This window comes from Clinocottus analis, unplaced genomic scaffold (genome assembly GCF_023055335.1).
Source record: "Clinocottus analis isolate CAN_PGR_092001 unplaced genomic scaffold, fCliAna1.0.p SCAF_3, whole genome shotgun sequence".
Lineage (NCBI taxonomy): Eukaryota > Metazoa > Chordata > Actinopteri > Perciformes > Cottidae > Clinocottus > Clinocottus analis.
The window spans coordinates 11,498,077-11,568,528 of record NW_027176042.1 but is presented as its reverse complement, the minus strand read 5'-3'; the positions used below and the strand labels follow the sequence as shown (position 1 = coordinate 11,568,528).

The 70,452-nt window shown below is 39.3% G+C and overlaps 6 protein-coding genes across 27 annotated transcripts in view; 2 read left to right on the top strand and 4 right to left on the bottom strand.

Moving 5' to 3' along the window:
* The window catches only part of rargb (retinoic acid receptor, gamma b), a 52,923-nt gene extending 51,076 nt beyond the window's left edge, over positions 1–1,847 (top strand). For all 3 annotated transcript variants that reach the window (XM_068595081.1, XM_068595079.1, XM_068595080.1), the window contains one exon: positions 1–1,847. This exon is cut by the window's left edge and continues 1,211 nt beyond it. The gene's annotated coding sequence lies outside the window, so the exon portion shown is untranslated.
* On the bottom strand, positions 1,693–9,039 carry calcoco1b (calcium binding and coiled-coil domain 1b). 2 transcript variants are annotated; one of them, XM_068595083.1, is made up of 13 exons: positions 8,084–9,039; positions 7,844–7,946; positions 7,235–7,437; positions 6,854–7,066; positions 6,589–6,737; positions 6,424–6,493; positions 5,987–6,241; positions 5,786–5,911; positions 5,379–5,474; positions 4,757–4,838; positions 4,498–4,667; positions 3,065–3,144; positions 1,693–2,711 (listed from the first exon to the last, which is right to left on the bottom strand). In XM_068595083.1, exons 1-13 carry the CDS (start codon positions 8,213–8,215, stop codon positions 2,684–2,686), a joined length of 1,707 nt encoding a protein of 568 aa, XP_068451184.1. In that variant the 5' UTR covers positions 8,216–9,039; the 3' UTR covers positions 1,693–2,683. The 2 variants fall into 2 exon arrangements, with proteins under 2 accessions (XP_068451184.1, XP_068451186.1); XM_068595085.1 differs by lacking the exon at positions 3,065–3,144 and having other exon boundaries at positions 2,632–2,711.
* Positions 9,040–9,581: 542 nt separating this feature from the next.
* Positions 9,582–12,996, bottom strand: smug1 (single-strand-selective monofunctional uracil-DNA glycosylase 1). The gene is made up of 2 exons (XM_068595086.1): positions 12,559–12,996; positions 9,582–11,583 (listed from the first exon to the last, which is right to left on the bottom strand). The coding sequence occupies exons 1-2, from the start codon at positions 12,895–12,897 to the stop codon at positions 11,053–11,055; spliced, it is 870 nt and encodes a 289-aa protein (XP_068451187.1). The 5' UTR covers positions 12,898–12,996; the 3' UTR covers positions 9,582–11,052.
* Positions 12,997–15,300: 2,304 nt separating this feature from the next.
* On the bottom strand, positions 15,301–37,080 carry znf740a (zinc finger protein 740a). Of its 18 annotated transcripts, none has more exons than XM_068595033.1 (21): positions 36,753–37,080; positions 34,096–34,258; positions 33,696–33,899; positions 33,095–33,241; positions 32,273–32,393; positions 31,935–32,018; positions 29,847–29,960; positions 27,639–27,722; positions 27,091–27,174; positions 26,535–26,618; positions 26,102–26,185; positions 25,319–25,402; positions 23,670–23,753; positions 23,210–23,293; positions 22,773–22,856; positions 22,273–22,356; positions 21,514–21,597; positions 20,981–21,064; positions 19,523–19,606; positions 18,983–19,101; positions 15,301–18,744 (listed from the first exon to the last, which is right to left on the bottom strand). In XM_068595033.1, exons 2-21 carry the CDS (start codon positions 34,138–34,140, stop codon positions 18,571–18,573), a joined length of 2,016 nt encoding a protein of 671 aa, XP_068451134.1. In that variant the 5' UTR covers positions 34,141–34,258; positions 36,753–37,080; the 3' UTR covers positions 15,301–18,570. The 18 variants fall into 18 exon arrangements, with proteins under 18 accessions (XP_068451134.1, XP_068451137.1, XP_068451139.1 ...); XM_068595036.1 differs by having other exon boundaries at positions 29,877–29,960; XM_068595038.1 differs by having other exon boundaries at positions 33,125–33,241.
* Positions 37,081–39,765: 2,685 nt separating this feature from the next.
* Positions 39,766–51,561, top strand: LOC137796494 (LIM domain and actin-binding protein 1-like). Of its 2 annotated transcripts, XM_068594449.1 has the most exons (10): positions 39,766–39,801; positions 42,716–42,854; positions 43,302–43,347; positions 46,261–46,692; positions 47,890–47,944; positions 48,157–48,254; positions 48,889–48,967; positions 49,186–49,217; positions 49,316–49,449; positions 49,593–51,561. In XM_068594449.1, exons 2-10 carry the CDS (start codon positions 42,736–42,738, stop codon positions 50,668–50,670), a joined length of 2,073 nt encoding a protein of 690 aa, XP_068450550.1. In that variant the 5' UTR covers positions 39,766–39,801; positions 42,716–42,735; the 3' UTR covers positions 50,671–51,561. The 2 variants fall into 2 exon arrangements, with proteins under 2 accessions (XP_068450550.1, XP_068450552.1); XM_068594451.1 differs by lacking the exons at positions 39,766–39,801; positions 42,716–42,854; positions 43,302–43,347 and adding an exon at positions 45,236–45,334.
* A 1,519-nt stretch (positions 51,562–53,080) lies between these two features.
* LOC137795854 (SPRY domain-containing protein 3-like) lies at positions 53,081–69,151 on the bottom strand. The gene is made up of 11 exons (XM_068593375.1): positions 69,055–69,151; positions 67,563–67,709; positions 67,315–67,390; positions 62,940–63,064; positions 62,171–62,303; positions 61,889–62,077; positions 58,838–58,987; positions 56,582–56,639; positions 55,826–55,945; positions 55,609–55,730; positions 53,081–55,511 (listed from the first exon to the last, which is right to left on the bottom strand). Exons 2-11 carry the CDS (start codon positions 67,688–67,690, stop codon positions 55,377–55,379), a joined length of 1,236 nt encoding a protein of 411 aa, XP_068449476.1. The 5' UTR covers positions 67,691–67,709; positions 69,055–69,151; the 3' UTR covers positions 53,081–55,376.
* Positions 69,152–70,452: the final 1,301 nt, after the last annotated feature.

The following is a 70,452-nucleotide window of genomic DNA, read 5'->3' as shown; positions in this document are numbered from 1 at the left end:
GGGTAGATTAAATGTCATCACACAATCTCAGGTTGATTCCATCAGGGCCACATCTCATCTGACGACAGTATTTTTTCAGAAATGCTCTGACGTAGCGCCAACATCTTCAACCAGAAGTAGGATTAATAAATATGAAGTTGTTGGCCTTGATGTACATGAACATGTGCATCCCCTTTGTGAAGCCATTATATTTTCATTTTTTTTAAAGTGAGCTATGAATCATCTAAATTTACTTCACAGAAAACCTCAGGTGTGTGTGCGTGTGTGTGTGAGTGCGTAACTGAGAGCATTTATCAATACGCAGAGTGATGTAGAGAGATCCATTATTATTGCCATAATCCGCAGTGAGCATTTATGCACAAGTCCAATATTTAGTACCCTAAAAATGTACATACAATAGGTTTTACAGCTAAAAACCTTTCAAAGTTCACTCTCCCAAAGGTGTCTGTTGAACAGTAGGATATTGATGCAAATGCAAGCGAACACGATCAATTAAATGAGATCGCAACCGTCGAAAATACCAACAAAACAAGCTTTACATTGGGTGACCTGTCTGCAGAAGCACAGCGCCACAATTCAAAATGTGTGTTCATGTGTGCTGCATCGAAAGAGTGATGCAATCCACGGATTTTGTAAAATAAATACTCATGATTTGTTTTTTATTGAGACTATACTGTTTGTTTATGAAAGATGTATGAAACTTACCTTATCTATGTAATGAAAGACAATGTGAGTCTTGTTGAACTCCGTGACAGTTGTAAAGGAAAGATTCTCCATCAGCACGTTGTCCTTGGCGGCGTTGCAGTTCAGCTGCAGCGTGCTTTTGATGCAGTTTGTTGATATTAGGGTTACAGAAAAATAGGACTGCATGTTTCTGATAATCACATACAGAGACGTTTACTCCCGAAATGAAGCAGAGAAAAAGAAGATGTAGAGAAAGTAAGCAGAAAACAGATCCTCCAAACCAGCAGCTCTGAAGCAGTGACCACGTATACAAGTCAGACAGGTCTTTAGATGTAAAGCCAGCAAGTACCCAGAAGATGATGGAAAGTATTATTAATCCACCGTGATCATGTTTTTAGACCGTTAAATTGTCATTTGTGATATTGCAGGTTGAAAAAAATCACAGTCAAATGACTGAGGTAAAAAATATACAAGTTATCTCGAGTGTGTCACACACACATATAGAGACACACAATCAATATTTTGCACATCGTCAGCCAATCCTACATACTTTGTTGAGTATTTAAATGTCACATAACGACGACATTTCGTATTATAATGTTTTCCTGTTTATCTTCTTTTTCTATTTGTTAAACTTGTTTCTTGAATTTGAGCTGGTGCAATAGATGAGCATAGATGAGACGTACAGCGCTACGGTCTCGAGGCCCTCAGCTCTGTATGTCAGCGTGTGAGTAAGAGAAATAAGAAAGACCAAAGATTTTACATTGCATTTGGATGAAAACAAATAAACATTACTTAATACAATATTAAAGTAATTGATGTGAAATGTATTTACTTTGTATTGTGTGATGGATGAAATGCCATGATCTCAAATGACTTTTGAAGCTGGAACCATCTTATCTCTGTTACATTTTGATGTTGAGTGTTTTTTAACTGATGTCTTTTTATATAAACAATCTTTACATTGTGCAAATAACTGATGTTCAGGGATTCAGACACCTTGTGATTTTTATTTCAATTAGACTTGCACCAAAATAGCTCTGACACATTACATTTCATTTCGCTGACGCTTTTATCCAAAGCGACTTACAATAAGTGCATTCAACAACAAGAATCAAGAGGGTACAATTTCACTCACACACACACACACACACACACACACACACAGACACACACACACACACACAAAGAAAAACAAATACTGGGCTGATCTGTTTGTGTTTTTCATTTTCAAATGTTGCTTATTTGTTGCTTGTTGTTTGCTTATTTGTTATTTGTTATTGTATATCTTGCATTTTGATAAAGGCGCTTTTTGTTCTCAGATCTTGGATCCAGTATACATCTTCTTTGCTTTCACTTCACACCTTTACAAGGATAGTCTTTAGATGGTAATGTACAAAATACAGCCAACATGTGTTTATCGTCATATTGAATTAAAGAGCCCAGTGTTTCCAACAGAAGACCAGATCAATACATAAAATACATGAACAGACATGCTCAACAAGCTGCAGCAGTACATTTCACACTCGTCTGTAAAATAGCCACACTTGACACGGGTTCAGGATTCACTCTCATATTCGGAGGTTATGGGCTGGTGCACCAAAACAAGATGGAGGCTGTTGAATCCAAACTTTCCTCAAAACAACATCAACATATCCACATTTTAATCAGCTAAAAATATGTATTATTATTAAAAAATAGTCGAAAATAAACTGGTACAATTGGTATCTGCCTATGAAGATCAGATTATTAAGCATTAGCTATACTAATAAACACAATTCAGAGACACTTAAGACTTACATTTGTATCTGACACACAAATTGTGTCTTTGAAAACATTCACAAGTAAAAAGCTCTGCACTATAAATGTGACCTTTGTGAAGGCAATTACCTTCATGATCATCCACGAAACAACAAGAGAATAACCCGAAAGGTTTCCTTATGAATGACTTGCATCGCAGCGGTAAACAAACAACTTGACGTCCATCTTTCTTTCTTTGTTACCACATGGGGGTGTCGGCCAGCTCACTGCAGAGAGAAAGAGGATTGAAAGTTTTACAGACGCTGATGAGCATAAAACAAATTAAAAAAAGACACCACACTCCTGATGATCTACTGCTTGAGTAACACGAACATTGCTGCTATTTTTACTCTTATTATGTTGTTGTTGTCAAATTATTTACACATTTATTTTTACTCTGCTCCCCATGACGCTACACACGAGAACAGAAAGTGCTCAGTAAGTGGAACGGTAGCTTTTCTAAAAAGGGAGGAGACTGTGAATGAAGTCATCCCATAATATTTTAGGAGCGGTGATTCCTGTCGTGGAGGATGGAAACAGGGTGTGTACTGTGTGGCTGGTAGAAAGCCAGAAGTGTCACCTCAGGACGAGGTCGACGGGTTGAGGAAGCGTCAGCAGCTTCCCTTCACCTGCTGGCTCACAGCGCTGACTCGTCACATCCTGAGTGACGACAAGCAGATGTGGTGTGAATTTGAGATTTATCTCTTGCTGAATAGTAAACATACCCAAAATAAAGGGGATTACTTTTTGTATTTTTTTTAAGGTAATGTTTAAGTAATTACATTAGCATCTAAATATCTTAATACACAGTATTTCTTAGATTTTTATTTTCAAATATAATGTCTATCACATTTCACAATAAAATGTTGTAATTTAATGCATTGAAAACATTTACATTTAACTGTTTTCATCTTGTAACAAGAGGGTTGGTTACAAGGGAGCCACATTGGCTAGTTAGTCTGTAACCCTGATCTATAGTTGGTAAAAAAAAAAAAAATCTCTTGTGAGAACTGAGACGGTGGGGAGCAGCTTAGGAGGCGGTTATAAAAAGGCCGGGTGTGTTCTGGTTTAATCCTTTATCTCAGACCATGACGGCACAGCAATGAGTTTATTTGAAATGACATATTGTTTACATCCTTTCAGTTATGTTTACATGATATGCATCCTACTCTAATGTGCATCTGACTTCCTAATAGATCATGTGTATTGTTAGTCAGCTGTGTGAGATGCTTACTAGTGAGATAGATAGTTTAAATGTAGGTTAGGTGGTTGTATATTTTCTTATCCAGTATTTACTGATGTTTGCTACAACGAGGATCCTGAAGTGGATGCAAACGCAGAAAGGAGCATTTTTGTACTTCTGGTTCCCTCGTCTCAAAGTCAATGTTGTTTTTTTTAAGGCATCTTTGGTTTGATGCCTGAAATAAGGTCGGTGATTAACACAAGCTTAAAATATTTTAATGTTTACTAGACTAGAAGATGTAAAATACCTCAGTAAATAGCCCACTTAGGAATTTTGAAGCTTTTACGTGTCTTAAAAAAGGCAGTTGTTAACAAATGGTTTAATGATACTAAATTAGTTTTGTATTGTACTCTCTTGATTCTTGATATTGCAAAACAAACTATGGTCAAAGTAATTATGTCACTAAAAGATTACGTGAGAGAGATAAGAAAATGAAAATGTTGTATCCACAGATGTTAAAAACAAGTGATTGTCATAACATATCCAGCTAAGATGCTACCGCTATGCTGAACATTGAGGAAGGATTGAGTTTGACCACCTTCTGAAAAGTCTGTGGTTTTCTGTGAATTTATTTCTGTGGTTTTTCAATTTAAGAATGGTTGTAACGTGTTTTCTCTTTCCACCAGATTTAAACATCAGTGTCTAACAATGGAACTGGAGCCAAAACCTGCAGGTCGACAGGAAACTAGTCAAATATTTGCCCACTCCAGTCTGTTAGCTCCGACGCAGGTGCTGAACTGTTTGGTTTGTGTGTGAAAAGGATGGCACACCTGTGTGTCAGAGGCTGGAGTGTCTTCTTTGCTTTGGATGGGAGTCTCCGCAGCACGGAGCTCAGCTCTGTTGAGTCTATCCAGAGTGGACGGGACACGAGGAGAACCGATTGATCTGGGGGAGGTTGAGGAAGCATTCTCGTCTTCGTCCTCAGAGGAAGAGTCAGGAGCTGTTTGAAATGAGTATAGATTATCTGCTTTGGTACTCATGACAGTGCAGTGAAATGGCAGTGCTGCATACAAAGGCTTCATTACTCACATGTGGGAATTTCCCCATTGGATTTCGTTTCCGGCACAATCCCCAACCTCCGCTCTAACTGACGGATGTCGTTCATCAGGTCCTGTGGGTGTCCGATTTCAGACCCACAGATTTGAGGAAGATTTGAAGACAAAAAACACGATGAAGCAAGTTTGAGTGGTTTTGAATGTAAAAAGGTGTAATGGTATTGTCATACTGTATCTTCTGTTGAATTTATGGAATTGTTTTTGTGATTAAAGATATTATCACCACTATTGTTTTACGCTATTTTTTTTCAGTGAACAGTGGACATGTTCAGATCTTTTATTGAGGTAAAATAGTGACCCCACAATGTAGGAATACTTTTCAGTATGAAGCATGAGCATTAAAATATAATTGAAGTAGCAAATTACAGAATGGCCCATTTCAAAATGCACATAACAATAATTCACACACTGTATGTTATTTATTGTAGTAGGTACACCTTTGGTTCCAAACTGCATGAGGTATTTGAAAAAAAAAACCTGATATTTGTAAAAGTATATTTTTTTAAAGAGGTGGAAGACTCTTGACTGAAAGTCTTATTAGGTTGTATCTTACAAAGCAGTATAAGTTGGATATGTAGTTTGGTGTGGACCCTTGCCTGTTTGTCCGCCTGCAGCTCCTCTCTCTCTTTCTGGACGGTCCTCACGCCGGCCTTCAGCTCCTGGAGCTCCTGCTTAGCGTTACTCAGCAGCACCTACAGGGGCAGCCGCATTACACCCAGACCATCTGAACACGCTCACACATCTGACCTGGCTTGTCCTCTTTCCTGCTGTTGTTGATCGTATGACAGTGTGGAGAAATGTTTACTCGCTCTTCATGGAAGCTTTTCTATTTGTGCCTGCGTGCGAGTAATACAAGAACTGTGCGGAACTTTGGCATCGTTCTCCAGTTTCCCGAACGTAATCTGATCAACTGAAGATGCAGATCTGCAGCACATGAGCATTTATATTTAGAGCGGAATGTGTTTGTGTGTTGAATAATAAGAATCTACTTTGATTTGCTTACTCGATTGCAATCTCTCTCTTGCCCAATCTTCACTTCTAGTTTCTCCCTCTCCATCCTCTCCTCATGGAGCCACTCTTCCTTCCTCTGCACCTCACAGCTCAGTTCTTCCAATTTCTTTGTCTCCGTCTGCATTTAAAAAAGCAAGTTTAATAAAAACATCGGTTCACGTATAGGCGTATGTGTACTTTAATGTATCCTCACTTCTGCTGCATGTTTGTGAGCCTCCCTCTCTAGAGCCCAGTTGGCCCGCTCCTCCCTGAGGACCAGGTTCTCCTCAGACAGCAGCAGGGTCAGCTGGGCCACTTGCAGCCGGGCTTGATGCAACTCAGTGTGGGTGTGGCCGTGGCGGGTGCCCAGCTCTCTCAGCTCCCTACGCAGGCCTTCAGCTGCATGCTCACTCGCATCAAGACGCTCCTGCAACCCTCGTACCTCCACCAGGGCTGCCTGGTTCTCCACCTGCACAGAGACGAGGGAACAAGAAAGTGAAAATGTCTCAAGTTCTACCTGTGAGTTAATGGACCTGAGGTGATCTTGCTCCCACTGCTGCAAAACACCAAACCATTTAAATCTGACTTGGTCCCAATACATAGTCTTGTGGTTCAGCTGTGTTTTAGAAGAAGCACCACCAACCAATTTACCTGCAGACACTTTCTTTTTTCCTCATCGTGTTTCATTTGACTGGACATTTTCTTCACTCTCTCCTTCAGCCTGTGGGACAAAAAGTTAGTTTTAGGCCCAAGGAAATAAATATACCAATGAACAATGTTCGTTCTCGCATAGATAGATAGATCTCAATCGCTTGCCTCTCCAGCTCGCCGTTTTCCTCTTTCTTCCCTTCCTTCAGGATCTGGATGTCCTCCTCCAGGTCTTTGATTAGCTGCTGGCTCTCAGCTTTTTCAGCCATGAGAATACTCAGTTCATATGTCAAATGTTCCTGACTATATTCCACATTCTTTCAATGTTGTGGAGAGAAGAAATAAAGTAATTATTTTTGTGTTCCGTTTGTGTAATTTTAACTAATTATCAATGAAATTCAGAACTTTTTGGAGGTAAATGACATGCATGCACCTTGTGTTTTCCCTCCATCTTCTTCAACGTCTCACAGTTGAGTCTCAAGTTGTCTCGAAGCTCCAAGAGCTCCTCCTTCATTGCTTCTCCTTCACGCGCCCATTCCTTCCTTGCTTTATAGCTGTTCCTTTTCTCGTTATCTGCCTCCTCTTTGGCCTCATCCAGAGCTTTCTGTATATTGGCTTGTTTTTTAAAACACTCCTCCAGCTGACTCTGTTCACAGATGGGGAAAGAGGATCAGGTTATTCAAACATGTTAAGTGCCCAATGGATTAACAGTACATAGTAGTTACACTTAAGAGCCTTTTTGTATTACTGTGAAGGGAAGAGTAGCTTATCGGAATGACTGAATGAAATATTGAGTGAAGTTTTTTATTTCCACCTGCAACAGCTGAGCCCTGGGGATGACTATGAGCAGCTCCTCCTCTCCATCCTCCTCCTCTTGCTCCTCTTTCAGAGTCTCCAGCTCCTCCAGTGGCTTGGGAGCTCGGAAAGTAAAGGAGCGACTCCGGGCACACACCTCTCCCATCGAATCCACATATATAAACTGATACTCCACAGCACTGGGGCAGGGCAGGTAGGATGCTGTAGCAAATATACAGATGTAATATGCAGTGTTAGGTGTATGTTATGATTATTATATAATAAGACCTATTGTATATTAGTTCATTAGAAAAGGTAAATAAATACAACTTTTTGATTGACCAGGTTTTACCGAATTCAAACGTGTGAATTGTGGAGAACAACACGCTCTTAATTATCCCTTAATGACCCACAAAAATGAGCTTGACTTTGACCACAATGGTCACACTAAGTTAAAGTCAGCATTGACTGTGGTGCTTTTTTATGTTTTAAACAACGTTTGTTCCAAGAACTTAAAGAAATACGTTATTTTTGACTTCTGACGTGTCAGACGGGTCCCTGGTGGTTGGGTGCGGCCTATTAAATTATCACCTGTGTCGTGTTTTTATATATTTGGATGGATTCTTACACTGGAAAAGGACACAGGAGTTGATACTGGTACCCTCTGTGTAGCCTTCGGGAACAACAGCCCATGTATATGTGTAGTACTGTTTCACTGAGGAACAGCCCATCTGTGACACAGTAACAGACACGTTTTAGAGTACATCAAAAATATACATGTGCATCCCCATCCTGACGCAATAACACTTTTTTTTACTAAAATATTTTCTGTTTCAGTGAGGACTGGTGCTGAAGTGGGTGGATCTACCTCAAAAATCCCGATCCAGTCCCCGCTGCGCCACCGGTGGTCAGAGGTGAGACTGTAGTGGCACTCCACTCTGCTTTGGGGAAAGTACAGCAGGCCCACATTTCGAAACACCACCGTGGACTGTTTGTCCATGGTAATAGATAGCTGTGCTGTTTAGGAAGAAAACATAGGTGGATCGGATGAAATGTGTTCCAGTTTGAGTATGCTGGTGAGCAGCTGATGAAAGGTGATATCAGAGTCAGATCAGGAATGCAGCATGCTCATAACACCAGCCGCCTATGGCCGCACAAAATGTTAATAACAAACCCATAGACCCACTAGTCACCGAGATTATACCATGTAATCTGCACAAATTAGAACAGTGTTGCATTGTATACCTGTGTGAAGAGGATGAATATATCAAATATAATACATTATATAAATGATTGAAACTGTTTTATAAATTAGTTATTGAAACATCAGGCTGCCCAATTAATAGCTGCACTACATTCCAATACTGAAACAATGAGTGTTTTCCATGTTTTATATTTCATTCCTAAAACCCAGCAACCATGGCCAAATTTCCAAATAAGTAATCAAGTAGTCAATCAAGTAATATATGCCCCTATATGTGCTGTGAATTAAAAAGTATAATAACAAAAACCAAGTCCATCCTTCCTTGTTCTTCAGATTCACAAATATCAGATCAATCTTGCCTTTTGTTATTGGTCTCATGCAGTTCTGATCGCTCAAAGTATTTATGCCTTTTTAATTACATTTGATAGTAATTGGATTTAGTAATTATGAATCAATTTTTTGGTGTTAATGTTTTCTTACCTTATTCTGCTGAGAAATGAATGTGATGTCTTTTCTGCTGCCTCATGCAGGATAGAGATGTGGATGAATCTGAGGATGGTGATGAGCACTCCTGTCTGGTGCAAGAGTTTCCCAACATCTCTTAAACCATGTGGGCCCCCAAGTAAAATTAGTGACGCTAGGAGATTTATGGGAGATGCAGTTCATGAGGACACAGCTCACCACAAGGCAAAGCAGTGCTGTGGACTTCAACTCCCACTCCAGGATCAGGTTTTGGGGTCATATGGTTATAGGATACAGGATCTGTGATTGCTCATTGCCATTCTCAGTAGTGGCAGTGGAGGGAGTGAGGAAAGGGGGGCACTAGGCAAAAGGATAAACATTTCTCTCCATAACAACTTTTGTGAGCCCACTGTCCTGGAACAGTGAAAGAGTAAACAGATAGTATAACAGACATCCATAATATGATACAGATTATTGAATGTGTGATTAAATTGCAATATGACACTGTCCTGCTTTTTCCTGTTCTGAAAATACTGAAGCAGCAATAAGCTTTATGGGTATTCAACAGTGTTTTGTGTGAAACTATTTAACCATTTACATATTTCAGCAAATTGGATTCAGAACACACCTATAATAATCTGTAGCTGGGACTTCTATTCTTAAACTGTCTGTGATTGCTTAAAAATCTTGGGCTCCCATTTGTGAACACTTGATGGCGGTGTAGTTTTAGTACAAAGCCACATTAAACTAGTGAGCTGTGGTGTTGGTGCTTTTGTAGGGATCGCATGGTCAAAAGTAAATAAACAGAACCTTAAAGGCCCTGGCTTTGAAATAAAGCATTTACATTAGTGAAATAAAACTAAAATAGATGAACATAGCTTTTCGTCTGTTGGGTGCTGAACACCGATCGGTTGCTTTGATGCCAAGCGGTGGACGCGATATCCCTGTTGAGACAGATCCAGCTCATAGTATATATTGTTATGACTGGCAGTGTAAGTTATACTGGAAGTTTTTAAATGTTAATATTTTAGGAAAAAAATCACTTACTCTCACATCCTCTATCATACTAACTTCACTGCCAGGGAAAACCCTGCTCCACGTGACATTGGTGGAAAATGTGATTCAAGTTCTTGCTTTAAGTTGCAGGCAGACAATAACTGAGTGAAGCAAATTTCAAAAGTTACCCAATCATTTTGTCTTAGCCTTTTTCACAGCAAAGTCCAAAAGAAAAAAATTAAATAATGAATCAGTCTTAGCTGTTAATAAGCCTTCTTCTTTGAAAATATATTTATGATTGTTTATTTGAACTGCAAGAGTTCTGATCCCAGAAATAGACTGAATTGGTCAAAAGTAAACCATAAAAGACATTATCAAAATAAATGACAGTTAAAATACAAAAGAATAGTCTTGTACAAAGGTCCAGCATAAACAATAGATTACAGTATCTGTAATGCCACTAATCAATAGCTCATAATGCATGAAGAAAGGCTATGACAAGTGTTTAGTTTGGTATCTGGGTTTTACCCAAACTATAGTCTTAATAAGTTTAATGAATCCAATTATTCAATTCAGTTAATTTTGTATAGCCCAAAATCACAAATTTGCCTCAGAGGGCTTTACAATCTGTACACATACGACATCCATGTCCCGAACCCTCACATCGGAACAGGAAAAACGCCCCCTAAAAACAGAAAAAAATAAACTTTCGCAGGGAAAAAAGGGAAGAAACCTTCAGGAGAGCAACAGACAGGGATCCCTCTCCATTAACCTGCAGGAGCTCACACACACACTTTGACTATAAACCTGATAAAATACTCAGAGCACATGATACTAACATTTATTTTTAGGCAGCCTGGTGCCGTACTCAACATGCACTAGCGCATAAAGAAAAGCCATCTCAAAAGGAACGAACAGATCTTTAAAGAGGAAGAACATGCAGCTAAACACATGTGTTTACAGCTGTAGTCATGGCAGACGTGGAATCCTTCGTGTATTTGCTCTTCTTGGAGCAGCTCAGACGCAGACTGAGCTGAGAGGAGAAATGCAAGTCTGTACTTGTTTAGCAGTAAATATGTGATTTCACCAACGGGTCAATGTACTGAGTATTTTACTCAAACTCCTCATATCAGGATCCGTTGTCAGAGGTAACGTCTCTCTCTTGATGATGCAGCTCACAGGCCGCTCAGCAACGACAAGACGCCAAGTTCTGTCAACTTGGCTTTGGCAACCGCATCCCAGCCCTTATTGGCCAGTGGGTTTCTGGGTGACGGATGCATGATGCCCTCGACCTTCACGTTGACGCCTGCGGCTGAAAGAGCTCGCCGCGCCCGCTGCTCTGCCACCCTTCCAACCCCGATCACCATGGAGACGCCCAGTGCCTCCACTGCCTGGCACAGCGCAATGTCACACAGGGCCAGCAGGGCCTCCCGTTCAGCTGCAGGCAGCTCAGGGGGGGTTAAGTTCTTCCCACTGGCACCGATGAAAATGAGCGGGCAGAGATTGTGCACAAAGCAGTGCTTGAAGAACAGTTCTGGTTCACCGCACAACTTCCTGAAGAAGCCCCAGAAACGCGCTCCACTCACTTCCTTCTGAGTGCAGTCAAGTCCTGTGATCCGCCGCTTTGGGTGCTCGTCCAGAGGACGACCTACCTGCCCTGTGATCTTCAGCCAATCGACAACTGACCTTACTTCACCGAAGGGGATCTGTGCCAAGAAACGTAAATCATTTCAGATGTTTTTTCAACAAATCAGACACATTTGTCGCAGTAAATTACATCGGTGTGTGTGAAACTTTTGCCAGGAGTACGCAGCCATATACAGCTCCAACTGGTTATGTAAGTAATATTGTATGCAAAGACGTGAAGGAACATAACACATTAATTAACACAGGATGATTATTGAAAACAATAATATTTAGGTTACAGGTTATTATGCAGCATCCACTTGCCTTAATTAAGGGCCTTACTGCAGTTGATTGTTGATTTTTACGGAAATTATACTGGTGTTTGTAAAGAATTGAATTAGACTCTATAAGAAACAATATCCTTTTTTGTACAATCTTTGCTCGTATTTTTGAAAAACAAAGCAATATAGATATGGGTCTTTAGTTGTTGAAACAACATGGGTTTTCTGCTTTGAACGAATAACTTTCGCAATTTTTAAATCTTCTGGCACAAAACCTGTTTACAAAGACAAGGTGAAGATGTGAACAAGTGGCTGCAGTAATGACTGTTTCACCTGTTTGACAAGAAATGAGAAATGTTCTCATGGCCAGCCAAAGAGGTTTTGAGATCATCAATTATATCACTTTATTTCTTGAATATCCAATGAAGGACATGTTTTTATTACAGATCAAATGTTATAATTTCGTAATATTATAATTTTCGAACCCTTTTTCAATAAAAAAAACAACAAAAAACAGTACAGTCGTGTAACTTCAGATGTTACTATAATTGCATATCATATGTCCAAAAATAATGTTGTTTTTGACTTGTTATATCAAATTGGACAAATTATTGCGTAATTGAATATTGGTACATCTTTTTTTTAGCTTTTTGGCTATCCAAGCCCCCGTACTGTAAAACCACGACAAGAGGAGCATTGCGTTGCAAGCGGCGGCTCACTTGACTGCAGTCCATTGTGTCCAGACATGAAAAGAGACATGAATGCTGCGCTCACCCCGGTCTGTGCCATGCCGAAAGGTCCCGGGTTCATCCCCAGGAACAGGATCGTTTGTCCGGCCTGGCAGTACCTCTCCACGTAGCAGCGGTGGGTGTCCCACGCGTACTCCAGCGGGTTGTAAATGTACCGGACAGGCTCGCTGAAGGAGAGCCGGCGGAGGTGCGCGTTCAGCTCCAGTTCAGCCTGCAGAAACCTGGAGGAGGGAGTTGTGTTGCCCTCCGGTATCGGTACAGGTTCAAGCCCCTGCTTCTTTGAGTCACACAAAGGCCGTTCAAGCTCTCCATCTGCGCATGCGCGCTCAACCGTGTCAATTGCAGAAGTATTGTCATCTAACATTTTGAAACGTACGCGTAATAAGAAATACCCCAGTTATTGTTTATTTATTCTTCTTCTCGGTGTTGTTATTCTTCTTCTCCTTCTTCTTCTCCTCCTCCCTCGTCTTCTTCTTCTGTCGGATTAATGGCGGATTGCTAAAACTGTAGTTGCATACTGCCACCTACGGTATCGGAGATTGTGGAATTATAACATTACTTTAACTGATAAATAAGAAAGAAAGAAAGTGTCCTCATCCACGCCTGTAACGGTGTATACCTACAGAAATTCAGGAAAGGTTGCCCTTCAATTTGGAAGAGAAGAAGGTATTCTGAATTTATTGTAAAGAAAATACAAGAAGCTATTTATTAATTAAGCTAAATGTTTTTGCTCAATGTAGTGGGCTCCTTAGAGATGGGTTTTTGAACGCAGCCTTCGGGCTGGCTCCTCCCCTAATCAGTGACAATATAAAATGCACTTGTTTGCATGGCTTTATTGCCTTCCGGTCCGGTGGAGGCTCGCAATGAGGTTTTATATACCTATTTATTGTAAGTATGTTGCATCATGGTGTTTCCCTTTTTAATCTTCTCTACTTCCGGGGTTTAATGTTCTTACTCCGCCCTCCTGATCAACTAACAAAAAGTAGTCCCTCCTTAAAACAACCAGTGATCTACCAGTGATGTTCATCTTTTTTTATACTATGTACGACGAAGACGTTCAAAAACAACAGAACTTATGTTCACGTTTATGTTTCTGGCAGACAATATTCCCAACTAGCTGCATTCAGGGTCCAGCTGAGCTCGGCTTGCATAGTCTTGTTCTAATCTACATTGAAGTTCCCTGTTGCAAAAGAAAACGTAGGCACATTTTTCTTTCAAAATTCCAAAGGAAACTTTCTGTAAATTTACCAAAAAATCAATTCACTTTGGCACAACTCAAGAATATACTGATGAAGGAGATATTGTTCATGACACAGTTAAATATTTTTCTGTAATTATTTCAACTGCCTCCATTCTAAAGAAATGTATGACATGAGAAATAAATGCCTTGTTTCAGCCACCACTGCCCACCCTGGCTCTAAATCCCAAATTAAATTGCACCCTGTGCCTGCACAGCGGCTCATGAGCAGAGACGGACAGTATTTCTGTTACTTGTATTTGAAATACGTATTTCAGTTACTTTTAGTATTTTGTTATTTGTATTTGATAGGGCCGATAAAAAAACAAATGTAATTTGTAACAAAATACTTTAGAGTGCAGTAATTTTGTATTTAAAATACTCAAAATACTTTCTCCACGACTAATAATATAATAATAATTAAAAAAAAACGAATTGTCTGTCAAGGTAAATATTATATCTGAGTGTGACAGATGTCAACTGGCTTGGGGTTAAGGTCTGAACTCCATGTATGAAAATGATGCCCCCCCCCCCCTTTCCTGAACCACTCTTTCCCAATTTGAGCCCAATGAATCCTAACATTGTCATCTTAAAATATGACCGTGCCATCAGGGAAGAAACAAATCCATTGATGGAACAACCTGGTCGTTCCTGAACCTGGTCGTTGCTGAACCTAGACCTGAGCAACTGCAGCAACCCCAGATCATAGCACTGCCCCCACAGGCTTGTTTATGTTTACATATATGTGTGTATACATATATAATAAAAAAAATGGGCACTACGCTAGCTGTAGAGTTTACCAGCTGATGAAGGATTTTTTTTAAATGGTTCCCAATGGCGAGAAAGAAGCGGCTGCATGGCACGAAGTTTAGGTTGAAAATCTCTGAACTTTTCAGGTGACGTCAGTGAAGTTAATGAAGGAGAACGTTGTTTTGTCCTTGTCCGTCTATTGTGAGTTCTTTATTGTAGACGCCATCATGACAAAGACTTGATTGTAGAAATGAGCTCGTCACCGCTCCACCTCTTAGTATGACGCAAACATCCTTGGTGCTCATGGAAAAAAGATTAAACAACCCTTATTCGTGGAACTCATTAACAAACACACCACATAGTAGATTCCTTCACATCACTCAAAAAGATCCTAAAACGAACCTCTTGGCTAACGCCATGTCTTACCATCATCAGGTCAACACATGGGGATCCGAACCACAGACCCTCTTGCTGTGGGGCGTCAGTGCTATCCACTGCATGGTGGTGTAGTGGATAGCACTGACACCCCACAGCAAGAGGGTCTGTGGTTCGGATCCCGGTCTGGGCAGGGCTCTTATACTGGTCTAGCAGGTCCTTGGGTGGGTTCTCCGGCTTCCTCCCGCAGTCCAAAGACATGCTGCATAGGTTAATTGGACTCTAAATTGGGAACGTGAGTAGTTGTCTGCCCCTTGACAGCTGGGATTGGCCCCAGCGCCCCACGCTGAGGATAAGAGGTTCAGATAATGGATGGATAGGTCAACACAGTCAGCATACAAAAAGTCCTTTACAAATTCTTTTATTTCAGCATAATAGTAAGAAGCCTCTCCTCAGATTTTCATATAGTTGAAACTAATTGGATCACAAGGGTACATATTAGTTAGCCCATTTTACAATAATCATTGTGATATTTTTTAAGGAAGTTATTCTTATGCACTCATTTTCCTACACAAAATAATCAATATCAAGATCCTATCTTAACTGAGGACCATAACTCTGCATGCAAGACTAATAAAAGAAAACAACTAATCTGTGATAGCTACTGTTATGCTGTTGTTCATCTAATACCATTATCAATATAATTTACTACAAATACCAGGGACTTCGTATAAGAAAGAAAACATTTTCTTGAGGTACTACCATCTCTAATGTCAAAATTACCAAACATACTGGGCTCTCAACTGTACTGATCCAAATTGTTCTGTCCACCTTCTGTGTCAAGTTGAGGAGAAATAGGCTTTGTCTAAAACCTAAAATCTAGTACAGTCTGAAGGAAAATAATATTTTTTTTTTGTCTTTTTTCCCCCCCGTCACTCCAGTGTTTACAAGTTCATCAGAATAAAAAAGGTCCTTGAAACAATCATCAAAATGTGATGAGAAATTCTCAGACAAAGAAATCCTTGGATCCGTCTGAAATTAAACCTCAATCTTATAAACAAACAATCTGAGACTGAAGGATTCTATTGCATTTTAACAATGATATTGATAATACTAAAACAATAAGTCAAAAAGGTATTAACAAGTGATGTCGACTATATACTGTATTGCCCTCCAGTGAGTACGTGCTCGCGCCAGCAGTATCCCTTCCACACTTTTGGAATAGTGTTTGCAGAGCAGATTCATGTATTTCTCAAACTTGGCTCCTTTGCTGCCACTGGGTTTAACTTGATAAGAAAAAAAAAATTAATTAAAAAAATTAAAACTGAATCCTGTTTTTTTACACACTTAAACAACTTTGCCTTGATATCAACTGACCATTTGAAAAAGGAAAAATCCTCCCAATAATACTTTTGGTAAAATATTACATGACTCCGTACTGCTCCTTGTTTGTATCAAACACAAATATCTGTTCATCTTAGAAATCAGAGACCAGATAATGCACTCTGAGATTCCATCGGCATTCACTGAATATTATCTGGAACTTTAAACTTAAAAAAAAAAAATCCTCTTGACCCCTGAAATCAACCGTGATGGTTCCTGTTACTTCCTCAGCCATCAAACAGTTGTGATGTCTTAATATGTACATGTTTGTTCAGATTAGCAGGCTACTCTCCACCACCATCACGCGCTGACATTTCTGCCTCAACAGACCAGTCACAGAAAGGATCAAGTTTGAGAAACCGTTCCGACAGCAGAGATCACCTGGCTCTCTGCTGTCGGACCGTCGAAGACGTCACACATTACGATCAAAGTTCATCATCGGAAAAAGAAACCGTTCGTTACAATATCATTTAGTACTACAATGATTATTTGTGTATCTGCAGTTGCTTAAGGCAAAACCCAATGACATGTCAGACATCCATTATTACACACCAACCACATAATATTTGGATAAAAAAAGGCAATCGTTAGTGTGTAGTAGAGTCAAAGCAAGTGTTGATTCTACGATGGTGTGCGACCAGCCAAAGCACTGCAGTGGGACACAACTTAGCACTACTGACTTCTCACAAGGACTGACACACTCACAGGGGGCTCCTTAAGGATTACATACTGTGTTACACTGAAATCAGTAACAATGACCCAAAATATTCATCATCATCAACAAAAGACAACCTCTCTTGACTGGAGACACATTAGTCTGTTTTCGCGCCACTGAAGCCGTCAACATTCTGTAACCATGACAGCTGGAGGATGAAAAAAAAAAACATTAAAAAAAAAACATACTATGATGATGATGAAAGGCTTCGTCGTCTTAGTCCATACATCTGATCCACAATAATAAACGGTTGAGAAAAAAGGCAAATAAAAAAAAAACAGAAAAAAAAAACACTAAGGCCACAAGATTTGTTTACCCCCCACTAATCTCACAATGAGAGTAACTGTACAAACAACATGATGGGACTTCAAGAGGCCGACTTGTGCTATTTTAGACCAGAATCTATGGACAGAGGAAGTTCGAGATGCTTTTCTGTTACGTACTGGAGACCTCTGCATATATATATACACTGTGTATACATACAGCTGAACTTAATGGCAAGACTCTCGGTAAGTGTGGGAGGATGACTTGCTGTGGCTGCCATCCCGTGCCACTGTGCCGACGCACAACAGAACAAGAGACCCAACCCGTCATGTCTGACACGGGGCCAGTCAACTGCGGGCTCACTCTCCTCATCCACTGCCTGGAAGTCCAGGGTTACAGGTATGAAGCAATGTTTGATGGTAGGTTTTTTTTCGTCCTTTTTTTTAAAAAATAAACACTAAAAGTTTCTCAGGTTTCCTTAGGATTTCCCTGAAACAGTGGGAATAGACCGCATTTGAAACTATTTCTATTGATCAGTTGGTTTTTGGCCCATTTTGTGAACAAAAGAAATTTAACACTTATATCCCCATAGTGAAATAATAAGCATTTTCAATTATTTACACAAAGTAATCTTTAAAACTGTACCTTCTTTGTTGATAAATTCAGGGAAATACTATTATTCAAATCAAATTTAGACCAGATACTGCTTTTGGTGAAATGTCTTAATGCTTAGCACTATCTTAGCGACACTGGCAAGCAGGATCTGGTCCACATGAGATGTCAACAGAACCGTTTCCTGGCTTTACCCAGAAGGAAGGTGCAGTTTGATGGATTCTGACCTTATTGACAAACTTGTTTTAAGTCAAAATGAGCCACATGAAAAAAATAGAAAGAAGCTCAAATACTTTTCCCCACCACTTCATCCCATTTCGTTGCAAACACGTCAGAATAAACAATACCCACAGCCCTTCCCGAGTACCACCGAATGCAGATATATTTGAACAACCATAAAAACCTTTTTTTTTTGTTGCAAAAATCAAATAGAATAAGTACAAAACAGGACAACTGTTCATCACAGAAAAGTCTTGTCTTTAAAAAAAATGGGGGTGGGAAGGAGAGAGAAAAGTAAACACAATAAAAAGTCAACTAAACAAAAACACAAAAGTCACTCTGTCATTAGTAATCCCAAGACTGGAGCTGCAATATCAGTCTGTGCAGAGTGTGGCGTCACGCCGCACAGAGCTGAGAAGAAGAAGAAACCCTGTGGCTTGTCCCGTCTCTGGCGGTATTGTGGGTGGAGGGAAGGTGGAATGTCAGACCGCCAGTCGGCCTGGAGGAGGGTGCAGGGGACTCCAGGTTGGGGGTGCGGGCGGGGCTTCCTGGGGGTATGGGCGGGGGTCGCAGCACGGCTGGTTCTCTACTTTGGCGACGCCACGACCCTGGCACAATCGCCGATGTCGCAACAGCCGGTCTGTCCGCGAAAAGTTCTTCAAAAACACACAAATTGGGCTTTAGTTATCATTTATTCTGGTTATAATAATTTACGGAAAACATTTTGGGTAATTCTGGTTCATTAGTTTTAAAAGACCAAGGGAAAAAAAGTAGTTTCAAATGTCACAAAATAAATCTTCATATTGTTCATTTCAACACATCCAATGCAACACGGTGAATTCATTTAACAATGCTTGAGTAGCAGAGGTTTAACATTTGGGTCACTGTGCATACCTGCTGGCACCGCTCACACTGGTAAGGCTTCTCCCCACTGTGGACACGCTTGTGTCTCTCAAGGTGGTAGCGCTGGATAAACCTCATATCACACATGTCACAAGCAAATGGCTTCTCTCCTGAAAGAGCACACAAATACACAGTCAATGAATCAATTTTAGCGTCTCGTACCAACAAACTGTGTGCAATTTTCACTCGCTAATCTCTATCTACAAACTAGATTTCCAACACTGACAAACAGTTGGGGAAAAATTGCCCTATCAGTAAATTTTAACATTGCAGTTTCAGCATCTGAAAATATATATTCTTAAAAAGGCCTCGTCATCAACTCATTATGTGTAGATCAGAGTGGAATTTTGTGTTTTCATGGCCCAGATCTACGCAACATAGTAGCCCCAAAAACTGGGGCAAGTATTTTGAGGCTGGTTCAACATCCCATCAAATGACTTGACAATCCAAACTCGAGTTTGTTGTAACTCCCTTCTGTTGGAAGCACCAGAGCCTTCCTCAGTAACAAGGGTACGGTAAAGGAACGCATACCCGTATGAGTGAGGCTGTGTCTCTCCAGGTGGTTACGCTGAATAAACCTCATGTCACACATGGAACAAGCATACGGCTTCACCCCTACACACACAGAGCAATATATTAGCCCTATCACCACAAGTGCAAGAAATACAACTTTCAAGCTAGCACTAGGACTGAAATACTAACAGATAACAGCTCATCATTTCGTTGTATGTAATGCAATGTGAATTTTCTTTTCATGGAAATATGTTGAAATGTTCAGACATGCAACTGAGACCATAAGTTTAACTGTGAGTAGAGTTAAGTCAGATTTGAAAATAATGTCTAGTTTCAAAGCAGAAACCTCTAGATCCGTCATAACATTTAAATCACTATGTTTTGTTGGAATAAACATCAGTAACATCCTTTCTTGACACTGCAACAACAACTATTTCAGGATCCTCTCACCTTTCATCTATTATGGCTATTTACACGAAAAAAAGACATAATTAGCAAAACAATTGAACATTTTGGGGTTGAATCTGGACCTGTTATTACATTTCCTAAAGCCATCGTCTACTTGTAAGGTTAAACTAGTTTTTTCTCAAAATGCTGTGAGTTTGGTGTTTTTCAGTTACGCTTGACATGAGAGCACCGTTTGCAGCTATTATACTTTTGTTTGCTTAAGAAATGTTTTAACAAAAGATAATCACTAAATAAGCTGTAATGTCTCAAAGCCTGAAAACATAATATATAAAATAATCAATCATCCATCTAAATGCCACATCTGCTCTAAGGTGATAATACTGTCAACATGTTTTTATTCTTTACTTGATTTCTTGCAAAGAATGATGCCTAGACTTGCAACTATAGGACGAAATAATAATCAGAATTCACAAAGGTAATTTTCTTGATTTGCCCTCCAGTATCGCTGATATACATAGTATAAATTATCTTATATGGCCGTTAAACAAAGAAAACGTCTCGCAAGATTGCTCAACAATCAACTGCATCATTGTTAACAGATTGAGTATAAATAGAAGCCTTAATGACTGCCACGAACACCTTCTGTATCAGGACAAAATGAGAAGTTTAGAAAAAGGGGGGGAGGGGGGGGGCCTGGCTTGCTTCAGCTCGCAGGACATTTCCAAAGTAGGTGACATTTAAACATGCTATGTGGATTATTTGTAAAAATAAAAATTAACCAAGAGAACGAATCCATCTTAAGCAGGAGTGTGTAACACAAGAGATTCACACACACTGCCAACAATACTGGAGGGCAACATTCATTTTTAGTTAACCTAGTTTCAAGTATAGAAAACAAGCGATAAAGAGTGATACTACTAATGTACATGTCTTAACAATAGTTAAACTGAGCACCTACAAGAATAAATTATATTACTACAACCACACAAAACTATCCTTATTATCAGCACTGTTAAGATTAAACGGTGATCTATATAATGTGAGACGGGCAGGTGCACGGACCCATACCCGTATGAGTGAGGCTGTGTCTTGCCAGGTGGTAACGCTGAACAAACCTCATGTCACACATGGTGCAAGCAAAAGGTTTCACACCTAAATGCAGATCATCAATACATTATTTACAGAATTTTTTAACTATGTTTCACAATCCATCAATCAGTACTGTACCGTAAACACCTATTTACAATTGATGGGTTGTTTAACCACTTTTCACTTGCTATGTGAAATTTTGCTAAAAACAATGCATGTTGAGCTTTTTTTTTTGGTCTTTTCTCCAAATCCAATTAGCAATACATCCAACTGTGTCGATCAAATTAAAATCCACAACTTAACACATCACATGAGCTGATGTCACAGTCCTTATTTATTTACATGTGGAGACTTGCGTGAATGTTGCATTTACACACAATGTAGTATAGCCTTGATCAAGAGAAATTTAGAACTAGTTTTACAGAATATGAATAATTGCCCGAAAAGGCTGACCCTTAACATGATGTAACTAGTCTGTCTCGGTGACATGGGTAAGGTGTGCGGACGCATACCCATATGAGTGAGGCTGTGTCTTGTCAGGTGGTAGCGCTGAAAAAACCTCTTGTCACACATGGTGCAAGCATAAGGTTTCACACCTAAATGCAAAGCAGCAATATTATAATACTTTACCTCAATTTATATTATTTACGAGTTAAATACTTAGGCTATTGGTTATTAACCACACATTTGCCAATTCATGCAAAAACCAAGAGATATAACTTATTTGCTCTTATCGTTGCCAACAAAGACAACTATACAACTGACCATTTTAGCTACGATACCAATCGATTTTTATTCTGCCAATTTTATTTTAAAGAATAGCAATTAATGTCTTTACTTGTGTGCCTCATGTTAATAGTCTATTGACTAAAGTGGGTTTCAATCAAGCTGATAATAATTAGCATTTTGCTCTATAAAAAGCACATCTCAGAGTCAAAACATATTATACAGTTAAGCAATTGACATTTCATCTCCAGTGATCAAGCCTATAAAAGAGCTGATCAAGTAACGTCATTTTCTAAAAATGATGTCTAAGAACTGTGGTGACAAAAACAAGGCAGTAGAATTTGAAAAACATAGGTTTGGAAACAAATGTGTTTATATTTTTTTAAACATAATTTTCATTAAAGTTTCAAAGACGAACACTTATTTGGCTACCTCTAAAATAAGACATCTGCGTTGATACTGCTTGCACTGCTGATGTTAGCACAATAAAGACTGTGTAATAATGGCCTACAACCTGTGAGAAGGGCCAGTGCACTGACGCATACCCGTATGAGTGAGGCTGTGTCTTGACAGGTGGTAACGCTGAACAAACCTCATGTCACACATGGTACAAGCAAAAGGTTTCACACCTAAACGCAGAGCATTATGGTATTATTTTCAGACGTATGCGTTTTGTGTTCACAATCCATCAATAAGCAATATACTTAAAATATGTATTCAGAATTGATGGGTTGTTAACCACATTTTTTTCAATCATTTTGAAATAAATTCTTATTTTTCCTCAATTCAATAAAAGATACATCTAAACTGTAAGAACCAATTCTCAAATCCACAACTTAACACATCACACGAGTTGATGATGTTGCAGTCCTTTATATCTTTAAACATTAAGACTTGCTTTAATGTTACATTTACACACATAAAGTAGGGTAGACTTGATTGAGATATGATTTAACTAATAACTAGCTTTTGATAGCTTACTCTGTATCTAACATAATGTGACTAGTCTGTCTCGGTGACATGGGTAAGATGTGTGGACGCATACCCATATGAGTGAGGCTGTGTCTTGCCAGGTGGTAGCGCTGAAAAAACCTCTTGTCACACATGGTGCAAGCATAAGGTTTCACACCTAAATGCAAAGTAGCAATATTTTAATACGTTGCTTCAATTTGCATTTTTTTTATATTCAGGAATTTAAATAAAAATATTGGTTATTAACCACACAATTGCCAATTCATGCAAAAAACATCAATTTTTCAAATATTTTCTTTTCACAATGCTCCATTTTGTCGTGTTGTGGTTACAAACATCAACGATGTTAAATATGTTGAATATATTAACAGACCAGGAAACCTTGTTAAAACGTCATACTGACATTATCCTTGAATGTAACAGGTGTATGTCTTAAGTGAACTAACACAATGAAATGTCCACACTGATTTCTCACAGTAAATGTCATGGGCACGGTGTGCGATCCCATACCCGTATGAGTGAGGCTGTGTCTCGCCAGGTGGTAACGCTGAAAAAACTTCATGTCACACATGTTGCAAGCAAAAGGTTTCACTCCTAAACGCAGAGCATCAAGAGAATTATTTTTGTGTCTCTGCCAGTAAAATAAGTAAATCTGTTACTATTTTATCATTTAAGAGGACTAATCTGGACTAATTTGATATCGGTGGTTAATAACCAATGTCATTCCCTAAAATTACTTACAAAATAAATTTAAAAAGTACAATATATGATTAGATTTTTTGTTTTGAAATTACAAAATTCCCAGAGCGGATCTAAAATCCACCTACACAACACATGAGATGATGATATCATTTATTTGATAGTCTACTTGAATGATGTGCGTATAAATACAGATATGTAAGACTAAATCAAGCATTCAGGTGTTGCAGCATCCTAATCTTGTGACTGGTTAAGATTGGCTGACGCATACCCATATGAGTGAGGCTGTGTCTCGCCAGGTGGTATCGCTGAAAAAACCTCTTGTCACACATGGTGCAAGCGTACGGCTTCACCCCTACACACACAAAGTACCAACTTTAGCATGAAACACTCAACTGCCAAAAATGATCGACAATAAACTTTACTAATTGCTTAGTAAAGTTTGGTTGCACTTATTAGCGATTTTTTTACGCTGGAAATTCCAGCATGCTTCAAAAATCGGTTATTCCAATTGGAAATGTCATTTTCACATCTGATCCAAGTTAAACTTTAACTGCTAAGATCTCAAGCCAAAATTAGAAATTGGGGCAATGGAAATAGTGTAGAAAGCTAAATTTACTTATTTTCAAACCTACAAAAACATAAAATGACCAGATAATTAATTGAGGCGAAACCAAAATCATGAAGACTAACATAACATTTTTACACGAGGCCAATAAGTGCTACATATAATTTCAACATATCACATTTCTAGGATCAATTTGTTAACGGTAGTACTTATAACGCCGATCGCAGAGGTTAGACAATTTTAGGCAGTTGGTAAATAACTATGCACAACACATTAATACTGGACATTTGTTTGCAGAGAAACTGTCGGCTTGAAAAGGTGTTTTATATGAATGGACACCATCGTACAGAAGTTAGCTTGTGATTCAAGTCAAAATAAACTCTGCTTCATCTTCAAATTTAAACTGACAAAATAGAGAATATCCTTACACTAAAAACGATTTATAAATAAGACAATGACACTTAACTATTCACAAGAGAGGGTTCAAGCTTATTTCCTCACCGTTACTTTGAATGTGAAATGACATAATGACGAGGCTGTGCGAGCGGTTGGATATAAATTTGCATGTTAGCTTTTTTTCTTTTTACAGGAATACACACAGGCCACATTACCAACATAAACCATTCCTTAATTAAGAAACTGATGACCATTTCCAAAATGAACAGCACTCCATGATTTTATAATAGCAGCTTCAACCAATCTGGTTCCTGTTTTTTTTGCTGCACAAAAGCACAAATCTAGATTTGATTAGCTGTTGGTTCTCACAGGCCTGCAGCTTTCCTCGACCCAGTTTTACAGGTCTAATTATTATTGTGTATTAGTTTTATTCTAGGTGATAATCTTTTTAGACATGGTTTGACTTTTTCTCAAGCAGCTTTAATGTGTATTAATAATGTGAACATTTTTAAACTGAAAACTTTCTACTTGACTTCAAATTGTAAAAATAGTTCGTTTTAAAAGGATTTTAATGGAATTAAAGTGCCTATGAAAGATTTCCAAATGCTTTTCTTAGCCATTTGCCATTTCATGTATTAATAAGAATTTGGTTGTAAGTAAGTAATAATATTAAGATTCATGTTTGTGCTTCAAAACTCTTCAACTGAAAAATAACTAATTAATACTGTTGGCATTTTTGCTACATGGTCATCATGTCATTTCATATATAAAGTATGAGAAAAGGTTTTGATGTGTATAAAGCTCTGTGTAGATGCATGAAACATTAGCACTTGGCAGTAAAGTGACAAAGCAATACAAACTCGAGTTTGAAGCAGCCATGAAAACATTAATGTGGGGCACATGCATGAGCAAAGTCAGGGAAAGAGAGGGTCAAAGTTCATAAAATGAGGACATACCCGTATGAGTAAGACTGTGTCTCTCCAGTTGGTAACGTTGTATAAACCGCATGTCACACATGGTACACGCATACGGCTTCACTCCTAAACAGAGCACAAGAATGTTAGATGCATTTCAACGCACTGATGGAGTTCATGAACACCAAGGTTTAAAAACACAAATAAATGCTTCATCACATAACATAACATTCTGCCAGAGACATTACACAAAAAAGAGTCTAAAAGCCTGCAGACATCAAGAGTAAAGGTGCATCTTCAATTGGGGAGAAACAGGGCTAATGCGTGGCCCTTTGATTAAAATTCAGTCATCCTGCAAACAAACTGTTGATAATGAAGCTTTTTCAAGTTACCCCCTGTTCAAGATGCACCATTTCACTATTTAGTCAGGTCAATTTTCTTGCATTCACCTGATTAAATCTTGAAAAACAGCCTCTTTTGCTTTTTCAGAACATTGATGCCTGCATTTAATATGCTTTTTAGTGTAATGTGCCTTTCATTGGATTTATATAACATAGTACTCAACAATTCACATGCAATAGTACCATTAGTGTTAAAATCACAAAACAAGGTAACTGACAGAGAGAGTCACTTTTTTGTGGACAGTTTTCCAACAAAGCCTAAAACTACTATTAAACATTTTTTTTTAGAAGGGGGAATTAAATTATCAACAATGGCATAATTATGGTATTGTATATAGTGGGACTTATCAATTAAAAAAAGCATGTGTAGGTTGTTTGTATGAAAGGTTTCATAATGAAAGGGGAACAAATAATTCAAGCATACCAGTATGAGTGAGGCTGTGTCTTGCCAAATGGTAACGCTGGAAGAACCTCATGTCACACATGGAGCAAGCGTACGGCTTCACCCCTAAACGCATACAGTACCAAACTTTAGAACATTGTTCTCATGAACCATGTACACAAAAGTTGTCATCTCACACACACTAGTCATGTGTTATGTCATTATAAAAGGTCTTGTTTAGTTTCTTGGCCAACTAGTCTCTTTACACACAAGACATAAATCATGTCAACCCTAAAAGCAGTTAGAAATGCAATGAAAACATCGACTATAGTGCTTAAACTTTAACCTTTCAAAATCAGAAATACAATTTGTTTTCACGGGTAAGTGAAAGCAAATTGTAATTGTATGCACACAAGAGCGAATATTCTACAAGCCCCTATACTGTCAAGTGAGAGGGATAAATAAAAACTTATACCCGTATGGGTGAGAGTGTGTCTTGCCAGGTGGTATCTCTGGAAAAATCTCATGTCACACATGGAGCAAGCATATGGCTTCACCCCTGCACACACAGAGCAAAAATATTTCATAAAACAACACAATGAACTGAACAGGACACACTCACCAAAATCAGTGGTAGCAGTATAATGCTACGCTAAATGCTTTCGGCTAACATTTTCTAATCTGTCAACATGCGTGAAAGAGGGAGCTTAATGAAGATGTCTCTTTTTGTGCTTAACTCAGTGCAGCTTTTCAATGCAGACATGCATTAAATTATTCAAAAGCGACTGGATACAAGTCCAGTTGTATTTTACAAGCACTGCAACAAAGTACCAATGAACTTAATTTGGGAAATAAGGCCCTATAGTAACACAAAAACTGAAATGACTCGTCCAGCATGCCTCAATAGTTAAAACAGCTTGATGCTTGTGAATATTTTAGGAAACATAAGTCATTCTATAAGCAAAGGACAGATGAACTTTAGTTAACTGGGTATATGGGCTCTAATGTAGCAAAGAAGGGCGAACGCATACCCGTGTGAGTGAGGCTGTGTCTTGCCAAGTGGTAGCGTTGGAAAAATCTCATGTCACACATGGAGCAAGCGTATGGCTTCACCCCTACACACAAAAAGTATATAAATATGAGCTAGAAACAGAAAAAAAGTTTCAACACATAACCATCAACTCTTCCCTTCGAATGACTATTGCTTCTACATATTGTATCATCAGCCGGAGAAATAAATACTTGTTTTGCAGATCACTGTTTTGTGTACTATGATCATGAGTGGGAAATTTAAGTCAAACTAATAATCTTTACAAATTTTGAATAATGAATAAATGATTGTAAAGCATTCAGCAGGGGAAAAGCTGAAGTTGTGTACATTCAGGTGCCCAAATATGTATGCATGTATGTATACCAAAAGCTAAAATTCATATTTTACCATTCTAATACATGTCAGAGTACATCTTCTTGATTGGGAATATTTGAAACTGGTAGTATATTAAGACACCCTAAATCTCTGTTCAGACACTTCTAAAACACCACTAGCTAATGAGCTAGTGGTGAGTAAGCGGACGCATACCAGTATGAGTGAGGCTGTGTCTTGCCAGATGATAACGTTGGAAGAACCTCATGTCACACATGGAGCAAGCGTACGGCTTCACCCCTACATACACAAAGTATCAACATTTTAGCTAAGACGTTCCTTAAGCATCAATGGGAAGCATCATTCACATGCATCAAATCACTGTGGCCTGGCAGACAATACACATTTCAATTAAGCTTCATGCGAAGGTATGATCTGTTTTACTTCTAATCATTACGTGTCTTCTGTTACAGAGAGCATTTTCAAATAAGCTGGAGTACATCCAATAACAAAAGCAGCAACAGGATATAAGCCAAGCACGTTTAAAACAAGACATACAAATCGGCAGCAAGATAGCAAAGACACATCTAAGACTGGGATCCATCTGACCAGCTAAAGCAGAACCGCGACATGTTTTAATGTTGAGGCGAGCATGTTCACTGCAATTTACTGCAAGTTGAATTTGGTTTAGCATTCATATAGCGCACAGGAATTAGATGTCTGGTGCCGTGGAAGTGTGTGTGGCAGGTGTGCTTGTTTTCGAGCACTCCAAAGTGATGATCTGCCTCAACTTTCAAAAAAGCTTCCAATCTGATCTCCTCTACAAACTTACAGCAGATGCCTCTGTATAAGGAACTGTGCAACTATACAATCAAAATGTTTATCCAAAACACAAGCAATTACAGCTAAAATACATGACCTGCACAGCCATAATTTGCATCTAAAATAAGTGGACATCAAAGGACTATTCCCATAATATACCATGGCCTTAGTTAAGCTACTTGAGTATGGCTGGATTAGGCAGGGAGGCATTAGTACAAACTGATACTTTATGATCAAAACATAATTAGCATTGTAGTAAAGCCATTCATAACACAAGTGAGATAGTCTCTTGAAAAACTGTGTGCGTCTGTGAAATGTAATTTTTGTTCTCGGTATACTGTGACCAATCAACCCCATCTCTTACACTGCAGCTATGGCACCAAGTCACTTCCTTAAAATAGCTCAAAAATGCTGGATCCATTAATAATAAAGTATGCACAGGTAGCAGATAATGATTTAGTAGTTAATGTGTGACAGTATACACAAAATGTGGAGAACTAATGTAACCTGGTATGTACACAACGCATGATAGCTAACAGATACTTTTATCTCTTCAGCTCTGCTGGCACAATAAAGCACTGGTAGCAATAGCCTCAAAGAAAAAAAAAACATAAAATATATAACTTTTTGATACATTTTGTTGAGCAGCAATGGTACAAGAGGGATAATACACTTTGAGGGGTCCACATAAGCAATGTACGGTGTTTATTTACTTCCATTTATACATCCATTACAATAAATGGCCATTATTTGTATTGGATAATTAAATCCTGTAGTAATTAAACTGTTCTATTAGCTTGCAAAAAGTTATTTCTATATTTTGTCCACCCAATTTAACAAAAATCTATATCAATATTGGATTGCATTAAATTGTATATGTATTACTATTTATTTGGGATGTCAGTGTTGCGGTTACTATTTTGCATACATTTACACTACCGTTCAAAAGTTTGGGGTCACTTAGAAATGTCATTATTTTTCCAAAAAAAGCACTGATTTTAAATGGATAACATAAAATTAATCAGAAATACACTCTATACAGTGTTAATGTGGTAAATGACTATTCTAGGTGGAAATGTCTGTTTTTTAATGAAATATCTACATAGATGTTTGCTAATCACTGTAGGAGACTAATTGTGCAGAATAAAACCTTGTGCAATTATGTTAGCACAGCTGAAAACAGTTCTGCTGGTGAGAGAAGCCATAAAACAACTAGCTCCTTTGAGCAACTTGAGTATCTGGAGCATCACATTTGTGGGTTTGATAATACTCTCAAAATGGACAGAAAAAGATAACTTTCATGTGAAACTCGCCAGTCTATTCTTGTTCTTAGAAATAAAGACTATTCCATGTGAGAACTTGCGAGGAAACTGAAACTTTGTCTGGATGACCCCAAACTTTTGAACGGTAGTGTATACTACTGATGGTTTTAAGAAGTCAACTACTTTAATATGAGGTAACGCATAATTTTTCATGATACGCAAACTGTAATCCTACATAACTGTTTAAACATTCAGTTGCACTTAATAAAGTCAACAATCAGTTAAGAATATAAAAGTCTTATATGTTGTTGGAATAATTGATCAAATAAAGTTTCTTAACTTGAACTGGGTACGGTAAATGGACGCATACCCGTATGAGTGAGTCTGTGTCTCTCCAGGTGGTAACGCTGGAAAAACCTCATGTCACACATGGAACAAGCGTACGGCTTCACCCCTACACACACAGAGCATACAGTTATCAGCTATTCAGTGTATTGAATAAGTAAAAATGTGGAAAAGAAAATCACAAGATGTATTATGTGGAAAACAGATAACATATGTAGTGCTGCCATGAAGAGCAACTGCTTACTACTAATGGAATACTGAAATAAAACTACTGTATAAAAATGGAAACAAATTATTCCAGCAAAGTTGGGTAATATTAATTTATTATTGGTGCATTACTTTTTGTGAATACTGGGCAGTAGTCACTGACTTGGAAAAACAAGTTGGAAGTTGACTTACCCACAGTGCATACTTCTTAAACAATGAAAAACAAAGAATCTTGAGTGAAACGGTGCAACTCAAATATTGACACTGTGCATAGATATGTTTTTAACTTAGGTCCTCAATTTTCATTTTGTATTTAAAATAGAATAAGAACAGTCCTTTGATGTCCATGCAGTTATTTCACTGACAAAATAATAATTGACTACAAAAATAAACAAATAAATATTGCATGTTTTTTCTAGTTGCCTGTGCTTTGAGGCTTTTACATGGGGTCCAATTTTACATGGGGTTTGAGTCCACTTTTAAGTCCACTATCAAAAAGTCTGTTTTTCTTATAATTTTTGCAATATAGTCAATAGTTTCTCAGTCGCCTTAAAAATACTGTGTTTAATACTCGTACAAATCAATGTTTTTAGGTCCAAGAAACGCACTTAGAAAGTAACTAATATCAGAACATTCAATCAGCAGCACAATTAGTATTACATAGTGAGAATTATTTTGGTGTTTCAACAGGGAATAAGATCGAATTAATATCGTCGCTTATGTGTTGCAGGGGCTATATTGTTAAGTTTTATCTTCAACATGTCTATATTAACACAGTTTAAATGTTGCTTTGAAATCAGTAATGTGGAGCCATGTGGTTTTCTTGAGTAGTAATAAAGTTTCCAGCAACAATTTGCTTCTAAATGGAAAGGAACAAGCTGAGAAAAAAAAAAAATCTTAAATCAAAATCTAGACCAGGAGATGGCAGGCTTTATGAATAAAACGGCCAGTATGTTTCAACAGAAGTGCTTGTCGGATGGTCAAACAGTGTGGGTGGTCAGATGTGTACTGCTTTGTTGTGTACAGGACTCGCTGCGTTCTGGCAATGCCCAACAGTGCATTGTGAAGTGTCGTAGGTGTTGATGGAGCATGCAGCAACTGCTGGATGGCAGAACATGCAGGATTATTAGCCTGTGGGTAGTTACTCTGGCTACCAGTGTATCAAGCTGACATCACTGCAGGACCCAGCAACATCTGCACTAACAAAAATCTAATTCAACCTCCTATTTGACTCGGTAAAACTATTTAACAACAAAACAAGTCAAGGCAAACAAAGTCAAAGTATCACAGTTGAACACAAGAAGATAGTTGTTTTTAAATTGCAAATTTACAGTCCAAATTTGCAATAAGAGATTATGATGGTCACAAGAGAGGCTAATTTCTCTCTCCACAGACACCAGAGCTTAACCCAAACTAGTAGGAATGTGCCTTCTACATCTCTGGGGTCTCTAAAATTGCGCTAAAATAATATAGATTCTCAAATCCTGCAAGCATTTTTACAGCTGATGCCAGTCAAAATGAAAGCTATAATTATAGATACTAATGGACATCCAAAAAGGAAACAAATTCATACATTTTATCATAAATGTTGAAACAACAATTTTTAATAGTGGACTCAGGACTACTGGACCCTACCGTATTACTTTGCCTTCTGCAATTTGTTCCTGTTGATCAGGGACTAATATTTTCAGGGACTAATATTTTGAAGACAAATAGTGCTTTATATTGTGTGGTGAAGAGATTTTGGGGGTGTGGCTTTGTTGGAAATTACTGTCCACAGACAAAATGAACCCTGAGCATATTTCCATTGATTCAAGTGACAGACTACAGATGTAGTCCGATTTATGTAATATGGGTACGGTTAAAGGGCGCATACCCGTGTGAATGAGGCTGTGTCTCTCCAGGTGGTAACGCTGAATAAACCTCATGTCACATACGGCACAAGCATACGGCTTCTCCCCTAAACCGAAGAGCACCAGTTTTAGTCAAAGTCCCCACAGATACCACCAATTAGCTGTGAGGCAAAAAACTATTACCAAAAGCTTTTTAAAGTTCTTAAGCAGGCCATTGCAAACCTTACAGTTGCTGCACACTCTTAGATTTATTCCAACTCAAACGTTCAGGGCCTCTTTCAACAAATGATTCAGGTTATCAGACATTAAAAGCTGTTTTAGCTTAACTGTAAACTCAAGTTGCTCCAAGCATTACCCATACCTGTATGAATGAGGATATGTCTCTTCAGGTGGTATCCACTCCTAAATGCTCCGTAACAGTGATCACAAATAAAGTTTTTCTGTACTTTGGATGACGGACCATTCTCATCTCCACCTGTGCCCTATTGAGGACAATAAGAATAATGGTTCAACATAGTTTATATGCCAGCTCAACAGTGAACTAATAATACAAACAGGTTACCAAAAATACAATGGCATAATGGTATAATTACATTCCCACCCACAACTGGTCAGAACTTGATGAAAAGCTAAAACTTCTGTGAAATTTCAGTAAATGTAATTAAGGCCTGTGATTTCTCTAACACCCTAGAGACTTTGCAGAGTAAATTCATGTACATTCATGTATATTTGGAAGGGTTAACCTCCTTTAAAGCCCCATTTATATTCAGTATAAAACCAGAAAGACATAAAAGTTGTTTCCTCCCCCACCCCCCCCTCAACATGTAATTAACGTTTGACTTAACAAATACCCCGCAATCCCTTCGAATGGCCTAATGCCCTCATGTTACTGCTCCCCCTGTTATGCACACAACTGCAGTTATTGTGCTCCGCTTCACTCTGCTCCCCTCCCCCTCTTTCCTCTCTGGAGATCCTCCACCCCCTCTACATCTTCTGAGCTCCTCCCCCCACCCCCACACAAACAAAATGTGCACACATGAACGCTTCCAAGTGAGGCACACTTGAATAAAGTTAAATGCTCTTCCAAAAATGCGTGCAAATGGCTAATTCCATTATATGTAATGAAGAAAAATTTTAATTAGCTATATAGACCCTTCACTATTTATCCACCATAGCCACTGACCTTCCCTCCCCTTCCTTCTTGTTCTCTCACTTTGCAGGGCGTTACTGATTTCCTATTCTTTTTTTTCTGCTGCATGTCCTCGTTGGCCCGCATCTCCTTCTCATCCAGCAGGCGGGGAGCTTGGAATTCACCTTCCTTCCGGATAAGCTACAGAAGCAGAAACGGTCCTGATTATTTTCTAATTTCAGAGGTGTAACCTTTAAAAAATAAAAACAGAATATCTGAACATGACTAAAATGAAGTGATAAATGTGAACCTCTATTATGTGCATTTTTTGTCACCCGCAGTGGAAGAAACCAGTGTTACATAGTGTGGTGTGGGTTTTCTAAATTTGGCATCATGATTTTAAGACCAACAGGATTTACAACAATTTGAATCATTTCTGATTGAGGAATATCATCCAACAAATCTAAATTTTAAAAAACGGTTAATAAATGCTTGAGTTTAAAACTTCCAAGTAGAAGTGGGGGTTGTTTTGAAGTACAATAAATCAAGATGAAGGTCCTTCCACACTAAAATGTTTAACTTCATAAAGGCTACACATTTACACTCATCACAACATTAAAAAGAATAGCATATAACAGGCCAATTTCCACTCTACATTTCCGAAGTGGGTCCTAACCAGGGGTGGACAGCTCATTCCAGATGGGAGGATCATATGGCCCTGGGGAGCGCGGTCGGGTCCCTCTCTCTGCGGTGGTCCATGGCCAAGCGGGGCCATCATTTTTTTGGGTGGAGCGGCCATGGAGCTGGCCTGCATCAGTGCCATACTGGAGAGGACAGCCTCGCAGCCAAGCAGCCCTGCCTGTGAAGAAAAAGGGTGAAGAGCAACAGTTTACCAACTCTATCAAACATATAAAAACAATTTGAAAGTATCTGCATCTTAGACAATATTGCCAGTCACATGGCATTTGCCAAGCTAGCATCAACGACAACATCCTGAGTGACACAAGACTGTAAGGAAAGTTATTTGTAACCACTTTGGCGTTCTCAAAACAAACCCATTTCATATGGTCGCGGACTGAGCTGCTGGGCAGATGTGACATTGCTGTGGTGTATGTGAGCGCAGGGACAGGGGTGGGGACAAGGTCATCCAGAGATCCGTCAGTCAGGATGGTCGGGCTGGTGGGAAGCCACACCCACCTCACTCATCTAGCATTAAAACTGAGGAAGAGGAGGATGTGGATGAAACAGACAAGCATTAAATGACAACAGCATCACTCGCTGTCTTTCTCGTTACATATTCCTCTAAGTCCAGTTATGATGGCAATTTTCCTCAATGGCATGTTAATGTCAAAATATGAACACACAAATATTTAACTATACTGGATATTTATTGTGTGGCTGTGTTTTTTCTTTTTTGGAGCTACCCTTTTTGACCATGGTAAGTAACTGACGGACTTCCACAAGTATTTGCTTCTGAATAATAAAATAATTTGCCCAACTGAAAGTCCTACCTCATTAGCAGCTGGGTGACTGGCATGAACAAAATAATTAAATAAAACATGAATAGCTATCTTTTTAGGTGTGGGAAAATTGCTTGCCAATGTTCATCACATTGGTCGGCGAGGTAACTTCAAAGTCAACTTTAGCTGTGACTTTTGCTTAGCATTCTCCAATTGTAACTGCTACCCGGGACATAAACAGTCCATTGTTGCACTATGTTACCAGTAAAAAAAAAAACATTCTTTAGCACATTTGTCTTAGCAGTGATACACTTTTGCTGTATCACTACTGTGTTTTGTGAGGCTAACCAAAAGTTGGTCCTCTGTTATATACACTTTACACTTCTTATGCTGAATACATGACCACTAAAGCAACAGCAAATACAAAAACATTTCTCTATATATCTGAAGCTAGTAAGATTCAGATATCAAACACTACAACGAGCAGTAAAGTGCATTCTGACAATCCAACAACAGAGTACACCTGAATGTTCTCAGTATAAAAGTAAGTAGTAGGTAAATATACTTGTTCGTATGACTTGAGGGAAACAGGTTGAAACAAAGACGCGAAGGGACGACACAGAAATTTAAGAAAGGGGCTCTGGAGGGAAAATCTCTACAGCACGGCTATGCAAACTACAGATTAACGTTCCGTTAGAGTATAATTGATGACACAACTAACATTGTTAAATCAGAGATGTTCTACCATTGCGAAATAGTAAACTTACACCATATCAATTTCTCAAACATAATTTGCTATATAGCCAAAACGTTCCTAAAACGCAGAAGAAAATTCCAATTCAACATACAGTAAAGCACAAAGAGCCTAAAGAGGTACTAAACTGACCAGTGTCAATCAGAAAAAGCTCCTATTTTCTTCCTTACCATGAGATGAAACTAAAAACACCACCATTACATAACAACAAATGTGGGATTCAAACGTCTGAATTAGTTTTCTATGTATTGGATTTGGAGTGTACTGGGATTATGGTTTATGGAGAGGACAAAGACATGTCTTTGAGAATACACACACAGCTTTGAGAGTATACAAAAAAATGGCAAAGAATAGTGCGAAAAAAAAGAAATACTCTTTCCTGCTTTAAAAAATGATATTCACATGGCTTCGTCTTTTAGTGCAACTTTTGTACGCAAACTTTTGTTTCGCAATTTTTTATTAGAAGTCTTTGTGAAAATAAAAAATAAAAATTGTGAGAGTGGTTTTAATTAACTGAACGGGGAATGGAAAAGATAACATTTAGCAACTGAGATGTAAAATATAACGTTAACCGGAGCTAATCTGGTAGGGTTTTAACAGGCATGTTAGGAGGAGGCCATTATCTTACTCAAAGAAACACTGCTGTATTTTTGTGATGGCGTTTCGAGATTTAACGTTACGTTTTGGCAATGTTTGTTTTGTTTTTTTAACCGTGGGATAAGTTAACTGGAACCTTTATAGTGCGTTGTATAGTTTGGCGAGGGCCAGATGGAGACACGCACACACACATATATAAACTATATACCTTAACGCTACAGGGCTTGCGCCATTAGCGTTGTTAGCTAGCTGGCTAACGTTGCTAAGAAAATAGACAGAAAGCGTAACGCTCTCATCGGCTAACACTAATAAAAATACCTTAAGGCCGTTTAACGTTAGTTTAATTGCATCGACTGTTGTTGTCTCAGTTGCCAGCAGAGGCCTTACCATAAAGATATTATAATGTTGTTTTAAAATAAATATCCGACGAAGCTGGCCCTCACTACAAACCTAGCGTTAGTTAGCTGAAGCTAACAGCTACCTAGCCACTCGCTGGCGCCCTCGCCCACTTAACGGTTAAAGTCACATTAATCCAACATTTTATAGCCCACCTGCTCATCGTTTGGATACAATCGCTTTACGGGAGTGCATATCGTGAAGACTTCACCAATGGATCGTTTCACTTCGGCTACACCATAAGACAAAAGCTCAACTGGTTCGAGGGAAGATTGAGCGATAAAGACATTCGTGATGGCCGTCGTTGCGAGTGCCTCCCCCTCCCGACGACGGAGCTATCGTCTGCTAGCGAGCTAGTAGCCGACGTTGACGCTGTAATATTAAGCAAATCCCTTCGCTGCAATCTCCGAGCATGAATCTTTACGAGGTGAATAGCAGACCACTAAAGCACTTTAAAAAACAGCTTCAAAGTACGTTAGAGAAAGACGAAGATCTATGTATCTACCTTTCAGCTCCACTCCCCCGACGTTTTCAAGACCGTCTAGTTTACAAACACAGGAAACGCCACAGGATGTAACCCACTCCCCCACACAGCAGCAAAGCCTCTTCAAGCGAAGAGAAAGGGGTCATCTTCTTCGACCAGCTCCCCGTGAGCGTTGATAGTGTGGACTGAATTTGCTTGTTAATCCATTGTGTGTATTGTTGGCAAGCTGTTACGCATTATGTGGCGTTGTGGTGCGAGCTGGCAAGATTCAAACGACGGCTGAAAAGACGCAGATGAAAAGGAAGGAGTGGACACTAAAATTACACTGAACAGGGACGTGCAGACATGTTGTGGGTAGATCTAGTTGCTCAATCCGCTGCCCCTTTTATTGTCTCCAGTGTATTTCGCCCCAAATCAAAATGTAATAATTATATATATGTATATATAGCCGATGATGAATATATTAAATATAAAAAGGCTTTTGCTTTTATTTGTTAGTGTTTATTTCTTTTTGAATTTATTTACTTTGCACTTTACTCTTTTGTTTTTTTGTGCGTAATGATTAGGTTGCATTACCTGAAACGAGGTAAATACCATGGGGAATGATGTTTGGTGATTGAAAAAGGCTCTTGCATTGATTGTGTATCTTGTGCATATCTGCTTTCGTAAGGTATTTATGTATTGTATCAAATTGTGTTGTACTGTGCTTGCCCAAACTAAAAAGGGTGTATCCCTACAACCTATATGTGAGATTTAGTTCAGATGTTTGAATATCAGTCTATATTTTACTGGTTAAGAGTAAATGAAAATGACACAGAAACAAATTAAAAGATTTCAGGTCGGCCTAGAAAAAAATATACATATTTCTTTAAAATTATGCTGCGGGAAGGTCCAACTCCAACCCAAATCATAGCACAATACATGAACATTCTCTCTGCAATTGTTGACTTTGATAAAGTGAAGCAGAACCAAGTTAGAGTGGGTTTAGTACGGAGAAAATTCAAGCAAGGTCGGCAAAATTTGCATTGGGGCACATTTGCGCACATTTGTCACATCTGTGACTTTTGAATTTTTTCATGTACCAAACCATATCGTTCCCTTTTCACTTGTATATTACTTATTGTGTTCAATACCTCTAAATATAGCAGTTTGTGACTTTTTTTTTCATAAAACAAGCTATGATTTACAGTTTTCTATAACAATCGCTCAATCTTCCCCATGGGGGATTGGAGTTTAATTCTCAACACCTTTGCCCCTATTGCTGAACCAGCCATCATACCTCAACGATTCCTACCTGGCAAATCTACAACAAGCCAACTTTTGAACCTCACTCAAACCATTGAGGACGGATTCCAGAAAGGACTGTTAACAGAAGTCGATTTTGTTTATTTGTCTGCCGCATATGACATTAAACCATCACCTCCGCCTAAAAAAGATCTTGGAGTTGACAAAAGACCTGTCATTGGAGCCCTTCTCAAAGACAGCCGCTTCTTTGTTGTCCTGAATAACAAGCAGAGTCGCTGGCAACAACACAGAATGCTCTACCTCAAGGTGCTGTGCTGGCCCCACTACTTCATAACATCTACACCAACAACCAGCCAATTAACCAGAACACTGAACCTTTCATATGCAGACGATCTCTGTGTAAAATCCGAACAGAACTCTTTTGAAGCAGCAGAACCAAACCTCACCACAGTCTCAGATGAGCTACTCCTCTATTACGAGCGCAACCACCGACATGCAAACCCTGCAAAGACCCAAGTCTGCTCCCTCCATTTTTGGAACCGTAAGGCCAACCGGCCACTTGACATCAAATGGTCTGGAACACCACTTGAGCACTGCACCCCATCTAACCCTGGATCATACTCTCTCCTTTAGCACATTAATAACACAAAATCCAAAGTTGGCTCTCAAATGGGGAGCCACAGCACATCCATTTAGATCTACCGCCCTGGCCCTGTGGTAGTCCTTTGTGGAATATACATGTCCTGTTTGGGAGAGGTCAGCCTATGCTAAGAAACTTGGACTGAACAACACCTGCCGCCTGATCACTGGCTGCTTGAAACCCACTAACAGCCACCTCCACCTCCTCACTAGCATTGCCCATGCTAGTATTAGACGAGAAGTTGCCAGCCGAGGCAAGAAAACAAAATCTAGTGATAAACGGCATATCCTTCATGGATGTCACCCTGTAGCCCATGGCTAAACTCAAGAATAAACTTTCTCACCCATGTTTAGCCCTAACAAGTTCTCGGGAAGAAACCAGAATCTAAGTCAGGAGGGAAAAGCTTGAGAATGACCCTCCTCATTAGAATACTACAACCTTGCCCTCATATAACCACCACACTTTAGTGAATTGAAAAGAAGAATTAAGGTGGAAACTGAAATGTTGAGCAATGTGCACTGTGTGTGTGTGTGTGTGCGCGCGCGCGTGTGTGTGCGCGTCAGTCCGAGTGTGTGTGTGTGTGTGTGTGTGTGTGTGTGTGTGTGCGTGTGCTTAACGAGTGTGCACTAGGGCTCATTATAGCGTGCACTGGGGCCATTATAACTTCCTTACGCTACCGCTCCTTTCTTACATCACCCCGCCTTCATTTAGAATAATTATTTGTTTTATGTGAGGGTTAACGTCAGCTTTTTTTCTCTATTCATATTTTCTAATTATATTTTCTCGAAAAGGTTTTTTAAATAAATTCAGTTGTTAGTGATTATTGTTATTTGTAATAGTAATTATAGTATTGCTATTATTATAACAATTAAAATTATCTTTTAATTGAACGTTGTAAGAAAACCTTTCTTTGAAAAATAAACGAGTATCGCCTGTTGGTCTCAGGAATGTATGTGGGTGGTCGTGGTCGGGGGGCGCACCCAAGCGCTAAAACCGGCATACATGTACCAGGTAGGGGTAACGCAATACCTAAGATCATTGGTGCAAAAAATCACATGACCCAGCTCTTCCACTCCCATGACACCTTTGTGTTCACTCCACCTCACCGGGCGGTGACGCAGCGGTGGCAGCAGTGTCAGGTGTCTCACGGCTTCACAAAAAGATTGACAACGGAAGTTCGCACAGGTAAGATACATCTCAGAGCAAGGACGTGAAAAATATATGCAAATAACTCGAACTAGAGCTGTAAAAGATACCAAATGTAAGTGTTGAGAAAATTTGAACGAGCCAGTTGCTGTTCGGATTGATTTTTATGGCACGTGAACATACTCGTGCTCCCTGAGGACTCGCTGTCTATCGAGATTAGATGCCAAACCAGTCCAGCTGCTGATTCGTTTTTAGAGGCTTTTGTTTTCACTTTTTATTCCTCAGTCTAGATACAACTTGCATGTTACACTATGCTGAATGGAAACATATGTTATAACTATACAAATACGACAACTACAGTTTGTGTTTTACGTCGTACAAGTTCTCAACCAGCGCTTATGGTACACACCTGAAATTAAACTTCTCCAAACAACATGTTGGCCTCTGAGAGACGCTGCTAACCTTCAACACAAGTTTATTGTATTGCCTCGATAATTATTGTTCGCTTCAAACTCAATCATTTCCATATACTCAACAGATTATGTGCTTTTTGAATTGCGTTCGAGGTCAATGGTGCGTTAAGTAATGCGGACACCTCCTTTACTCATGAGTCACACAGTATCTGACTGTTCTGGTTACTTGTTAAGGAAAACTTGGCTTGAATCGAGGGTTAAAGGTCAATATCCACCTTCAACTAATAACACGTGATGCAGATGAAGCGAAATGCTTTTTCGATTAAGAACTTTAAAGGCACATATATCAGATAGGTTTGACGTGTTCCTCACCCCTGGCTGAATCAGGACTACCTTTGTTTACATTTTGTCACCTTTTGTTTTCTTTAATTCATAACGTTTTAGTCAATATTCGCTCTAAATTAAAGTCATTGCGCCCAGAGGTTGGGAGGAAACGCAAATAAGCCTTTGTGCAATGTGACCTGATAGTGTTGCAATTTATAAAAGATTAAATTGACTTGATGCCACACACAAATGATAAAATGCTCATTATTAGTAGTACTGGAAACTATGCCTTAGATCGTATGTGGAATAAGTTCCATTAACAAAACTCAACCAAACCAATTATACATAAATGCAAATATATCTATTATCTCTTGGACTTGCAAAGGTTTTTGCACACGTAGATGCAAATTTAAATTTGTGCAGTTTTCTTTTGATTTTAATAGTGACCGAGAGATGAATTGGTAATTTCAGAAAGCAATTCTTTGTCTTTCTCTCAGGTTTCTTAGGATACAAAAGGACTCAAAAATGTAAAGCACTAAGATTGTTTTCACATACAGGAAAAGCGTGCTATGACCCCACCCTATTTAAAGTCCTCACAAGCATTTCCTGCTGTGTATTGGTTCTAAGAAGACTGCGCTGTTAGGCTCTGTTCTTCTTTGTGTGCACTTATGAGTGAGATACACTTCAGTTTTGATTCTCAACCTATGCAATTTGGGAGTTTGTGCGTTGTCCCTTTTGTCTATAATTGTTCAGGCTTTCTTGAACAGTTCAAGGATATGCAAAAGACTCTTACCTCGCTCCCATTGTGCTTTCCCTGGGATGGACTGCTGACCTGTTCAGGGTGTGTCATGCAGTGCATGCTGGCTTGATATCCAAACAGTGTAGAAAGGATAAGTTAACAAATCATTTCAGCATGGCCATCAAGTAAAATTGTTTTGTGTTTAAAACCCAGGAACCCACTGAATACTAACTAAACACAGCACAACATACAACTAATCAAGAGACAATGGGGAGTTAAATTGCCCATCAGACCTTAAAGCCAGTAGCAACAGTAAACAGTCCCAAGCAATTCAGGATTTAGAAATATAATAAAAGAAGTTGAGCATGGACCATTCTTATTATCATTGTATCACTAATTTTTGCTTTGCCCCGTTAAGAAAAACAAACACTTGCCAATACATTAAAGTAATAATATTTAATAAATAAAATGACATATTGTATTTATCTAAATGGGTAATACAGACAGATTTACAAATTAATGTAATGTAATTAAACATTAAAGACATTTTTTATGTTAAAATTTTGTTTCGGCAAAAGTCCACACTCTACTTGTCACCAGTATTGCTTCGCATCTCAGTGGGGATGTAATCGGTGCACCTGAGTGAAAAGGCCCAAATAGTGAGAGCTCTGATTATTGAGTCAGCTGTACACAGTGGTGATTTAAACACAAGGTTGTAATATACTGTCTGAACACTAAATGGAGTATTCGTGGTCTGACAGTCTCTCCAGACACTGAAACTGCATCATCGGTCTGTCGCCCTTATTTAAGTGTAGGTTTGTTCGAGTGAAGTTAAAGAAAGCCTCTGTGTCTTATGTCGTACGGTTGTGGGGCGCTGCTTTTCTCTGGTCTTTTGTAAACGTTGTCTATGGCGAGTTATCCTCTCATAATGATAATGTGCTCACACTTGTAGTTCCATCTTGTAATCATGCGGCACGGGCCGGAGTGCAAGTTTGAACATGTCTACTGGTTTGTTTGCATTCATAACTGTATGATAATAAGCATGGACAACCACTCTTTGGTATGCATGTTAGGTAGTACTGTGGTGTGACGAGAGGTAAAATGATGAAGAGCATGTTATAAACAAAGAAATCAGTGATCTCTGACAGCAGATGGGTCCTCTACTCTGCTACCAACTTTCCGAAGAGTCGGTATGTCTCAGTGGTTTTGCCATGCAGTACTTTCAGAATGGTGGTTTCAATAACCTAATCCACATCTTGTAGATGATAGATGAATCTGTAGTCGCATGAAAAGTGGACTAGAGGAAGGAGAGGACGATCTTATTTTTTGAATAGATGCAAACAAATTCAAATCCAGGATGTTTTCGTGTCTGAAGTTCAGTTTTCTCTGGTAAAGGTTTGCTAGTAATTTGGAGGTCAAGAGTTAATATAGGTGAAGTAATAATAATGGCAAATGGTGGTTGTGTTTGTATTTTAAGTATTTAGAAAGCTGCCAGAGATGGAAAGTGGTCCATTCAATCGACGGACCTGGGCGGCACAGTCCCTGCGTGTCACTGCGAAGGAGCTGTCACTCAGCGGCCGAGGGAAGAACAATGCCATTGCTGAACGCTTCTCCAAGTGAGGAACACCTGGTTTTCAGACATTTTTTTCTTCAGTTTTCGTGTTTGGTCTTGCTGTTTCTGTTCGTGACCATTTCGGTTCCATCAATGTTCCAACAGATATTATTGTATGTTTAAAAGACTTTGGACAAAATGTATGAGATCTACTTCAAGCTGCATTAGGTTAGTACAGACTGTTGTTGAGTCTGCTTGTCATTTAATTTCTGCAGCCAGAAAATAAATGATGGCCCTTTTGACTAAACTGATGATGCGTTACAAATTACCTCTTAATATTTTGTAAACAAGCTGTGATATAAATACAATCTAAAAATTATGAAATTTTTTGTTTTCACAGTGTTCAATTCTTGAATGTCTGTCAAGGTTCTTGAAAGAATAAAGCCACAATATTGTTTTGATGTTTTTGTTCTGAGGCACCAGAGGTCAGTGTTGTGTCTGCCTCCCTCAGGTACCAGAGAGCTGCTGAGGTGTCCAATGCCGAGAAGAAAAAAGGAGTAAGTATCACTGTAAAGAAGGACGGAGTCATCTCATGTAGTTTGTGAACTAGTATTGTTAAGATGTTCCTAAATTTGATATATGAATCACAAAGTTTCCCACATGCAAATCTAAATCTATGATACATCTTGTTTACGGCATTTTTATAAGCCTCACCTAGCAAACTGCATGGTAAAATGAAGTGTGTGTACGCCGCATGTCTTGCTTCATTTGCTCAGTAGCTGGTGAAGCTAAACTAATTATTGCACACACTCACCATGCCAACACAAATGTCTTGTTTTGGCTGACCTCTCATAGGCCACTTGTTGAGATGGGCAGGCTATCAAACCCATAATCCTATTTCACTGTAATCCTCTTGAAATGGTCTTTGTAGATCCAACTGTAGGTGAGCTGCTTTGTCAGTGTGAAAGACGCATAAACAAAGCAGGACTGAGATTAAATGAGAATCTGATCAGCTCATATAATGAGGAAATATAAGGTAATATTGCTGTGAATGTATGCTGTATGAAATGTGGCCATTGTTGGTGTGAGCCAGCTGCTTTGAAAGCGTGTAAGCTTCTGTGTTCTTTGTTTAATGATCTGGCTGGTAATGACAATAACCCAATACGTTTTTGTTTGTGTTTTCTACTCCAGTAGAAAGTTGGTATAAATACTATCTGTACTGTCCTGTCTAACCAGATGGAGTGTTTAGGTACTTAAAAGATGCTCTGAATGCATATTTCTCTGCACAAGTGCAGGTTGTTAGGTTTATTCTTTATAATAATTTTAGTTTGATCCACTCATAGTTTGTAATTTTTAGAAACCAATAGTATGTGTGGATATGAGCTGATGTCACTGGTATAGTGACTGGGTTACGGGAGTCCAGTTCAGATATTCAAGGATAACACAAGTTTGAATGAGCGGCGCAAAAGACCATCTGTCTGTCTGTGTGTGTGTGTGTGTGTGTGTGTGTGTGTGTGTGTGTGTGTGTGTGTGTGTGTGTGTGTGTGTGTGTGTGTGTGTGTGTGTGTGTGTGTGTGTGTGTGTGAGGGGGAGTTGGTAGTTGGGGGATGGGGGACTTTTCAAACGTGACAATGAAACTATTAGTTCTTTTGATGAATTGCATCGAAACAGCATTACACTTTGCTGCTTATCCTTGCTATTATTGATTATTATTACCTTTTTTGACATCACATATACAAATAATTAATAACTTTGCTCAGTCTTCCAACACAAAGTGTGTCAGTCAGAACACAATAAGCCAACTATCGCCATAAACCAGTGCTTTGTCTTTGCAGGATCTTGTTAGTTTGGCTGTCCCATCAATCAAATCAGATTTATCTCCAGCTTGAACAGGATGCAATTGCATACATTATACATTGTGTCAAACAAATAAATTCCAAATTGTAGTCTGTAGAGGTAAAATAACATATTTTGTGAATACTTTTAAAGCTGAGAAATCCATAACGGCTCAATTCAGCTTTCACATGATGATTTTTTAAATAGCTCTTGTTCTTTTATAGTCCTGGTATTTCTTTCTCCATCTTAGTGTGTATAGTACATTTTGTGCTGTTGTTTTGCGTATTCTTAAACTTTTGTTCATTCTGCATGAATGAGTGATTTTGAAGAGGCATTATCTCAGATATATACTTTGTGAGAGCAAAAGCTGACAGCGAACAAAGAGTTAACTTTTCCCTGAATGTATCATTTCCTGCTCTGGTTTCCTGGTTATTCTGACTCTCTCTCATACTCTGTCCTGGTCTTAAAGGGCGAGTAGCTCTAGACTTTGTCTCGCTACAAACATCTGTCTTTCAGCAACCTGACTTGTAAAAGAAGGACCAACCAAAGGACTCTCACTTTTCTTGCTGTCAAGTTTTGGTTTTCACCTTGTATGGGTTCTCCAACGCATTCACTAAAGTTTCTCTTTTTGATTACAAAAGGGGGACAATCTTGTCACTGTCCTGTTCTCTCCGCTCACCCTGGACTTGCCTCACAAAGACAGTAATTGTGTGTTAGTTTTTTGTGCACTTTGGGGGTTTTGTCCCTTTTTTGTTTAGTACTTTATTCTCATGTTCTTATTTCTTTCTTTTGCATCGGTTTGGCTGTGTTTGTGCATGTTCATATACCATACTTGTAGATGCACCAGATTGAGTTTAACTACTCCATGTAGTTAAGTCTATTTGGGACTAATTCAGTATTTTTTTTAATTCCTAATTTCAAATTGCCTTTTAAATTGAGTCAAACTATAATTTGTAGTTGTTGATTTTTGTAGAATTGTGTTTTTTAGGATTGAATAGTGCTTTAATGTTTCCTACTGACCTGGCCTTAGCATGGCATCTTGCTTCTATTATTTATTCGAAAATTAGTTTACTTATATGGGAGGGATTTATTCACATGTCCACATCCTCTTTTTTCAACGTGTCGTTTCTCTTTATACTTAAGGAAGATCCCAGAGGTCACATGGCCGTAGAGTGCCTCCTGTGGTTCTGTTTGCTGCTTACCATGTTTATTGTCATGAATGGCTGAGTGTTGAACACAGCCCTCCTCAGTGTTTTTTAGGAAAGGTGAAGTTGTCGTGTGGAAAGGAATGCAGCTGAAAAAAATCTGCCTGCATGCTCAGCTCAGCCATCTCCATCTTGAGCCAATCTTTGCCTTCAGCATAACGTCAACTTCATGCACCGACTTTAAACAGCTGTTCACCTAATCTGTCAGCGAAGCCGAGCTCACATTCTGGCATTTCCTTCATGCCATCTTGCTGAATAGGGCTTTACGCTGTGCTGTGTTGGCTGACAAATGGAAACACTTGTATAATTCAGCTTGTAAACAGAATGGAAAGAAGAAGTACTGAATGCTTACTGTTGCTTTTCATTTGACACTATTTATGAAATCCTTTTCACTTTTTAATTTTGCATCTCTTCTGGTCTTGCTCACAGTCTTCTGAGAGTGCATCACCCTCGCTGCGGTTGGGCAACCTCAATGCTCTGAAGAAGCGCTGGGAGCAGGCACAGAAGAAGCCCTCTTCTGTCCCACCGCCGAGCCAGTCCAGCACTCACTACAGGCCTCCTCCTTTGGCCAGGCTCGCTTCGATCACTGAGCCCTCTCCCGCATTGAAGAGCCCTGGCCTGCCGACCGATCAGGGAGGTCAGCTCACAGCCAGCCGTGTCCTGCAGCCCGCAGCAGCTCCAGAAGCGTCCGAAGGTGAAGAGCAGAGGGGGATGGACCGCAATGAGCTGACACACCATGGAAGACCTGAAAAGCTCGATGAGAAAGTTCCAACCAGCCCCCGTGCCTCTTATGAAAAACCCAGAGTACCACTCACCAACCTGAAGATGAAGTTTGAGAGGGGAGAGGGTACCGTGGGCAAGGTAGCTACAGACAGATCAGATCATTTTCTGATTTGGCAGCCTCTTCTCTTGATACATTTGAGACACAGTGTTATAAACGCGTCGACTTTATGTTGCATAACCTGAAGCTGCTTTAATGGCTAACTTTGAAGTACTCGTAACCACTTTCATCCTACTTTACAAGGCTTGTTAAGCACTAATTATTGCGGTCTACAAAACTTTTAAAGTTCTGATACTAAACTAAACGGAACACAATGTTATTTTTATTGTGAATATGTAACTTTTTAACACATGTTAAAGAGGGATAAGAAGTCACCTGCTGGTGAAAGCCAGGCTCCTTTCCTTGACCCTTAATTTTCAGTGCTGAACACAGTTATGTATTATAATTCTCTCTGTTCTCTGTATTTTCTGAAATAGTTTTGTTTCACCTGGATGTAGGCCTGTCTCTCCCCCCCCCCCCACTCATGTCTGTCCCTCCCTTCCACTCTCTCTTGGTGTCTCTCTCCCTCCCAGCTAAAACAAGCTCTCCACTCTTTACCTTCATAACAGAGGAATGCAGGAACATTCCTGACCCAGGGCTGTTTCTTACTTCAGAGGATCAGCTCTGAGGGACAACTGCCTTTATCTCACTTTCCTTAAGTCACTGGGTGTATTCTGGATATCCAACAGTCCTGGGCTTCAGTTTTAGGTTTTGATTTGAGGTTTAAAAATGTGTTTCACAGTATGACTCACTATGTTACGAGAAGGAAAGGGGAAGTGTAAAAGTTACTGGTGAACATTTCGACTTGTAGTGTTGCAACACCAGTGATCACAAGTACTGCAAGTTAATACACCCTTGCACTCGTCTCACTGTTTTTCTATACATTGCTAGAAAATAAATAAACAATAACAAGGAGCACAATTTAATTTCCCATGTAGGTTCACTTTAATGCTTTGAAGAACATCTCTTATGGCCTTCACATCACAGCAGCATAGTGATCTTAATCAAATATATACATTTAAGGCAAAGAGTCTGTGTTTTATGTAATATTAGAGCAATAGTTTGTTTGAAAGAAAGATAGAGAGGCAGTAAAACTTTGTTGGAATTGATGCTGTTGCAGATAAACAATCTATAAATCCCAAAAACTACAGCTAGGCTAGGAATCAGTGTTGGTGTACTTGGTACATACAAGTTTGTAAACTGAACCTCTGTTTCCACTGATCGTTTCACTCTTACAGGGTAGCAGGACAACACTACGCAGTACTTCATCTGAGGACATGGACCAACATGGCGGTAAAGACAAATACACAGAGAGCTTTGAATAATTAAAGTGCCTAGCCTTTACTCTCAAAACTACTGTTCAAATCAGTTGTCTCTGGGAGCACAATAGTATGCGACACAACTGGATCATGAATAGCACTTTTAAACTGAAGAGCCATCACTTGCTGTTTTGAGCAAATGCAAACATAGATTGCATCTACGTGTGATTATCTCTTCTGCTTCAGGTCTGCCTGTGCATGACAGAGTACTGGAGTCCACATCCATGAAGGAGAAGATGGCCAAATACCAGGCTGCTGTTTCTAAGCAAGGCGCCTCTCGCTCTGTGAGTTCATACAATAGGAGCTGAATTGAAAACATTTAACTACAAAAACATAATCGCTCTAAAATATGAATGAAATATTAAACATTTTTGATTCAAACATTTTATTTTGAGTTTTTAATGTGTGTTATAAATTACTGGTTAACAGTACGTGTTTAATAAAAATATGCTTCAGGCCAAAAGTCAGAAATAAATGAACGTCAATTGCAGTTTAAAACAAAGGGCCAGTTGTCTTTTCTAATTATTGAACATCTTTGATTTTATTAAACTATTTATTGTATTGTGGCCAACATTAAGACATGTGTATTTTCTAAATTAGTGTGAATCAAGAAATTCACCAATAATCCATAAGGGTTGTAAAAAAGTAAATAGATAAGTGAGGAACATGTGTTGACAAGCCAAAGGTTAGGTGTATGCATGGTAGTATGGAGGCAACATTGTGTTTTAGTGATTTACATGTCTTCCTCTGCCCACTAATATTACTGTTTCTGCATTGTTTGCCGTCTTCCCTTTTCTATCATTTCTTCCCTCCTCGCTTAACACGAGCAACAGAAAATACACAACAGTTAAGTATGTAACAGCCAGTTTAACACAAGCGTTCGTTTCCCTCTGTTCTATCACTTTGCGTTTCCTCCAGGGTCTGGCCCCAGAGGTGCCTGCTCTTAAAACATCTGCACCAGTAAATCAGAACCAACATCCTGCACCTGAGTGCAATGGTGAGTCTTAGAGGATTTTCCAAGGACATGTACCCATGTTAATGTTCTCGTTACAGTATTGCGTGTAATATAAATTGTGAAATAGAGCATTGACTGCAGTGTGAATCCACTCAAATAACTTTGGCATCTAAAAGAAAGTAAAGTATGGTTTGATTGACCTTGATTGATTTGTTTCTTCTGAGGTACAACGGTGACTGAAGTATTTTTGTTTGTTTCAGGGGAGAGCGGCGAGCAACCCAAAGCATCAAGGGTGAGTCTTTTATTAACACAACAAGCAGGAGACATGAATGCATCATCAATTCAACCCTTATTTATTATGGATATATGTTACTATTGTTGTGTGTGTAGAAGTTCAGCCCACCGGTGAAGGAGACATGCGTCGCTTGTCTGCAGACGGTATACCCGCTGGAGAGACTGATGGCTCTCCAGCATGTCTACCACAAAAGTTGCTTTCGCTGTGCTCACTGCAGCACAAAGCTCAGGTTAGTCTTGCATTGTTGCATATTCCCTGAATTTTCCTCATGGCTTTTAATTTGACTTTGAAATGCCTCCTTGTGGCTGTCTGTTCATGAACCACAAAAAGGAAAATGTTCTGATTAATCTCTTTGCTGCTCTCTGTTTCAAGTCTTGGGAGCTATGCCTCTCTGCATGGCAATGTCTACTGCAAGCCCCATTTCAACCAGCTGTTTAAAGCTAAAGGCAACTACGATGAGGGCTTTGGCCATCGGCCTCACAAGGAGCTTTGGGAGCCTCGTGAAGATGAAGACCAAGGTGAGCAAGAGGTGAACGCAAAGAATCAAGAGGAACCAGCAGTGGTGACGCGTCCAGCTGAGAGTATCACGGACAAACAGGAGACCCCAACTGTTGAACCATCCCCACAGGTCAAGGTGACAGACCTGACTGCCTTACTGGAGACACGTGTGCAGACACATGCCAGGTCTGGTGAGAAGCTTGAGTCCACAGAGAAGCTGGCTGAGAAACGCAGGCTGAGGATCGCCTGGCCTCCCCCAGCTGGTGAAGGCCACTCTGAGACAGACGCACTTAGTCCAGTCACAGAGGGAGTTTCCTCAGGCAGACCCTGGAGATCCAAGTGGCCCCCAGGGGACGAGGCGCCATCATCCTTTCAGAGCTCAGAACGAGCTGAACTGAAGAGCCTGAGGAGGAGCTCTTCTCTAAAGGAGCGCATACGGCCTTTTACAGTCGCAACTAAACCAAGCCCCGCAGCCGGTATGGGACCCAGGGAGCCCCGTCGCCCTCTCAAATCCCTGCTGGAATGGAGAGCATCATTCGAAGAAAAACAATCATCTGGAGAACCACCCATGGAGACTAGACCAGAGCCTCAGCAGGGGAAACGGCAGGAGAAAAAAGAGAAGACGATGCCTCAAAATCACGCAGCAAATGAAAGTGAGACCATCTCAGAGGAGGAGGTGGAGATGGAGCAACAGGAAGAAAGAAAGAAACGAGTACAGAGAGAAGGAAAGGCAGCAGCGGAGAAGATGGCGGAAGAAGAAGGCACTCTCAGAAGCAACTCCCCGGAAATCTCACTGTCCCCTTCTCCACCGTTACAGCCAAAACAGAACCGAGGCTCCCAGGATGTGGGCTTCTGGGAGGAGGACAAGGAAGGAAGTGATGCAGAGGAGCTGAGTGCAGAGGATATGATCAAGAGGAACCGCTACTATGACGAGGAGGACTCTGACTCATAGGAACAACGTGCTGTCTTACTGTTATGTCCATCCACCATATAACACTTTCTCAGTTTATAGGTAGATCCCAAATGTAGCTTTGCCAGATTTTATCGTGTTATAGGAGAGGTTTAAAAGGTGTGTAACATGTATATGTGCATTTATATTGCAATGATGCCTTTAATTGTTAAAAAGTACAAATACTTGATTTTTCTAAATCTATTTTAATTTTACTGTACAATTGCTAATACAGCTTGTATATTACTCCTGATTATACTCGAAGGTGGGCATCTATTAAATTGAATCATCTCTTGATAATTATATGCACCTTCAGCGGCATATTATTCACAGGTAGTTTGTCCAAAAACTAATATACCTTATGCAGCACTGTAAGTGCTTATTAATGACCGGCAGAACCCTTTTAAATCCAGCAAAACACTCACATCTATTTCTGCTATTCTTATATTGCAGAAAAATATCTGATAAGAAAAAGCACACACTTTTCAAGAGGTTTTTGGAGAGTAAATGTCTTATCTTGGCCTCAATTTAAATTGTAAATTGAAGAAAATTAAGAACCAAACCTGAATGACAGTGCTCAGGATTAGTGTTTAGCAAACTTAGTTACTGGTAATGTTTAAACAGAGCAGACACTAAGTCGTCTCCTGCTTCGACTGTTATTGGGCCATGAACTTCTCCCAGCACCCAAAGATGTAGATGAGTCAGTAAACCTTAACACCACTGTCCTGCAGGAGGCTCTCTGGTTTGCCTGGTCGTAGTCAAAATGTGCTTCTAATAATCACCATAACTACAATAAAAGAAGAAAATATGATTATCAAAGTTTTTACTGATAGCTATTCTTTCAGTCTAATAACAAATAAATCACCTCTTGGGACCTTCTGGATGTGTGTTTGCCCTGTTGAATATATGTTTTGATAATTTGTAAGACAAATTACAGTCTGAGCTGTTGTTGGAACGTAATTAAAATGTATGAATGAAGAAATCCAGACTTTGCAGTCCATTTGGACATTCACCTGAGTTCACAAATTGACCCAATACTATGACCACACAGCTTCCTGATTAGTGATTCAGATTTCTTCACTAATATTTTCTTTTTGATGTCCTTGCTATCAGTCTCATTCATTGATCAGATCCATTTGGAAAAAGCTCACTCTTAACTGAATTTTGGCTGTGTTTCATATTATATTTTATAGCTATTATTTAGAAAAATTGGTTCAATAGGTATTCATCTTTAGAAGTTATTCTGAGTGTTTGCTCTGTTAATATTACTTGTGCAGTGCTAGTTCAAAGCATGCCTGTTCAGAACAGGCTGATTCTTAGCTTGTGGGGTTGCTACTTGCAGCTTTCTCAATAACCGCTCATATACAAACAACTTCGTACTTGACTGTTGTGTCACACGCCCAAGTTGCGGCTACTCACATTCAGAAACGCCAGTGAAATATTCTTTGATTAAGGACAAAAACACAATAGACAGAATTGACCATTAACCAGGCCCTATAAACTATGCAACTTAATTGGGAACTTCTTCTATTTCAGAGAAGTACTACTACTCTTACCTGACAGATAAATGTTACTGGTTATGTTGCAGATTTTACACACACAATATACAAAAATATACACAAAAGTACGCAGACTCTTTACCATTTCTGATCAACTCTAACTTTACCAGCTCTGTGTCCTGTCACAACCTCTCAATTGCCACTTGCTTCTCCGCCTCAATCCTTTGCCTTTCCAGTTCTAGTTTCTGTTTTCCGATTGCCTTATCTCCAGCTACACCTAATGTCTCTCCTCCTACTGTAACAAAAGCAATTCCTTTTGCTGCTCAAAGGTAAAGCTCCCCGACAGACCCTGGAGTGTCTTTGTTGCTATTGACTGATCCAATCCCTCTTCTTTAGATAACCAGCTTATCCTCAACACCACTCAGATCGAGACCATACTCAACTGTGCAGAGCTGATCTCTAGTTCATCACCTGACAGCTCTGGATGTTTCCCGGGGACAACTGCTCTGGCCACATACCACACAAAAACAAATGTGAGGGTCGTCACACTGAGTGAGACAAACAAGAAACTGGCGAACATCAAAAGCACTTATTGCTTAGATATAGAGTTAATAAATCGCTGGTCTTCATCTGCATCGGGCTGAAGCTCCTTCTGTTACGTGAGTGTTTATATTTGTATTGAACGTGTTGCTTGCCCAAATTGCAGCAATACACTTCCCAAGTGTGAAGTAGTCCTACATCAGATGAACAGTTTTCAATTGCAGATATGCAAAAAGTATAACTATTGCATGTCTTTACATGTGAATAGTTTAATAGAATGTCTGTAACATTAAGGCCCCTAAACATCATACATGCTTCTCTGAACAGCTTCTTAATATAATCACTTTTTAAAATGCAAATAACTATAGAAAAGGTTTGAATGTGTAAATATTCTTTATTCTTTCAAATAATTTTTGGCATGTTAACCTGAATGATTAAAATGAAAAGAGACAAGGGGCAGACACGAAAATTCAACATGAAAAAACAAACATTGGATCTTCACAAAGATTCAGAGAGACTTCCTTCATGATTAATTATGCTACATACAGGAGGGCTAAATATTAAAAGTGTGGCAGATGGTCAAAAGCAGAAGGACACCACTAGCTCCTGGGAACTAAGTCATTAACATAAAACTGTACGATGGAAAACAAACATGAGTACACCTTGTCTCCAGTACAGGCTGGCATGATGATGCGTTTCCTCGGCACAAGATTAGCAGCAGTTGAGCAACATGAAGACCAGTCAATACATTTTCTTTGCTGAGCAGGGGGGCACTTAATGGATTCAATTATTCCTTTTGTATTAAATTGAATTTTCAAGCAAGATTCTGACTCCAGCGTGGATCCAATAAGGTGTTGTCAGATCTTTTCAGTCACCTGCAGAGTTCAGACATGCGACACCTTTAGAACGAGGTGCAGAAGGACTTCAGTGGGAACGTGGTTCCAGAAACTTGAGTCAACATGAACCAACGTCCATTTCCAAAACCAACATGGAGTATTTAATCCTTGTCCGGACTCGACCCTTTCACACAGGCACTTTGTCCATGAGGTCAAATGTTTATCAGCAGGCTGGTTGTATAGCCTGAAGAAGCTTTTCCATCTGTTCATGGCAGATTTAACATAAAATGGATACTAAATGATAATATGCTGTAAATAAATCCTCTCAAAGTTGCAGTAACAAGTAACAGATTATTATTATTGAATTGTATAATTGTAGAGTGCATTCTACTTTAACAGTATGCAATGTCAAAAACATTGATTCATTCTGACCAAACAAAAAACAACATAATTATTACAGAATTTTAGCATTTTTAATTTAACATACAACAAAATAAAATAGAAAAATAATCACAGAAAAGACAAGGTACTTAATTTGGATTTTCAAATACACCTGAGCAGCAAATATTAGTTACAGTATGGCTTCATTTTCAAGAATTTTAAATGTTGAACTCATGGAAAATATCATGTATTATTCTTTTCCTGACAGGCTTTTATACTCAGGCTTTGAGTTGCTCTTCTTGGTTTTTACAAAATACCCTTTGATCTGCAGAAAATAAACTCAATATCATGACTTCAAATGTGTCTTTTCTAAAAATATGTGTTCGCAGAACATGTTTATTGTATATAAAATGTAGTTATTTATATAAACTATTTACACCAAATATCTCTATACTGGAAAAACTAAATCAAAGCAATATCAAGAGAAAGAAGTCTGTCTGAGGTTCTTCCTATGACGTGATTTTGATTTATCTGTCGCAACTTTTTGACACAAATGTTTCTCTCAAAAGCTTCAAAGTGACTATAACCTGCATGTTTTTCATGACAGTACATTGTCTACAATTTGGTCAAAATCATACCTGAATATAAAAAGGCAACATCTGTGTTATTTCCACAGCTGCTAGACTACGTGGGTAAAGGGAAGAGCATCGTGGATGTGGGCTTGGCTCAGGAAACTTGCTTTTTTAAAAGATCTAACTTAATTAAATGTTTTAGATGTAACCTCAAAAGTTGTTCTTTTGCCCAACTATCCCATAATTCATAATGCATGTGGCTCCAAACACTCATAGTCAGACCAACACTCCTAAAGCAGCTGGTTTCACTGACATTGCTTCACAGAGTAAACTCACGGTTCATTCAGTGCACTACTTCTTTTTTTGGAGGGTTTTTCTGAGCATTATTTTTCAGTTTACCACTCTCACCACTGGGTGTCAGTAGCACACTACTGATCGAAAGACGTGCAGCAGACCTCCAGTAGTGAGCAGCAGGCGGCTGTGAAAGGGGTGCTACATATTTACTGCGGATGCATATGTAGGCTGGAGTCTGCTCTGATTGGATCTTTACATTCATTATTCTGGTGAGATCCTTTTTTTTCCTTTTATCCTTTACTCTGTGTGATGAACTTATCAAAAAATAGTGAGTCACCAATGCAATTGTCTGATTCAACACATTTCTGTCAAACCATTTCATTATAAAGCACTTCTCGGAGGCACGCATGTTGTATAAACATACATTAATTTCATCATTCTTACAGCATGAGCCTCAGTCACCTTCTACAATGGAGTGGCTTTTCTAGTAACATCTTGCAGCCTGTTGATGTGGAGGTATTATTTATTATCTCCAAAGATGTAGCAGAGCTCAATCATTTCTCCATTTTCTGATGTTTTCACTCTCCTCAGCCACTGAGGGGGTGCAGGTCCACTCTGACCTTCTCCCCAGTGCTCATCATGCCAATCGTGGGGTACAAGCCTCCTACAGGTAAGGCCACTTCCCTCCGGCCCACAACCTTTCCATTTCTGGTGAAGAACACCTGCTCAAACACAAAAGGGGACAGCAAGAAGACAATATATGCAGGAAGGAAGGAAGACTCCCTGCTTTTATTTTCAAAGAATTTGACAGTATCTCACCGTGACCTTCCTCCCTTCCAAATCTTCTCCCTCATCCTCATCATCTTCATTGCTTGCATACAAGTCATTCTGAACCTCGCTGGGTTTGGGTATCACGTCGAGGTCCCAGTCGTCTACGTCATCTGAAAGAACCCAGACATGGATATGGAAAGAAAGATTGTTACAGGTTGTACATGATGAGGGCAAAGTTCTTTGAAAACAGTAAAAAGATGATCACCTCCACCATCAAGGATGTAGTCACGCGGAAACATGATCCCGCAGCCCATGATGTCCCCTTCAAAGCAGCGCGGTCCAAATGCGTCCCCGACCCCGCTGCCCTGGAACAACTTTCCATCATCTATAAAGAACAACAAGGACGTTGATTATATATGCATGATACAATTAAGATGACATCTGCCATTGCTAACATTTATTTGAATCTTTATATTCGGTTGAGCCGTTTAAAGAAAAATCCATCCCTTAATTTGTTAAACTACAGCCAACACACTAAATTGTATAGACAGAGAAACTAATTCCCACTCACTGCTTCGGGCAATTCATATTTTGCAGTTCACCTGACCTGCATAATTTGGACTGTGGGAGGAAACCAGAGCAACTCCACACAGACAGAGGGAAGAACATGCATCAAATTTCTAGAACAATAATACTTTTAGTAACTTTTAGCAATGCATTGATCTGGCTGTTTCTAGCTAGTGGAAGTCAAAGAAAGCTACATTTAAATCAATAATAACATCTTGAATATTTTAATTGAAATGGCTACCAATATTAATAAAATAGTAACAAATTAGTCATTTCTTCCATGACCAGAAACATTTGACACCATTACCAATGTGTTTGTATGAAGCACATACATGTCAAGCCAACACTATCTAAGACGGTACACGAGAGACCAACACTGCCTATAACGACAGAAGTAGAGTATTATGGATTTCATCTGAACACAGACAGATCATTATGATCAGCCAACACTCACCTGCATGATAGGCTATAGACCCTCGGCTCCAACCCGGATGTCTGTTTTTGGGGTAGTCCTGTGAGACAAAAGTGACGTCTTGTAATTGAATAGCATCAATAATGTCTCCATCCATTTTGTTACCAGCCGAATCAACAACGCCGGTATTGTTTTCACTTTGTGTCAACATGGCACAATGTGGTGTTGGAGGCACCCCGTGTAGCAGGAACTACAACATAAGAGGTTTTAAGTACTTTTAGAGTACTTTACAAAGTGAGACAACACAATGTATATCAATATACCAGTGGCAGGCCGCCAGGGCCTTTTAAGCCTTCTCTGAAGGCCAAAACAGAATCACAAAGTTATAACTATTTCATAATTAGTTGGAACGTTTCAAGTAAGTTAAAAATGTTGACAAAATGTCCAGCTATTACTGTATGACTCAGCTTTTTGATATCTTTTATAGTGTTTTAACTATCTGCGTTTTCGTTTTATGTTTTTTCCGCACCTTTTCTGCCTTTAACATTGGTTTGTATGACGCAGCTCAGAGCGTGTGATGTCATACTTAGAGTGGAGAGAGACATCAGGATCTTGTGAAAAAAATATTTTGAATGTGCCCTTTACTCCATACCGCATACTCTGAGCTTAATTTATAGCTCAAAACATTGGAAATCTTGTCTTATGTCAAAAACTGCAGTCGATAAGAATCCAACAGATATAGACGAGTTGAAATCCGACTGATTGTGAGAGCAAATCTGTCTCCAGCTGCAGGCTGTTGGAGAAAGAATGGCCGCGCGCGTCAACAGCCGCACATGCGTGTGAACGGCCGTTAATTGAGTGTTTACAGGGGAATTTGTTCAGAGGGCAGGTATCTTAGAACAAAATTAAAAAAATAACTGTGTCTGTATTTACAGTGCAACTCTATACCAAATGTTCTCAGGGTTTCTGGATGATCTAGAGGATTGAGAAGTCTGCTCACTGTACTTGATTCCCACATTCTTTATCTAGCTTCAGGCATCCTAAAACAAACATGGTGTCTTGATGGACAAATACCTAAATTAAACTCATCTTTCACTAAGCAATGTGACTCTGATGAGCTAAAACGCCGCTAGATTAAAGTGACTTTTTACGATGGGAGGAATCCCTGAGAGAGACACCTTTGTTTTGATTTCTGTAGCGAGAGGTAATGCTTCCCATCAGTACCCTCGTCCGCCGTGCAGGAGATGACGGATGATGGTACAAAACCTCAGGAATGACCGTTTGATGGATTTATAATGCTCTGCCAGAACCACAGACTCATCGAGAAAAACAATTCCAGGAAAATAATCAGCGAAATGACAGAGCTCCATTCTCCACGCCGTCGGACCCGAGGGCGCAACGTGTCCACACACAGTAACTAACAGCAGAGGTGTCGAGGGGAGCTTAATGTCGCGGGTGGGTGCAACAGTTATCCACCGCCTCCCAGGCTGTGAGCACCATCACAGCTGGCAAAACAGCCATGTGATTAGCAAGACTGATGCTCAATCAATTAGCATCCAATAACTGACAATCCCTGCAGAGTGCAGCGATATCTGAGCCACACTTCATTTCATATCTGTTGTTTGAATGCACGATGACTGCACCCTCAGCCAACCGTACGCTGTTTCATATTAAACAGGGTGTGCATGAGTTCATGAACATTTGATGTGAGGCCAAAGGTAGCTGAATGCATCACTGATGTGTAAACATTCAACATGTCTTCTCTCAACACCAACTTATTTCCAAAATATGTATCATTGTTGTATCACAGACATCATTTGGGTTTGAATACCACTTAATTAATTAGGATATAAACTTGTAATTGCTCAGCCTGAGGAACTACTAATTATTTCATATTCACCCCTTCTTGTGCTCAGTGACTAACTGTAAGGAAAGAGGAAGCACAATGAAGCAGGAACCGACAGAATCTCAGACACACATCACATACTTGACTGCAGTGTTCTAATTGAGATGGTAGATTGGCATGTAAATGGAAGAACCTGCTTTCTATGGAAAACCAGATGTGGGGGTAAAATGAGAGAATATTTATTCTGTTGTTAGCTTTTCCTCTTTCGGTCATCCATCACTCGGACTGGAAACAGTGAGAGCAATCGTGCATATGAGGGAGACCAATGACGAGCTGGGAGGGACGTTTTCTTTACTGACAGATAACTGCCGAGTGTGCAGTAAGTAACACAGTGTGTCAATGATAATGACAAGTGATCATTATGGTGATGACTAAAAGGAGCAGGTTCTTACCCTGCGTGCCAGACCCAAGGCAATGTAACACTTCTCTCCAGCGTCTGTGATCTCCAGTTCATAGTAGTGGAAGCGTGTGTTGAGAGGCCGGCGGGCCTGAGCCAAGCCCACGTCCACGATGCTCTTCCCTTTACCCACGTACTCTAGCAGCTGTGGAAATAACACAGACACATTCAGTTACCTGCTCAGCAGACAGACACAGTTAGCATCTAGCTAGTTGGTGAACACAGTGGAGCATCTTGCAGGTAATGAGACAGACATTTCTCTCATGGGTTGATCGCGACCAACAGAGCTAGAAGAGAGAATATTAGTTAAACATCTACGGGCTCGCCACAAACATGACCCCAAATAAATCCTTATATTGCTACTGGACGTGTCGTTATCCCATACACAGTGTGTAAGCCACAACAACGTTGTGAGATGAAAACATGTCAGCATCATTTTCGTCTTTTAGATGAAAATCAGGACAACACACCTTTGTTCAATTGAATACACACAGACGTTTTGGTTATACAGCCTTATCCAGAAACATGTAGTGCCTTACGTTAACTTACTTTGAGGTTCTCGATAAACTATTCAGAGAATTAATGCAGCGGCAGTGTAAAGATTGAGAGGAGTAATTCTATCTTAGCAGAGAATTAAGTCACTTTCCCTCTGTGTGTGTGTGTGTGTGTGTGTGTGTGTGTGTGTGTGTGTGTGTGTGTGTGTGTGTGTGTGTGTGTGTGTGTTGTAACACAAGCTTCTCTGTGCTTTCTCTTCATAGCCGGGCCGGCCATGGGTTCCCTTTAGTACATTTTAGCTCCTGTTATTGTTCCCACTGGCTAGCTCACGGCCAGCTCTGTGAATTGCTCTCATATCTCATATGGTGGTTACAGCTGATAATGCTGCGGTTTGAGCTTTCAGCAGCGCACCTGTCCCATAAGAGAGCCAAAGTCCTGCCTCATTTCCAAGGTAATGTTTCTTCCGCAAGCCTGCAGCACTTCTTCTGAAACAGCTCAAACAATGTGACAATAATTTGTTTCTGTAATTGAAATTCCTTCATAAAAAATACATGCTTTGAGATCTTGTTTTGATCATTTTTAGATGATTGTATTATTATTTAGATAGATAAATATAAACACTACTTAGCTTTAGTCAAGCGGGTTGGTAACCCTTTAAGTAGATTTAGGGATCACAACAAAAGAGTTTATTCAAATTATTAAAACGACACAAAAAAAGCTGCTGGCTTCAACTCAGACTGTGATAGCTTCAGATTCTGTCTCTGCTTCCCTCTCAGGTTGGAGATAAATGTGAAGAGAGAGAGCATGTTTTATTCACACATTGTCCCATTCGGGATGTTAGATGGTGAGGTAAAAAACTAGGTCATGCAACGTCATGCAATTCTTTCTTTTCCGGAAATATGGGGCAGGATTTCGATTTAATTCACTCATCCCTGCACCAAACTGTTTGAAGATGATAAGCAAAGCTACGACAGCAGAGATAACATAGCTGTTTAGTCCACGGAGCAGAGGACATCAACACCACCAAAGCTAAGTCCATTGAAAGTACAACCTCAAGAATTAAACAGCCGCTCCGGTGCAAATGCAAGTAGAGGAAGAAACCCAAAACAGAGGTTGCTTAATAGTAGGAGAGCACAGACTTTGTACCAAAAGCTACAAATATGACAGTAAAAATATCAAAGCACACTTTGCTATCCACCACGATCCTTGAAATTCCAAAGAAAAACAACACTCTTGCTTTGTTCATTACACGTTTTGTTTTTATGTCCCGACAGCTTTCGTGTACTGCGAAGACGCGCTCATGTGTAATTGATGATTCACAAGATTATCAGACAGTTGTGGGCCCTGAATTCATCCAGAACATTTGTAGAAATAAAGCAGAAATAAATGTGTGGGTGGCAGACAGGTGAGGCCTCAGGGCTACTGCGCTTCCCCTCCCATCCTTTTTCTATTCAGGATTAATGTGTATCAGCGCCTGAGTCAGACACAAACACTGCGTCAAAGGGAGGGGTAAAGGAAGAGAGAGGAGGTCAAGTTAGTTAGAGAAAGTATTGGTCTGCTCCTAACAGGTATTTAGGAAAAGCTAATATTTACGTCTGAATTTCTGTTTCGACCATCTGCGATTGGGGGGAGAACTTGCTATCTAAACCTTTGCACTTTGCCTTATTGATCTCCAGTATGAATTTTTCAGATTTTTGATTTGACACAGAGGCATCACTAGTACTATGTTTTGGGGAACATTTATGTTTTGACTTTATAATCAATTCCTGTTGCCTTTATCACTTCCAATTATAATCCATTGTATTTTATTATCATACAATATATTATTTTCCTCTCACTTGTAGCGCTATTTATCGATTGTCATGTAAATTATGGTATTAAATATAAATGTAATCTTCCTGAAACTTCTAGTTTTCAAGAAACAGATGTTTTAATCTTTAAGATGAAAGGCATTTATAACACTGCAGATGACCTAGATTGTATTGCTGCGGGTTGCCTCGTTATGGAGACATCCGCCATACAGATGTCTGCCTTCACTCTAATGGCAGCTCCCTCTGGAGCCTCAACATGCTTTATACAACTTGTTTTACTCCCCAAGAGCTGAAAACAGAGCACTACAGAATTCTTCTTCAGAGTTTGGGATACTTAAATTATCTGCATGCCATGTTACAAGAAGTGATTCTAAACATGTTTTTAAACTTAACAGGAACAGATGAATAAAACTGAATAAAGTACAGGAGTGATGAAGTGACTCAATAAAGTGATGTTTTTAAATCTGGTCAAGGAGTCAAGTGAACAGCATCAGTAAGCAGACAACCTTAATTAAAGCTTTCTGATGTACAACAGACCCATAATTTTGTTTCCACAGAAACCTGTGTGTCATCCTCCCACTGATACGAGTGAATCATTACACATCATAAACCTCACATTTTTACATCATATTTAATAACCCTGACAGGCAGACATGTTCACAGTGGAATGGGTAAAGAAAACTAGGAACATCTTTTAGTCAATACATTATTTGTTCGTCTCTCTAAGCAACAGGACTTACCGTGCCGGTCACCTTTATGTCATGGAGACGGCCCCAGTCCTCCTCGTGACTATCCACAATCATCTGTGCATCATCCTCCTCCATCCCCCATTCAGCGTTCAGGTCCAGCAGCACTTCTTCTCCCAAAGAGTGCATTCCCACTGCGGGGAAGAGAGCATCAGGAGATGCTAGGATGTCCACACTGCCGACCTGGGCACACAATCAGACACAGTACTGTTGAGGGAAAGCGAGCTGGGAACGTTGAGTACATTCATTTATATACATATATAAAATTGCACTTACTTCTTTGCCATTCTTGGTAAAAAACACAGTTAGCTGTCCATCATCAGAGTCAAGAGAAATTCCACAGCCGATTCGGTCACCTCTGCAGCATTTTGGACCAAGCTGCTGTCCTACAGTGTTACCATTATACAGCCTGTGGCGAGACACGTAGGAGAGGTTGAATGGCTAATCATTGAGGCTCATCATTATCAAATTGTGTCGATTGCACCGGCCCTCTTGCTTTAGGCAGGGCCTGCTGTGTGTTGTTATTCTGACTTGTCTGTGTGTCCTGGAGGTCCCTAGTAGCGCAACTGGGAGCACCTAGCCATACTCTCAGGAATATGTGCTCGGGGCCTGGATTTCCATCCCTCCAGAACCACGTCTTTTTTTACGTTAATTTGTTGTGTATTCACGAATAAATGTACCTTTCCCGTTAAAAATTCTTAACACATCCTTGGATATAATCAGAAGCTCATTTGTTTCATCTCCCTCTATGTAAGTCTTTCTAAAAGAAGGGATCTCTTAACAACCGGTATGTATGGTAGAACAATAACAGCAAGCAAAACCTGTCGTTCAACGTTCATCTGGCTATTATTTTAAGACAGAAAGGAAAACAATTGTGAACCTATCCTTTAACATGAGCACACATGTTCTGTGAGCTTGTGTATGTGCAACATTACGCTGTGTCAACCAAAAGTATTATTCTGTATTATTCTGCTAGATCTCCGTGCATTAATAACAATATGTTGCGTCTACAGTATATGTAAAGAAAACCATCTTTGTCACATACTTGCCATCATCAGCATGAAAAGCCACAGAGTGTGGGAGCCAGCCGGGCTGATGGTCCAGCTTGTAGAGCTGAGGTACCAAACCAACAGCAATCATTCCCCTGACTCCTGTATCCACGATGGTCACCTGCAAACACCACAGGGTGAATAACCACAAAGACACAAGAGAGAGAGAGAGCATCACTGCCGTTCAAAATCTCCTTTCTAAAAACTCCAAAAACATTAACGGATTATCTTCGTCTTAAAACACTAATGTCACCAAATTCACTTCATTTTAATCGTAATGGTGTCATTAAATACTGTGAATGACCTGAGATTCAGAGGAGTACCAAAACGTAGTTTCTTCTAAACAATGGACTTGTACTTGCACAACGGTTTTCTTGTCTTCCGACCACTCAAAGCGCTTCAACACTACATGACATGACAAAATTCACCCATTTGCACACTGAAGAGAGGAGCTACCATGCAAGGTGCCACATCAGGATTATAAATGATCAATGATCATACACCGTAGACGCAGCTACGGGAGCAATTTAGGGTTAAGTGTCTCTTGCTAAAGGACGCATCGACATGGGCTAGCAGAGGCATGGATCGAACCGCCGATCCTCTGATTGTTGGACGACCCTGCTCACCACTGAGCCACAGTGTAATGTGAGGAGTGATTTAATTTTTGGATCTCAACCTTGAATTCAAAAGAAGTTGTGTTCACATCCAGAGCAGCGAGTCAGGGAAACATGATGTGTGGGAGGCTTTTATATTGTGCATTAGCAGAACAAACTGTATTAGGGCAGAGGAAGTGTATGAAGGGAGGGAGCGAGGGGGGGAGGATGCAGATGCATTTTTTTTTTTTCCGATCAGGATTTATTGTATTTTCTTTGGGTGCTTGTTGTTGTCATGGGTGAGTCACCCTCTTTGATGAATCAAAGAACATGCACCTGCATTTTAGGTTCACAAATAAACAGGTTATGCAAGTAGAGTAATCCTGTATGTAAGTCTTCAGCCATAGCTGCTCTGCTAAGCTGTACTTATGCTTTGAGCTAAAGGCTAATGCTAGAATGGGAACATGCTCCCAATGACAACGCAACTATACAGAAGATTAGCAGGTACAATGTTTGTTCGCCATCTTAGTTTAGCACATTAGCATGTAAATATTTTGCTAATTAACACAAAAAAGAAGACAATTGAGGCCTATGGGAATGTTATTGGTTTTGAAGGCATTTAGTCATAAACTTAAGTATGGACAAATACATTTTTGATGCTGGTGCTTCTACCGATGTCAAAGGATCCCTAAAGTCAGAGGGATTCATTCTCTGCAAACCACAAATATCTGTATAGAGAATTTAATGGCAATCAATTCTAGTTCAGTTGTTCTCCTATGGGGGTACCTTTTTAAATATGTTTAAAATGAGTATCCATTAAAAATTCCTTTGAAACATTTTATTTAATAAATATTCAATAAAATATAAGTGTAAGTTCATCAACTGAATTGTGTATATTCTATATTAAATCAGACACTGATGGTACAGCGCTGTGTATTACATTTTTTTTTAATCTACAAATGCTTTGCACTGGTTAGGGAGTACTTGGCTGAAACAATATTTCACAAGGGGTGCATCACTGAAAGGTTGAGAACCACTGCAATAACCTCCCTAGTTATTCAGATTTTTTTGATGGGAATAGCGTATATGGTGACATAAAAGTTTAAAAATGAAGACTTGAGTGATGCAGTTTTGTTTGCCAGAAAAGCATTCTGCCTCTGCTCCTTCAGGCTTTTTACATTTTACTTTTGGGTTGGCACTGCTTCTCTTTTTACTTCATAAAAATGTTCAAACCAACCTAAAACGATGTAGCATCTCTTTGTACAGCGCTGCATGTTGGTTCAAAGTGAAAACCCTGTGTTAAGAGCTGGCCTTCACCATTGTTATCATAACTGAATACTGACCACATGACATCATCCCTAGGGAGCCGAACATGGAAGCACTGCAATCGGAGTACTGCTGGCAAATCCGGGACATGGAGCGGAGGAAACTTTTAAGTTCTTTCTTTCCCATGACCTCAACGCTGGCCTCCTGAGAGTGAGAAGTAATGCGGACCTTTTTTTCTGTCAGTGTAAAACATGCAAATAAACCCTAAAATCTACGGCCAGATCTACAATCAGCATCTACTTTCCGAACATTTATTAGCACATATGCTCATTTACGCAAGTCCTTCCTCCTCCTACGTGGCTACCACAAAGTGAGTCACGGGGACAAAGCACACGCAAGTATAAAGGTTGAGAGGGTTAGTTACTGTTTCACTACACGTGAGCAGGATGTGTGTGTGTTTAAGGCAAGTTTGAACATGGTTAATTCTGAGGAACAGTCACTGTCCTGGATGTTTGTGCACTTCAGTGTCTAGACTATCAAGGACTGTGAAATAAACAAACCAGAACACGATTTGTGATGTGCTGCAACTTATTTGGCTTTGAGAAACCAGTTTGCCAGGACTAAGAAAAGAAAGCCCTTGTATCAGATCCAGTCAGTACATCCATCACGTCAAAAGCACTACTGAAACTTTAATATACTGGATCTGTATGCAGCAGCTGTACCTGCAGTGTTACAGTGGGTAGTACAGTATTGACCCTTCATACTGGCTGTTTCACTGGCTGCTAACTGAGGCTACTTACAAATAATGAATCTAACTCAGCTGGTGTCAACAGCATAGCATTTTACACTTAGTCCCCAAACTTGTTGCTGGCATTGTAGCACAATGGCATGCAAGTAGCCACCAAGTGCATATTTTGCGTATCGAAATGATCAGCTAGAAACTTAGCTCTTCCAAGATGGTGGCAGGTAGAGCAGCAGGTTTTTTTTTAAACATCTGGTTCGAGACTACAGATGAAAAATAGCCTCTTGGCTAACTCTGGAGGATTCACAGAAAGGTGTTTTATTCATGTGCACTGTCCCCTTATCAAATAAACCATAAAAAACTCAAATTTAAAAATAGTCAGACGTTGTAAAACTATTTATGGAGCTAACATTATCCTAATGAGCTAGCTAGCTACAGCAGATCAAATCTTTCTAAAACAGCTGTAATTCCTGATGCCAAAAAGGTTGCTTGCTTGCTAGAGATGTGAATCGTGTTTTTGTCCGTCTCCTTCTGAACTCAAGGACTTGTTGGTGTAAAACGTGCAGAGAATTTCAAGTTCAAAATCCGCCTTTGTTATCATTGTAAACGATGTATGCTCCATGTTAGGGTTGAAGGCTTGACAGGCATAGCAACAGTATCTAAGAATGGCTGGACTCACAACACTGTTCGTGTGAAGTGAATTGACGTTAATAGCATGAATTTTCTGAAGAAAAACTGCAAGAAATGTGCGAATACATTTACTGAGTTTCTGTAAGACTACAGCTGTTTTTACCGGATTTTTCCTCTGATCCAAAAATATATTGTTGTCTCACTTTAATCCCTAATGTTTTACAATAAAAAAATCATGTGATCAAAAGGTAGAGAGAACTTTTTCTTAACCCCAATTGAACTGAATAGTGTGTCAACATCAAAGTTGTTCAAGAACAAAGAAAGTACAGGATGCACAGGGGAATCTGTTGCTATTTTTTTGAGCTGAAACTTAATTGATGACACACTGCTTTCAGACTTTGCTAAAAATGATTTTGGTTTATATGACTTGAAGAAACCACATAAGCTTCAGTAATCGCTGTACTTTTAGTCCCAGCACACAATGTAGAAAAGCATTTCCAAGCTGAAAGATCGAAGAGCGCAAAGAAGTCAAGCAATGAGAAATACTGCCACGCCGTCTGTCATCCACGCAGAAGGAGGGCAGTGTCCCAAATCCATAATGAATACTAACAACACAAAAAGTTAACACATATACTAATCTTGACAAAACACTGTTTTGACAGAACATTAATGTATTTTATCGCTTTCTACTCTCAGGAAATGAAAAAAAAGATGTGAATCACTGTTGACAGTTTTAAGGCTGCTGCAGAATGTTTTTAAAAAATAGTTGTACTTTACTTTTTTATGTTGTTGTCTGAAATGTATCTGAGTCGATACCTTAGGTAGTGGATAGCCTGCTGTATTATTGACCAATACATTTTCAACCAAACCACAAAAAACTATTTGTGTTGCATACTAGTAATCCTGATAATGTTGAATTTTGTAAAAATTCAAGTGGGAACAGGAAACCTGTTGGACTGATGAAGCATATTTATGTATAAAATAATATTACACTCACAATTGAATCAACAATAAAGTTGTGATAGATAAATGACCCAAGATGTTTGAGCTGTTACATTTCAATGACGTAGGGATAGGACTTTTTAAACTGTTGCTTCTGTGTTGTATTGATAGGTTTCACAGGAAATAATCAACTCTTACTTCAAAGTAGCGATTTCTTCTCGACAATGGCCTGGCAGCAACAAAACAGCCAACTTCATCAGAATTCCCATGATACCTATAAGGAGATGCAAAGAGAAAAAACTAAATATGACTGCAATTATGGCTTAAAATACAAGCAAAGTGGGATGCTGAGTCAGCAAGCTCCAGTATAAAACCTGAGACTAAATCACATAATAAATCTAAGTCTCCAGTTCAAACACTCATGGTGCCATGCTCATCACGGATACCTGAGGATGTCTCCGTCTCTTAGCATCCTTTTGAGCCGCTCCCGGTATCGCACTGCGCGTACTTCACGAATTTCTCGTATTCGCCTCCTCCAGTTCAGAAAGCGATAGTGAAGGTTTATGTCGTCCATGTCTGAAAATCATTACAATCTGGGACACGGGAACAAATCAAAAAGATGTATTACAGAACAACTAACATTAAACATGAATCTTAAAGTAATGGATGTGTATAATGTGTGCCTGATGATTATATTAAATAAAATACTCAAATGTTTATGCTCTAGTATTTGTTCAGTTAATGGTTATAACCATAAGAGCTTGTTGGGGAAAAGAGACACCTTAAAAAAAAACAGCACAGGCCGTCCTTAAAACCACAGCAAACCTCTGAGGCCACAACATAATTACCACTGTTGCCAGACAACGAAAAGGACCTGGCTTTGATCCTCAAGCCAAACCCTTCCTGCAAGGAGTTGATGTGTTTGTGTTTTTCCATTTACGTTTAATCCCACATTCCAGAGACAAGCAAAGGCCTGGACGGTGATTGTAAAGTGCCAACAGGCACGAACGCGAGTCCCCCATTTGTGTGAGCCCTGTGATGGTCAGGTGTCTCCCTGGGGTGTCTTCCACTTCATGTGAACTCCAACTGACTCAAGTATAGACTGGCTCTTATGTTAATGCCTGTGTTTAATAGACTCCCTTACTCAGTGATGTGTTTCTGGTCTTTCTCTGCCTGTAATATTGCAAACCTAAATGCCAACATTTTAACTCAATCTAGCACTGAAAACTATAATGATTTCCAAAATGTATCAATATGGCCAAATTGTGCAATCTATAAAATGTCTGAATTTATTGAATGCCTATTAAAACAGTGATTCATATTTTATTATTTGCAGATTTTGTTTCTGTCCATCAACTAATCTATCAGCTAGCAGCCAAACGTCGGTGTATTTCACTCGTATGCTTTATGGTTCTTTCACATTTACAACATAGTATTTTAAATATCCAAGTATTTCAGTATATGACTTTGTTTTAGTTTCCACTGGCTCAGTGGTGGATCATTCTACTACAGTAGCATGACACGGACTGACGTGACGTCATGGGTAAAATAGTTTCGATGACTGAAAAAGTTGCCTGTTCCTGGAAACAAGTGATAATAAGTGATAACGAAACAAAGTTCTCAGCCCAAATAAGACTGAATAGTACAGTTAATGATCTAATTGGTGATATGTTTTGATAAGGTAAAGAAATTAGACTAGAGATCGCCGCTGTAATTATCTCAGATTAGTATTTGTTGCGCGTTAAGTTCTTTGATTTACCCTTTTACGAGCCGACCCTAAACGCAGCATTGTATATCCCAAACTAAAGGCACGACTCGTTTGGCCGGCTAGATGTTTCAGCGTTACAGCATTACGCTCATTATGTACCATAAACATCATTATGTTTTACGTTATACACAAACTATTTAAAGCCTTATTGTCTCATGTGGGTTCCTTACTGTTTTAAAACTTGTAACGCGTCGTCCTTCGGTTTTTCTTCCAATTTTAAGGACGTGAAGTCTGTCACTTTATGTCCAACCTGCGCAGGCGGAAGTCCCGCCCACTCGACCAATCACATCACAGGATACAGCCGCGTGTAGTCTTTAACCTGTGCACTGCCGCGTGTGAGTGTAGTCTCTTCACAGTCGTTTCACAGTTGGTGTTTGCAGAATGTTGTACACGACTTTACAGAAGAATAATCGTAATCCCTAATTTTCAAGGTTTTGTCAAAAACAAGGAGTTTTTATGAAAATACAGACACATTTGATTATAAAATGGGTTAATAATCAAGAAGTGACTTTGGGTGAACCCCTTTTATACCTTCTTGTCTACATTCTATGCAATTTTTACTTTATTTTGGAAAGGCAAGACTCACAGAGTCTAGTCTTAGTCTCATAAAGAGGATATTTCATTGAAGTCCCCTTTGGCCATCTTTTCTCTTGGAAAATAATATGTGAGAAACATATAAAAAATATATATTGTCTGGTACATTACTGAAAATTCTGAAGTGATGAATTGTGGCCTTTTCATTCAATAAAATGTTTATTTGATCACATGTTAATATAATGTTGTGATATCAATATAAATGTATAATATAGGTTAGTATATTTTCATAAATGTAATTAATAAACTGTAACATACATTTCATGAAAATAGAGGAATAATAGGTGATAAAAACCAAGATGCTTTATTACATAAATGAAAAGCTTATGAATTCAGAATCACCAGAAGCCAGATGGAGTAGTATTAGTAATATTCAAGTCAGGTAACTGTATTTCTGTATTGGCCTATATTTATGAATATTGTATTTTTATCTGCAATAAAGTTGTCACATGATGGAGATTAAGACATGTTGGAGATCTTCTAATTCAATCTGTTTGTGACTCACAGTCAGTGGAATTTGTAGGGTGGGACTTTTTGCTTGTAGCTATTAATGGCTTAGTCATCCAACCTTAATCGGCACTCCTTTAGCCTCTCAGCGTTGGCCATTCCCTCCAAATCTTTAGCCCTGCAGTTATGGACTTTGTAAACACGCTCTGGAAACCAAGTGTTTGTTTATGGTTGCCGTTTAAACAAAAGTCCTAACAATGTCAAAAACAAGGACAGAAAGGGAGGAAATAACTACTTTTACTATATTTATTAATAGGGTATTGTTTTCACAGCGCTTTCATTATTTAAAGTTTTTATGAGGAAACTAGGTTTATTATCACTTTTTTTAAACCATTTTCTACTGAGTTTATGTACATTTTAAATTATGCGTAAGGTATTGTGTTGTCTTCATATAAACATTTAATAATGTCCTTGTAGGTTTTTATCTCAATTCTGCTAATTGCGTGTGAAACGACAGTGAATACAGT

What these genes read in the sequence shown, in the direction of transcription:
- calcoco1b (XM_068595083.1), bottom strand. Translation starts at nt 8,215, where the DNA reads ATGGACAAACAGTCCACGGTGGTGTTTCGAAATGTGGGCCTGCTGTAC. An exon ending in CCAGGGCTCAGCTGTTGCAG is followed by an intron (nt 7,067 to 7,234) that starts GTGGAAATAAAA and finishes ATCTGTGAACAG; the next exon opens with AGTCAGCTGGAGGAGTGTTT. An exon ending in AAGAGAGAGATTGCAATCGA is followed by an intron (nt 5,475 to 5,785) that starts GTAAGCAAATCA and finishes CTGCCCCTGTAG; the next exon opens with GTGCTGCTGAGTAACGCTAA.
- smug1 (XM_068595086.1), bottom strand. Translation starts at nt 12,897, where the DNA reads ATGTTAGATGACAATACTTCTGCAATTGACACGGTTGAGCGCGCATGC. An exon ending in TCGGCATGGCACAGACCGGG is followed by an intron (nt 11,584 to 12,558) that starts GTGAGCGCAGCA and finishes TTCTTGGCACAG; the next exon opens with ATCCCCTTCGGTGAAGTAAG.
- znf740a (XM_068595033.1), bottom strand. Translation starts at nt 34,140, where the DNA reads ATGTCACATCTGCCCAGCAGCTCAGTCCGCGACCATATGAAATGG. An exon ending in ACACAGCCTCACTCATACGG is followed by an intron (nt 19,607 to 20,980) that starts GTATGGGTCCGT and finishes CTGTGTGTGTAG; the next exon opens with GGGTGAAGCCGTATGCTTGT. An exon ending in AGTGTGAGCGGTGCCAGCAG is followed by an intron (nt 18,745 to 18,982) that starts GTATGCACAGTG and finishes GTGTTTTTGAAG; the next exon opens with AACTTTTCGCGGACAGACCG.
- LOC137796494 (XM_068594449.1), top strand. Translation starts at nt 42,736, where the DNA reads ATGGAAAGTGGTCCATTCAATCGACGGACCTGGGCGGCACAGTCCCTG. An exon ending in ATGCCGAGAAGAAAAAAGGA is followed by an intron (nt 43,348 to 46,260) that starts GTAAGTATCACT and finishes TCTTGCTCACAG; the next exon opens with TCTTCTGAGAGTGCATCACC. An exon ending in GGACATGGACCAACATGGCG is followed by an intron (nt 47,945 to 48,156) that starts GTAAAGACAAAT and finishes CTTCTGCTTCAG; the next exon opens with GTCTGCCTGTGCATGACAGA.
- LOC137795854 (XM_068593375.1), bottom strand. Translation starts at nt 67,690, where the DNA reads ATGGACGACATAAACCTTCACTATCGCTTTCTGAACTGGAGGAGGCGA. An exon ending in TTTCATGCTGATGATGGCAA is followed by an intron (nt 62,304 to 62,939) that starts GTATGTGACAAA and finishes GTCTCGCCACAG; the next exon opens with GCTGTATAATGGTAACACTG. An exon ending in TTACCAAGAATGGCAAAGAA is followed by an intron (nt 62,078 to 62,170) that starts GTAAGTGCAATT and finishes TTGTGTGCCCAG; the next exon opens with GTCGGCAGTGTGGACATCCT.